The sequence below is a fragment of the Hevea brasiliensis genome, chromosome 7 (genome assembly GCF_030052815.1).
Source record: "Hevea brasiliensis isolate MT/VB/25A 57/8 chromosome 7, ASM3005281v1, whole genome shotgun sequence".
NCBI lineage: Eukaryota > Viridiplantae > Streptophyta > Magnoliopsida > Malpighiales > Euphorbiaceae > Hevea > Hevea brasiliensis.
The window spans coordinates 3,940,839-4,002,160 of record NC_079499.1 but is presented as its reverse complement, the minus strand read 5'-3'; the positions used below and the strand labels follow the sequence as shown (position 1 = coordinate 4,002,160).

The 61,322-nt window shown below is 32.3% G+C and overlaps 4 protein-coding genes, 1 long non-coding RNA gene and 2 pseudogenes across 14 annotated transcripts; 4 read left to right on the top strand and 3 right to left on the bottom strand.

The window, feature by feature from the left end:
* Positions 1 to 12,253: 12,253 nt before the first annotated feature.
* LOC110647275 (protein root UVB sensitive 2, chloroplastic) lies at positions 12,254 to 16,863 on the bottom strand. 7 transcript variants are annotated; one of them, XM_058149776.1, is made up of 11 exons: positions 16,657 to 16,863; positions 15,779 to 15,867; positions 15,585 to 15,669; positions 14,318 to 14,377; positions 14,120 to 14,213; positions 13,880 to 13,977; positions 13,484 to 13,663; positions 13,110 to 13,232; positions 12,750 to 13,027; positions 12,622 to 12,661; positions 12,254 to 12,492 (listed from the first exon to the last, which is right to left on the bottom strand). In XM_058149776.1, the coding sequence occupies exons 1-11, from the start codon at positions 16,765 to 16,767 to the stop codon at positions 12,466 to 12,468; spliced, it is 1,185 nt and encodes a 394-aa protein (XP_058005759.1). In that variant the 5' UTR covers positions 16,768 to 16,863; the 3' UTR covers positions 12,254 to 12,465. The 7 variants fall into 7 exon arrangements, with proteins under 7 accessions (XP_058005759.1, XP_058005755.1, XP_058005758.1 ...); XM_058149772.1 differs by having other exon boundaries at positions 12,622 to 13,027; XM_058149775.1 differs by having other exon boundaries at positions 12,254 to 12,661.
* A 1,132-nt stretch (positions 16,864 to 17,995) lies between these two features.
* LOC110647277 (uncharacterized) lies at positions 17,996 to 21,873 on the bottom strand. 3 transcript variants are annotated; one of them, XM_058149770.1, is made up of 8 exons: positions 21,620 to 21,870; positions 21,437 to 21,531; positions 20,680 to 20,740; positions 19,616 to 19,631; positions 19,463 to 19,532; positions 18,782 to 18,809; positions 18,642 to 18,702; positions 17,996 to 18,497 (listed from the first exon to the last, which is right to left on the bottom strand). In XM_058149770.1, exons 1-8 carry the CDS (start codon positions 21,630 to 21,632, stop codon positions 18,392 to 18,394), a joined length of 450 nt encoding a protein of 149 aa, XP_058005753.1. In that variant the 5' UTR covers positions 21,633 to 21,870; the 3' UTR covers positions 17,996 to 18,391. The 3 variants fall into 3 exon arrangements, with proteins under 3 accessions (XP_058005753.1, XP_058005754.1, XP_058005752.1); XM_058149771.1 differs by lacking the exon at positions 19,616 to 19,631 and having other exon boundaries at positions 18,778 to 18,809; positions 20,640 to 20,740; positions 21,620 to 21,873; XM_058149769.1 differs by lacking the exon at positions 19,616 to 19,631 and having other exon boundaries at positions 20,640 to 20,740; positions 21,620 to 21,868.
* A 4,072-nt stretch (positions 21,874 to 25,945) lies between these two features.
* LOC131181481 (uncharacterized) lies at positions 25,946 to 27,192 on the top strand. Its single transcript, XR_009149993.1, has 2 exons — positions 25,946 to 26,400; positions 26,974 to 27,192. It is a non-coding gene; the product is annotated as an uncharacterized LOC131181481 (long non-coding RNA).
* A 5,948-nt stretch (positions 27,193 to 33,140) lies between these two features.
* Positions 33,141 to 36,875, bottom strand: LOC110647274 (inorganic phosphate transporter 1-4). 2 transcript variants are annotated; one of them, XM_058149768.1, is made up of 2 exons: positions 36,624 to 36,875; positions 33,141 to 34,981 (listed from the first exon to the last, which is right to left on the bottom strand). In XM_058149768.1, the coding sequence occupies exon 2, from the start codon at positions 34,943 to 34,945 to the stop codon at positions 33,335 to 33,337; it is 1,611 nt and encodes a 536-aa protein (XP_058005751.1). In that variant the 5' UTR covers positions 34,946 to 34,981; positions 36,624 to 36,875; the 3' UTR covers positions 33,141 to 33,334. The 2 variants fall into 2 exon arrangements, with proteins under 2 accessions (XP_058005751.1, XP_021656721.2); XM_021801029.2 differs by lacking the exon at positions 36,624 to 36,875 and adding an exon at positions 35,107 to 35,920 and having other exon boundaries at positions 33,141 to 34,983.
* A 5,174-nt stretch (positions 36,876 to 42,049) lies between these two features.
* On the top strand, positions 42,050 to 50,378 carry LOC110647268 (APO protein 3, mitochondrial-like; annotated as a pseudogene).
* Positions 49,072 to 50,378, top strand: LOC110650617 (uncharacterized). The gene is made up of 3 exons (XM_058149766.1): positions 49,072 to 49,215; positions 49,480 to 49,628; positions 50,111 to 50,378. Exons 1-3 carry the CDS (start codon positions 49,090 to 49,092, stop codon positions 50,205 to 50,207), a joined length of 372 nt encoding a protein of 123 aa, XP_058005749.1. The 5' UTR covers positions 49,072 to 49,089; the 3' UTR covers positions 50,208 to 50,378.
* Positions 50,379 to 54,072: 3,694 nt separating this feature from the next.
* On the top strand, positions 54,073 to 54,840 carry LOC110650616 (40S ribosomal protein S13-like; annotated as a pseudogene).
* The last annotated feature ends 6,482 nt before the right edge of the window (positions 54,841 to 61,322 follow it).

Sequence of the window (61,322 nt, the reverse complement as noted above, 5' to 3'; positions counted from 1 at the left end):
GCTTTTAATCAAGGATTTGGACCTTGACTTGCATTAAGGTTGCAATCCTCCGTACTTCTCTTCAAAGCGTACCTTGGCACGATCGGGGCGACCTCCATCCGTTAGACGGACCCTCTAGGTGTTCATTCGACCTCTATTTTATTCAGATCTAGCGAAGGTAACGAGCTAGCGGTGTCTCGGAAGCACCATTTTGCGAGGCCGGACTATGAGTGATTTGGACCAAAGTTTAGCATTCGAACCTTTCTGAAGTGACTCGAGGATGCCATGATAAAAATGATGCCTATCCTTTTCTGGACTCTTGGTTTGGTAATGCCCGTGAGGAAATTCGTTAGTAAGACAAATTAGGTAATTTTGAATCATCTTGTTGTGAGTGACACGTACACATTTATCAAAGTAGGAAAATGTGTAGGTGTTCTAGCAGATTCAAGATTACCCTCAAAAGAAATGAACAAAAGGAAATTAAAGCGAGAATAGGTAAGAGAAAGTATGCCCCTTTTGTCCTATAGTAGGAGACTCCTAACAGGGTGAGCGCTACCTACGGATAGTTCTATCTTATGAGGTAGTTTACTACGGCCTTCAAGTATTGTGATAGTTTAGCTCAGAGCTAATTTTCTAAAGCCACAGTTCCCAAATTGCCCCTCATCAGCAGTAGAGCCCCATTCTACCCCTGTGATGTTATCGGGAAAATTCCACGAGTATCACAGTGAATAGAGCGAGTTTCAATTTGAGCAGAAGCCTTCACGGATACTAACGGGGTAAAACCCACGGGTACCGCTACATGACTCCCTCCTACTTTCCTAAAAGGGTAAGAAAGCCCGGGTTAGGACCATAGTGTGTGAGGACATTGTGTGAGTGTTCGGTGTGTGAAGGGACACCTTTACCTCTTCCCAATCCAGGGGGATTTTATTTTTCCATTTTTTCCTTTTTTTTTTTTTCCTTTTTGGAAATGAAGAGCACTGTAAGAGATAGAACAGGCAAAACAAAATAGTTAGCAGTAATAATAATTAACATATAAGACATCGCCGAGTGAACCCATCTAACTATAATTTGATCAGACAAAATTAAATCTACTTTTGGACCACTGCAGGGTATAGTCCCAGTAGTCGCCAAGTCATGCAATGGGATTTTGCGGTCGCTGACGATCACTCACCGAAGTGGGAAAAAGTGAGGAGTCGCCACCTTAGTTTTGAGGGAAACTAAAGAAAACCATTTGAGAAGTTAAATTAAAAATGAAACCACTTCAAAACAGAGATTCTAAGTTCGGGGTCCGTAAACGGGTGGGGAAGGTGTTAGGCACCCCACCTCGTCCCTTAATAAGGGTAAGTAGATTTAATTCTGCGTCCTTTATAAATTAGTTAGGAGGGCTTAGGCGGCAATGTTAATCCTTTTGGTAGAAGGAATATTTGATTTTTCACTAAATTTGGATCACCCAGATACATAAGTAAATGAGACAACCTTAGTGAACGGGTGTGAGAATCGGATAAGAACTCTCCCCCCGATCTCTTTTAAGTTGTTTATTAAACTTTTGAGGAGACAGGATAAGAACCCTCCTCCGATCTCTTTTAGAGTTATTTATTAATGTTTTGAGTTGAGACCAGGATAAGAACTCTCCTCAGATCCCTAATTAATGTTCAATAAAATTTGCAGGGAGACAGGATAAGAACCCTCCTCCGATCTCTTTTAGAGTTATTTATTAATGTTTTGAGTTGAGACCGGATAAGAACTCTCCTCCGATCCCTACTTATTGTTTATTAAAATTTGAAGGGAGACCGGATAACAACACACCTACGATCTCTATTAGAGTTATTTATTAATGTTTTGAGTTGAGACCAGGATAAGAACTCTCCTCCGATCCCTACTTAATGTTTATCAAAATTTTGAAGGGAGAAGGATAAGAATCCTCCTCCGATCTCCTTTAAGAGTTGATTTAAAACTTTTAGGCAAGGATAGGATAAGGACTCTTGAGCCTCTTCTATTTTGACGGGACCCGGACAAAGACTTTTCAAACATTTAAAAATTGAACCACAGCTACGGGTCCTAAGAACCTAAAACTAAGAATTATGGCATTCAAAAATGCTGGGGATAAGGTTTTTGGATACCACGTGGCTGAGCAGGAACACTAGACTTGATTCATGACCTTTTCATGTAGTCATTTTACCAATGTCTATTAACATCCGATCTATTACATTATGTTTACTTTGGTTCTATTTCGCTTTATGACATCTTGCCGAATTCTTTGTTTACGCCACCTAATAGTTTGGCTATCTTCTGACGTATTATTCGTGTTCTCTCTTTTAAAAAAGACCCTAAGTTGCGATTACCTCGTTTACCCAACCACTTACATACTACTAGGAGTTAGAAAACTTACTTTCAAAAAAAGGATGAAGATTAATAAAAATGAACTAATCACTAAATAGATGATTTGAGAGTGTCATTCTTTGGGGATTGTTTGTGCAAAAATAGTCTTGAAGAAAGTTGCAGATGTAAGAAGAACAAAGAAAATGTGGAAAGTAAATGCAGACACTCGATAAAACAGTGATATAAGCTCTTACAGTAACACTCTTTGGGGATCGTTTGTGCAAAAGTAGAAAGTTACAGATGTGAGAAGAACAAAGAAAATGCAGAAAGTAAATGTAAGCACTTAATAAAGCAGTAGTATGAGCTCTTACCGTGAGGAGCCAAAGCTACTAAAATAACTATGGGGTGCCAAATAGTGATAAGGCAAGGATTGATTGGCACAGGGGTGGTGTTCCTCGTGAACTGGAGGGTGATTAGCTAAAATGCGATCAGATCAAGATGAAAAGAACCGAATGGAATGAAGTTGAGCTTGGACAGAAATGATAAAAGGCAGAAAGTGAGAGTGTGACCAGATAATGAACAAACTGGAAATGTAGAGTTCCAGTATTCAGAATCTTTTCAAGAAAAACACTTCAGAAAACTTGTTTCAAAAGTCTTTTTGATTGACACTTCTAAGTAGCAGAGTAGTGAACTAAATGAAATTTCAGAGTTCCTCTGCTATAATAACAGCCTCTTGTCTATTTTTTCTTGCCCGTCCGTGCCTTGAACAGTTTTTATGCAGGTATTTATAGGAATCGGGTGCTCTTCGTGAAGGGTCAGGATTTATTTTGAGGGAGATGGAGGGTCAAGATTTCGAAGGACATGATCGGAGGTTCAGGAATTAAAGAGAATCAAAATGAATGGTTGAGATCACTCTTCATAATATTTGTCATTTTCTTCTTTCCATCCGCGGTCCAAATTTCCTTGTCCGAACGATCAGGGGCTAAGAGCGAAAGACGCCGTATTGTCGTCTTCTCTCTTGATCTAAGGGTTCCGGGTTTGTCCTTACAAGTGGGATCAACGGTGGAGATTGGGATGTACAGGACTGTCATGACATACCCTGGCACCTATCAGCATTGCGGGCGATTCTTAGGCGTGCGGTGGAGATCTCGTCTGCAACGCCTTAACTACCTCGGCTCTGATTCTGACGACGGTTATTGGAATTTGTCTTATTCCTTTTGCCTACCGATCCCTCCTCTTTCTGATCTCCTTCACATGTTCTTTCCGACCTTTCATGCTGGTCTCCCACCTTCCGATCTATTATTCCGATCTTTTCCCTTCTTCAGGTCCGGTCTGGTCAAAGTATTAATTGTCACTCGATTCGGCGTTAAGCCGTTTTACGCTCAACAATAAATGCTCATTTTCCCTATATATACTCTGTTGTGAGACATTTCTTTCATCCGATTTTCCTCTCTTCCTTTCTTACTTTCCTGTTCTATTGCTCCGGTGGAAGTTCTGGCTATAACTGTGGCTTTGATCTTTTTCCGATGAACTTCTTTACTCACCGACTGAAAATTCACGATCCCGGTGATCGAATGACCTTAACTGACGATGGTGAGAGGACTGGATTTGACCGATCTGTATTGCGGACCTTAGTTGTAGCGATCTCGAGTCGCTCAACTGAGTTCATTCGGTTTCTCATCACATTGAGTGTTCCGACAGCGGTTTTCCTCCACATTGGGTGTTCCGACAGCGGGTCGGTTTGGTAACATCGGTGACGATGTCTCTCATCTTCATGGGAGTCATAGTCACCCCATCTCAGCCGCACATCTATCCGATGCCAACAGCCGGTCTCCTGGTCAAACACATCTTTTGATTCAGCCACAAGACTAGGCTTTGACATAGGCCTTTTAGATAGGATGTTCCACCGGTCTCTAGAGATCGCCCAAATGATGTAATCCTAAAATGTAATCAGATCTCTAGAGATCGCCCAAATGATGTAGTTAGACCTTTATTGTAGTCCGATCCCTAGAGATCGCCCAAATGATGTATTTTATTTTCAATGCAATCCGATCTCTAGAGATCACAGAAATGATGTGATCCAATGTTAGTGTAATCCGATCCCTAGAGATCGCCCAAATGATGTAATCCGATCTTTTGAAAATAAAGACTTTATTTTATCGGTTATCATCTTATTATTTTTGCATTGATTATTTTTCCGATCTCTAATGTGGTTATCCGATCTGGTTCTTTACCTGAATGACACTTAACTGATCCTTTATTCAAAATATTTAACTCATTATGCCGATCTCTAATTAACCGATCTCTGAACATTCAGATATTTGAGAGAAGTGTCAGAACAGCTGTCGAGTTCCACCAATCGATGCGCTGCCTAGAACCTCGCGAGCATTAAATGCTCGGACTAGTATAAATAGGGGTGGGAGGGTTAGCCAGTTGTTCTCTCATTCCATTTTCAATCCCCTGCTCACAACTTCGAAGTTCTCTCTTTTCTCAAGTTCTTCCGACGCCGATCAGACTCCGGTAAGGGCTTTGATCCTCTTTTTAATTTAAATTCTTTGTTTCTTTTGAAAATGAACGGTGCCGAAGGTCAGAGAGCGGCGAGCCCTCCTTCGATTCAGTTCTCGTGGTCATCGTCTGAAGAAGAGGCAGTCGGGCCAAGCGTTCAACAAGAACCTCCCAGGGCCTCCGCTCCAACTCGGGGGCGGGTCATACCATCGAGGCTCGCACCTTCTTCAAGGAGAGAGACCCTTCCTATAGACGAGCTTAAGTCGGTTCTTCGAGAATCCGATCTGCAATCATTTGTTCAAGAATACAATATTTGTCCTGATTCATATGAGCTGATCAAGTGCCATGGCGATCTTCGTGTCGATCACTCTTTTGAAGAGAATGACATGGTCATGGTGTACGAGGAACAGTTAAAGGCCGGTCTGAGGTTCCCTCTAGCCGATTTCTATAAGGAGGTCCTAAAACTTCACCGAGCATCCATTGTTCAAATTCACCCCAACTCGTGGCGGATCTTGGTAGCTTTCCGAGGTCTATGCCGAGCTAAGGGAATCAGACCTACGGCTAAGGTGTTCGCCGAGCTGCACAGACTAACTCGCCGAAAGGATGACGAACACTGGTTCTTTTAGGCGAAGCCTCATTGCGGACTCTTTTCCTATCTGCCCTCATCCCTTAAGAATTGGAAGAACCGGTTCTTCATTCTCGAGGAGTAAAGATCCGAGCCGCTTTGAGGACTTTCCTCGTAGGCTGGTGGTACCAGGGCCTCGCTCAAGCACATTACCACGAGTCAAGAGGAAAGCTTAATAGTGATGGAGCTGAAGAGTCAGGCCGCCACTCTAAAATATTCCTGTCCAAATGCGGTGACTGCCGAACTGCACCATTGGACCATGCAACTGATCACCGGCCAAGATCGCGAACTTCCGCTCTCTGACCTCGGCATTGGTATTTTCTATATCTCAGTTCTCAGGACCTTAGCGATCTCACTAACCTCTTTTCTGTGCAGGTATGGCGGGTGGTGAAGGTTCTAGGAAACGAAAGAAAGAAAGAGAGATCTCCCGGAAGATAAAGGAGATGAAGCGTTCGGAACGACTTCAAACACCCGGTCACGAACCTGGGGAGATACAAAGAGACCCGCCTCAACCTTTGGATCTGCCGACCGCTGAAGCTGTCCGATCACCTCCTAGATCGGAAGAGCAGCCTCCACCTCTCCCAATTGTTCCAAGTACAGACAGGGGTCCTTCTCAATCTTCTGGGGGGACCTCTTCTCGTGGCGCTCAGATACTGATCGACTCCTTGAAGGATAACCGGACTGTTAGGGAGAACCCCGATTTTGCCAAAGTCCTGGGGTCTACCATCTTCTTTCAGGAGGATCGGGATAGGCTATCCCGGAATGGTCTCGATGATATCTTGACTCGATCCATGAGCTTGAATGTGGAGTGTCTGGTGAACCAGACCATGGTTCGGGAAAAGATTCAGCGTCTGGGTAAGGAGGTCGGGAAGAAAAATCGAATTGGCTTCCCTCCGATCCCAACTCTCATCCGCCGGATTATATATCTCAAGTCGAGGGATCAGCGAAGTACCATGAAGACAAGGCCGGAAAAGTCTCGTGACTGGTGAAAGAGAACGGGCTCTCGAGAGAAGTCCAGCACTTGTGCCAACGGCGCTCAGTCGCTCAACTTATAGAGGAGCTTAACGCGAAGGATAAGGAGCTTACAGAGAAAGACAAAGAGCTTAAGGAAAAAGATGAAGAGATGGTGTCAGGAATAGCCGGAGCCTATGTGAATGCTCATAAGGATCTCTTGGCCGAACTCCCAAGCGCTACTGAAGAGGACTTCTCTGGATGGATGACTGGCTCCAGAGGCGACAGCGAAGATAGTGAGGAGGAAGCCGAAGGTGAGGGAGAGAGGGAGAGTGATCCAAATGTAGATCAGTGGGGTGATCCCCACCAATAACTTGTCTGATTATGACATGAAATGGAATGCCTCTTTGTTCAATGAATGATTGTGATCGGAAAATTTTAAACCATTGTTTGTCTGAGTATTTGATTGTATGAGCACAGCAAAACAAAAACTAAACGTGATTATTAATCTAAGTATGAGAGATCGGAAAGCACTTTAAGCATGAGATCGATAGGGAAGAAATGCTGAACGGAACTTGATTGAAAATTTAACTCGAACACTTAAGATCGGAATCCTCATTAAATCGAACCAAAACTTTAGCTCTTAAACTTTCGGAAAGGAGGTCGGCAATAAAACTGGTAGGAAAAGATCTAGTGCCAGTTCATTTTATTTATCAACAGAGATCAGGAATATACTTGACAAGTCCGGAAATTCGACAACGGGTTTGAGAGGTCGGTAAATGATTTGAGAGATCGGCGAGGCTTTAATGAATGTGAGGACTTAGCATTGATTCAATCCTTTGTGAGGAGAGATCGGAAATGTGACCGCCTATCAAAGAGGGATCGGAAACGTGATTAGCTGTTCAAAGAAGAATTTTTATTGATTCTAGGGGTCGGCCAAAATATGGTGTCGACAATAAACAACATATTAAAACTCTTTTAATATGTTTTTGGATCTACATTTGCCATTTAAGATTTTAGAATTAATCAGATTAATTCATTAGAATCCTAGATTAGATCAAGAACAAGTGCACTAACCTTTTGATACACTGCAGTGTGTTTCGCACATTTGGGATGCGCCTTAGGACACTAGGTGTTGTCCCTCTAGCTTGTCCACACTAAGATCACCAACGGCAGCCCTTAAACAGCTTCTAAAGCCTTCCCAATTAATTAGAAAATCAAGTTTTGCCTTTTGAGAGATTACAGATGTAAACAGGACACGAGAAACGATTTCTAGTATTTTTAATTCAAGAGATTGTTGTCTAATCTTTTTGAATTGATGAGAGATGAAGAAGAAGAGAATGAGTGGGGCACAAAGAGAGAACAGCAGCTTATAGTTTTTGTTCTTTCATCCTTACACTTATATAGCTAGGTTACCACTTAAAACCCTTGCCACATGTCACCTTTTGATTAGCTCTAGATTTAATTTACCCAATCACATTGTGTCAAGTGTCAAACCTATATTTAATCTTGACTTTGATCATCTTACATGATTAAAAGACATATGGCAAACTTATGTGTAGTGCCATGTGTCACCATCTCATGGTGCCACATGTCACCCTGTGAAATGACCAAAATACCCCTGTGTCTTAATTTTGAGTTCTCAACCCAAATAATTATTTCTCTTCTTCTAATTAATTTATATCAAATATAAATTAATTAATTAATCTCTATTAATTAATTTCTCATAATTAAATTCATATTTAAACACTTTAAATATAAATTTAACTTATACTATACATCAATAACCTAGATTTTTTTCAAGCCATGCTAGGGACTTTGCAAACCAAACCTATTTAATTAATCAATTAAACTTTTTAATTAATTAATTAAATCATATTTAATTTGGTTATTACTTGTGTATGTGTGTGACTTACTAGGCTCATCACTAATTGGCAATGAAACAAGATATTAACTCTTAATATCATAAGAACTCTTTCTTACCATAAATGATTTCTCTAAATCATTTTATGCAGCTCATAGACTATGGTTAACACCTAGCATAGCATACTATAGCCACCCAATCAGTAATAAGGTTTACCTTAAATGAACCTATAATCATATGTTACCATGCACTAGAATCTCTCTGTTACAAAATCCCAATTCGAGCTGGAGTCATGATTTATGTCAAATCCCATTTGCTATGAATATTATGTTCTCTTTTAATTCTAGTTCTTGATTAAAAAGATTTTCTCATCAGAAACTCTTTTCTGAATAAATCTATCTATCCTAGCCAGGAACTTGAAACATCAAGAACAATTAAATGAACATAGGATTTTATCCCTATTTACTTAGAGGAACAGATTCCATCTTGATCAACACCTACCTCCATATATAACTAGTAGGAGCCAACACATGCCCATATACCCATACACAGTACAAGTATGAAAGCAGTATCAAACTCAAACCACCTATATACAAGATAATTGTGCTATCTCAGGTGTAAATATTATATGCACTAATATGATTTATGACAATGCATTGACAAGAGTAAACTCCATGTGCTTGTCATAAGTGTCACTGGTTCGGCCTACTTATCATGTATAAGTGCCTATCATGTTTGTTATACGGTATGAGACTCACCATTCCATCTTATTTACAACCCATATAAATAACTTGGGAACAAACATGATTATAATCTTTCTGGATAAGTCATGTCCTTATTGTGAAGTATCCTCGATTGTGAACCTATTTATGATACTTTGTGTTAGAAATACTGTCACTCATATTCTTAACAACTTAATAATAGAATTTCTAACAAAATATCAATGGACCTTTTCTATTACACATAAATATATTATGTAAACGGAAAAGTGAAAATGTCTTTTATTAATAAAAACATGTACAAGATACATACTAAATGATATGCTCTAGGGCATACTACTATAATCGCGGTTTGAGCTAGTCTTGCTGAAACCTGATACTTATAGATATAGAAAGTCGGGGTGAGGCACGACTTTGAGTTGAGCTCGCTAGCAGGAATTGAATTAAGAGAGTTATATAGATGATCAGCCCCATATTTATGTATTGATATAATACACTAGGTGCATGTGTAGTTTCAAATTTTCTTCTCGTGCGAATATTAGATAAATTATTTGTTATATGTATTAGATGTGCATTACATAGTAAGAATGTGCTAATTTTATGTAGTTATAAAAATTATACTTATAATCAATACCTAAACTCACTGAGTCGAACGCTCACTCCTGTTTAATATTTTTCTCTAGGTTGCAGAAGGAGAAGTTTTATTTCAGAGTTTAACATGCATTTTTCTCTGTAAATTATTATACTGCTTAGTTACTAATTTTTATTGGGTTATTTATTTATTTAATTTTTAGAACTTTATTGTAATATTGGTGTATAAATATATTATTTTAATTAATAATATTAAATAAATTATTTATGTTGAGAATTAAGATTGAACTGAGATTCTCTAATTTTATATATATATATATATGATGATTTTTAAGATGAAATGACTCAAATTTAATTATAATATTTTATTTTATCTCATATGATAAGTGTTCAGTTGGGTCTTATAAAAATTTGTGAACAATAAAATTTATTATAAATTTCTTAAGTTTTAATGTCAATTCGGCTCCTAGAATTGAGTCATGACCTACAGTGATAATAGAAAATTTTAATATTAAGCTATATATACAGAGAAGATTTTTTTAACATTAGGACAATTTTCAAGGCTCTTAAACTAATAAATTTAGTAGTGCTAATTGACCATTCTGCCTAGTGCATGCCTACTATGCAGCAATCATGATGATCATTAGTAGGACGCAAGATTTTGATTTTGAGTAAACTTAATTATGAGGTGGTAGTCAGGCTAAAGGGCGTTGTTAATGACAAGCAAATTGATGTCAAAGTTATGATTTAGGCTGACTTTTGAAATGTGGGTATAAGACAATGACTAATTAGTGCAATGATGATTTTCAGCACTTTGTAAGATGTTGGGTGTTATGATTAGACTATTTCTAACAATTCCCTACCTATCTTTATATATAAATAATTTCCTCTTTCTGACTCAATCACAATTGCAAAGCTGATGCAAATTTAAACTGTAACCATCAACACAATAAATCTTAATATAAAATTAGTTGGATTGTATATTTACAATTTTTTTAAATTTTATTAGACATTAAATTTATATTAATATTCAAAACTTAGTATTTTGAAATCACTTTCCATGGGATAAAATTTAATAAATAATTATTCTTAAATTTTAAAAGTGTAACAGAATTATTTTTAAATTTTAAAATATAAAAAAAAAACCTTAAACTTTAAACTTTTGCACAATAAACTCTTTTGATTTTCCATAGCCACTTTATATGATGTAGAGCGATGATGATGTGGATAATCCTTTATCTCTATTTAATAATGGTAAAATTGATTATAATTTTCTTTAAAAATCAATCATAAAAAAATCTCAACTATATAAAATAATGAAACGTTAAATATATAGCAACTGATTAAAGGATTTTACCTTTTAAAAATAATTATAATTGTCTATGTTATCACTACTTAGAATTGTTCATATTAATGTATTATTTGTAAACTAATTATTAAGGGTTTAAAGAATTTTGTTGTGAAAAATTTTTAAATTAAAAAAAAATATATATATATATATATATTTAAATATATATATTAAATTTTTAAGTTTAAAGACATTTTTTATAATAATCCCTAAAATTCATATATAACTTTTTAAATTTATCCCATCCCCACGAGATCATAGATTTCCTCCTCTCCCTCCTCACCGATCATTTTGTTATCTATATAGTAAATGTAAAAGAAAAAAAGAAAAAATTTATAATTAAAGGATTATTATATCTACGCCTATTATACAATTAAAATGACAAGTTAATAAAAAATAAATATATAAATAATTATAATTATTAAATTAAAATTATTAATAGTTATAATTTTTTAGATTCATTTATATATATATATATATATATATATATATATATATATATATATATATTATTGACTTTTAATTATATATAAACTATTTTATATGAAATCATTATTTTATAATTTCTATAAAAAAATTGGCTGTTTGGAGGTTAATTGCGTGGAGGATCATTTTCATATGTCACTGAAGATCTTCAAGCCAAATTCAACAGTGTAATTTCAGCAACTCAACTGAATAAACTTCTCTTTTTTATTGTAATGTATACAAAATCAATCATGAACCTTGGCATAGCCACATCTAATTTTTCACTTATGGATTTCATAAACTTATTTAATTTAATTTAATTTAACCCGGCTGCTATATTTATTTCTGTGCAATTTAAGAATGAAGGAGGCATCTTAAAGGCTGCTATGTCCAACCTCACTTTTTTGCTATGACTTCCAAGGAAAGGTAATTAAGGCAATTATTACTTGTTGAAAATTCAATTTCTTGTTAGATATAATAACAAATAATTAGGAAAATGGGGACCTTTTGAACCATTTTATTCAATAATCTTTCCTACCATAGACCACAGGTCAATTAGTTAATTAATTTGTTAGTTAAAGTCCAACGATGAACCTTCTATAATTGACCCGTTTGAATTTGGTTGGAGTTTGATCTAACCATTAGTATTCTCTCCATTCACTTGATATAATTGATATCATGCACTGCAGAAAAAGAGTTAGGAACCCAATTCCTTTCCGTTGACTTCACTCTCCTTTGCCTCCACCATTTCAATTCACGTCTCCCTGAAAAATGAAGACTAGGATATTTTTAATCATGGATTCAAAGTTCTGCAGTTGTGTTGTTTAATATATTTCGAGTACAATCTCTTGACTACTTTGTTTTTGTTAAAAATGAGACCTGAAACATATAATCCATAGTAACTTCACTAATTAATACAGAAATATGAAAGTACATTGTAATTTCTAAGTAAACAATTGAATCATAAACTGGTGTTGTACCAAAAGTAATTTGGTCAGGCTCTTGGACTTACAATTAGAAGAGCCCAACCAGCAGTCAATAACTCGTAAGCAAAAGCTGGTCCGGACAATCTTGAATGACAAGGGTGTGGAAAAATAGTTCAACATAGTTGCACAATGCCACTTCCCTGAATAAAATACATTTCTATTATATAAACAAGTTAACCAGCTGCCCTACTCATTTTAAACCAAGAATCTGAAGGGAGTGGACGGACTATCATTCAAATCTAGAAAATGCTACCATGAAAAACGGCTACCTGTTCCATCCAAAAAGCGATCGGTATGCCACCCTTTGGCCTGCAGTTCAGACAAGAATGAATCAAATATGCTATTCATTTTCAGATAAGCATCTTGCAGTACAATGTTGCTAGATTCATGAGAATACTTCTTCATGCTTGCAGCATATGCAGCAACCAGCCATCCCCTCAATGCATCTTCACCTGAAGCATTTTGTTCTAGTACCATGTCACTCCATTTATTCCCACAATTCAAAAGAAACTTCTCTTCCGGGAACATATCTTTAACTTCATGAAGTTTTGAAGGCGTAAAAACTTCGTGCAAAGCCCGTCCCACTTTTACATTGCCAGCATCTTCTACTAGTCTCCCAGGAAATATGAGATTTTCACAGTATCTTAGATCAGCAGGACTTGATATCTTTCCAGTCTGTATGGAATTATAACTGTAGAAATGAAGCATATGGAAATGAAAACATGTACAAACATACTATTAAGGGTTTAAAACAAACCTTCACAAAATCAGCCACAACCATGGCTGTCCTCTGAGGATTTAGTGTATTGACAGGGGCAGCTCGCATTTCTTCAATGACACTATAAACATGTACAATGGAAAGAAGGGGGCCCACAATCATCTGCAATAAAATTTTTACAACTAGAAGATCAAAATTGCTTGGAATTTTAATCAAAACAGTACATCATACATCTTGTATGCCCTTTCTCCAGAAAGCGAAAAAAGAATCAAGCAAATATGATGGTGTGCAATAGTTAATCAAAATGAGTTTTAACCTTCATTAAATATGTCAGTTGAAGAGAGCACGTAAGATCAGACTAATGCTCTCCTAAACATCAGAAACCATAGAATTTTCATGGTTAAACTTCATACCTTCCCCTGCATTGATGAACAAATAGTAGATGCTAATTGAATCCCTGCTCCCATTCCAACAACATTGAACAGTGTTGAAATGGCCTCTCCTTTTGCAAAAAGGTCACTTAGATTGCCTTCTTTAGCAAACGAAGAATATATTGGTAGCCTTGTTGCCCTTGCTGCAACTACTGCCATCCCCTATAAAATTTAACGAGCAACTAAAATCAACATAGAGGAAAGGGTAAAAAGGAAGGAGTACAGAGAAATTGGAGAAGGGAAAGCACATTCTCAGCAACCATGGAAGAATTAATTGCAGAAAAGAACAAGAAGAACAAGAAACCCAAAAAAATTCAAATAAGCTACCTTAACATTTTAATTTTGTCCAGATAAAGTTGTTAATAATTAGAAACAGACCTTTGCAAAATTACCAAGGCCAGCCACCTGAAGGAAAAGATGAGGACATAAGGGAGAAAGAACTTCTAAGCCAGTGCCCAAGTCATAGAGCACATCAGCTGCAATATGGACAATTCCTTCTAGTTAGAGATCTTGTAAAAGTAATACATGACGTAAAGCCAACTCCAGCTCTCATTCAGTAAAATGTGCAACTAGAGAATAAATATGAGGGGGCAAATGAAGTTTCCAAAGACAAGAAACCTATTATTCTCCAACGTTTTGGTTCTGAATCCATTCTAGCACCCAAATTGCTACATATTAGCTTTCCTACATGCTGCATCCCATCCTTCAGTACCTGATCATCAACAACAAAAAATAAAAATAAAAAATAAAAATCTTCAAAAAAAAAATGCTATTAGGCTAAACATTTGCTGATCATTTGACCAATAGAAAACTTACCCAGCTTACAGCTGTTGCTTGTGCAGGTGTAGGACGCAAGCCTGCAGCAAAAAGCAGCGACTGCAAAGTAGTAAGAACATACCGAAATAATCCCCACATTACAGTTGTCATTCCTTTTGGGGAAAAAAATAATAATAAAAAAAAATAAAGCTACTACACCATAGAGCCTGTGAAAAGGTAATTTATGAACAATTAAAAAAAGGCAAAACACATCTTTTAATCCCTAAACTTTTTTTTTATTTGAGTACCATAGTCACTTTGCATCACTGGACTTTTTTTTTTTTAGATTTGATCTTTTTTTAACAGAAGTTTGGAGAATGTAATACAAGCGCCAGTTAAGGCACATGAGGCAGGAAAATTATAATAAAAAAAAATTAAAAATCTTCTCTCTCTCTCTCTCTCTCTCTCTCTCTCACATATCAGGGCCTTCTCCTCCACTTCTTTCTCTCTAATGTATGTGTGCAGGAAACCAAATCCCTCCCTCTGCGAATCAAAGAAAATTGGGGATCGAAGCCAAGCCTCCCCTCTATGAATCATAGCCAATCTACTCCCCCTTGCTATTTCCAGTGAAGATCGAGAGATGCTATCATGGAGGGGAGAGGAGGAATGGCATTGGTGGAGATCCAAGTTCCTCTCTCTCTCTCAATTTTTTGAGATTGAAGAAGCCTTTGATGCAAATCTTCTTGCTATAATGAATTGAAAATGTTGAATCCTTCGATGCAAAAAATGTAAAATTCTAACCGTAGCTTAGAAAAAATTGTAAGTTGACACAGAGAGAGAATTTCCTTTATTTTTTATTTTTTTAACAGTGTTAAGTCAATTTATTTATTTATTTTTAATTAACTCCATTGGAAAAGGATAAAATGTAAAAAACAATAAAAATCGAGGGACTGAATGCAAAAACAAAAGTCCAAGGATGCAAAGTGACCAAACAAAACTATGGTGACTTGATAAAAAGAAAGAAGTTCAGAAACCTAAAGATGCATTTGTCTTCTTTATTTTTTTTTAAGGGTGTTAAGTCAATTTAATATTTTTTATTAAATCCATTAGAAAATGATACAATGTAAAAAAGGATAAAAGTCTAGACACTCAATGTAAAAAATAAAAGTCTAAGGATGCAAAGTGACCAAATAAAACTATGGGGATTGAAAAATAAGTTCAGGGACATAAAGATGCATTTTGCCTAAAATAAGATGAAGTCTGGCCAAAATGATTTAGAACAGTGTTCTGGTGATCTGCAAATGCTTTATAGATATTGGAAGAATACCTGAGTTGACAGCACAGACAATGCTGCACTGGAGAAGTGCTGCAGCGCCCGAAATTGTGTGTATTTAAGGTATCCCTCATTCACACTGCATTAGTGAAAACCAGAAACTAAATAAGGTAATGCTATCCAGTTTTTTTGTCTAACCAGGCTGCTGACAAGCTTGTGCTTCCAGTGATTAAAATCAAGTAACTCACCTGTAAGGATATCCAGTGGGAAAAAATTTATTCAGAAAGGAATCAACTATCCGATGAAGTATTGATCTTGAATCATCAACTACCTTCATCTATCATCACCATGGTTCCAACATGGAAGGGAACAGAGAGAGATACTGATTAGGCATAGAAACAAGTTAAGAAAGTATATGTAAAACTCAACGACAAAAAATTCAAGAAATATTGTAAAGTACAGTATCAATGGAAAGATATTACAATTGTGAATTTAATTTTTACAAACTACTATACTTTGGGATCCCCATCTCATCAAAATATATAAGATCGCACTGAAACCTATCACATTAAGGATACAAACATAACAAATTTGATAACCAAATATGGAAAACTAGTAAATGGTTATGACATAATTGGTGCTGTCCGCTAGCCTAAAACTCAAAGGAAAGAGAAATTGGGTAAAAAATGAATGTTGTCAAAAGGAAAGCAATAGAGGGGCCACATTTATTTTCTGTTCATTTCTTCACTACAAATGCTATATAGTAAATACATGAGCTAAGCTATAAAGTAAATATTCTGTTATTAAAAAGATGATTCCTTATCACTCCTCTATCATTGGGGTTTTCTAATCTCTTCTCAAAAGCAAATTCTTCCTTTGAGCATTCCTTACCCACCCAATCAATTACTCACCACCAACTAGTCCAAAAGTACATTTGCATTTAGATGCAAACGTGACTTCCAAAACTGCGAGCATTGCATTAATCTTGGCTTGTTCACAAAAAATAAACCAACTCAACTATTGGATTAGTTTTAAGCAAAAAATTGGAGTAATTAACTATTTTATAAGCTATCACGCACGCCAGATGTTCGCAAAATTGTATATCAAAAGAGATAAAAGGACGCACAGAGAGTCGACCATCGGGCTGGAACTGGAAGTGGCGTGAGACAGAATCGGAGGCTTCAATCCAGTATACAGGCACTTGAGGTGTTGCTTTGTTTGGCTCCTTCTTCGGCATCTTAATGTTGTTCTAGTTGAATAGAAAGGAAGGAGGGTAAACAGAGAAAGGGACAAAACAGATTAGAAGAAATTGCTGAAATGGTGCGTAAGATATACAAACCAGTGAGTTCAAGAGTGCAAAACGGAAGCGGCTGGCGACGTCGAGCCCAAGGGGATCTAGGAAGCCAATTCGAGGAAACAGGGTTGGGGTAGGAGAATAAAGAGAGATAAGCGACGTCGTTTGTTTATAATAAATGAATTTTTTTATTTTAAAGCTAGATTTTTTTGGGTGGAACATTTTGTTGTGCTAAAAAAATATACCATATGTGTTTTAGGTATGAAATGTAAAGTTTTAATTATTATGGGTATTTTAAGTAATACGATGATCCAAAAAGTCTGTGAGAGAGCATGAGGCGAAGAGAGAGCATGAGGAGTGAGGAGCGAGGAGAGAGGATAAAATGAATTTCACATGTGGCACTTTAATTTTTTTTTTTAATTTTTTTTTTTTTTTTTTTTATAAATAGGATTGTCATGTTTCAAGTTTATTAGAGATATATTGAGATTCTGATACAGAGACTTCTATGTAATATAATTTTTTTAAGTTGATAAATTTTATACTAATAAAGTAAAGACGAGAAAGAAGAGTAATAAACTCCAAAATTGAAAATTAACTAGTAAAAATTAGCTACTAAAATTAATCAGGCCGTAAAGTTAAGGTACTTACGAAAGTTTATTTTTTCTAAATTTAAATTTCATTAGTATTTTTCATATTTAAATTCATTTTAAATCTTATTAAAATTTTATCTTAAATTACTTACACTTATTCTATACTCGGGTATTATTATTTAAATAGAACAATATTTGAATTCGTTTAATTTTATATATTTTAATTAATAAGTTAGATAACATATAATTTTACTAATAATTTATATTTTAAAATTTAATAACTTTATAAATTATCTAAATTTTATTTATTTAAATATAATATAAAAAATTATAAATATTATTATAAAAATATATATTTTATATTTAATTAATTATTTATATAATAAATATATAACACATAGAACTTAAATTTAATACTTAATTGATACAATTAATATTTTCTAAATCCGAATCAGTTTTAAACTCGATTATATATTATCCTAACTTATGTCAATAGGATTTGATGAAATTGGTATATGAATATACGAGATCAGTAACTCTACTCACAACCCAAAACTTTTCCTAGTCAGGATGATATATGCTGAGAGCAAAATAATTACATTAAACAAGGCTTTTGCACAAAGCAAGCTCAGCCAGCCTGCTACTCTTGGTAGTCTTACTGAGACCCTTCCCCTTAGGAAACTATTTGAGACAACATAAATAAGCTATCTGCAGGAAACATGATCATATTGAGTTCTTTTTCTCAAACAAAGAGAAGTAACTGATCATTCCTCATATTAGCATCGTAAATTAACTTTGTCAGGAGCTCTGTTTGCTTGAACAATGCTCAAAAGAAGACAAATAATAATAGCAGAAAAGGAAAAGAAAAGAAAGGGAAAGAGGGAAGTTGGGGGTGGGGGGATGTAAGAAAAGAAGTTCTGCCTTTAGGCTCTTGATCATACAAAGGCCAACCACCATAGCATCTGGCAAGAGAGATTTCAGAGTGTCAAATCAGGATAGTCATCAAAGTCAAAATCTGGATCAGCTGAAGGCCTGATTCTCTTAGCTTCTCTTGGTCCACCTCTTCCCTTCTTTGGTTTTCCTCTGACAATAAATCAGACAAACATACATATGTTTAATATTCTAGAAGAACATGACTAGCGACATTAATCTCAGTCTTTCCAACCACTCCTATAGGCTGAGAATATTCTAAAAATATATGCAGATTACTTAAATTATGATACTTACTGCCCATTTGCATATATTCCTCCACCCTTAGGACGAACTACACCATAATCTGATGTCCCATCTACGATAAGCACAAAAGCAAATAAACAATACATCCATGATAAGGAAAATTGTCTATGCATCCACATTCACGGACCTACCATCTCGTCCAACTGCTTGCTCTTCAGCCTGACAATGGGAAAAGAAGAGTGCAAGAGAATTTTGAATAACACATTAGACAACTTCCTAGTGGATCAAAATTTGGGAAGAAAAACACATTAGCAAGTTTTTCCACTCCTTTATATATATATATATATATATATATATATAGATGTTACTATGTTCATGGTCTAGCATCAAAAAAGGTTTCAAACCTAATGCCTCTGGTTACAAGAGACCTGAATATAGTATGCACCAGAAAGAGAGTAAAGATGAGACTACTTTGAAAACATGGTTATTTGGCATGAACTGAGACAAATTCAGCAGGTCCTTTTTTTTTTCTTTTCTCTTATCTCAGTTATAAAAAATTTAACTGCTCACAGATAACCATTTGTTCCCTTCAAAATATAGAAGAAGATGACTTTTGGAGGATATTTAATGTCTATCACTATTATAAACCCCATCAATTGAAAGGAGGCTATTTGGTGAAAAACACCAGGTTCATGTGCAATTTTTATAACCTGAAATTATATATCAATATCAAAGTTCACTTTATCTATCATTGGGAATTACCCTGGCCACTTCTCAGAGGAAGAGATGAAAACGGGAAAACAAAATAGAGGAAGGGAGAAAGAAACACTGGAAGTGCTACCACTACAACATTTAAGATACAGAGTACATACTGCTAATGAGGTGACTGAAGATAATGAAAAAAGCCTATCTTCAGGCTGGAATTTCCTAGACCGCTTCAAGCTGCAGCAACAAGTTTTTGAAGAAACTCATGTCAGTTTATACCATTATCCAACTGAATCCAACCCTGAGAAATTTGTACACACCTCCTTATGCTATCACCTACATAAATCAGGCATTGCATAGCTGAAATTAATTATTTCTATTGAATATGTTATCTACCTTATTCAAAAGCTTTCTAGCATTTGCATGTAAAAGCTTTAGCATCTATGGCCCAAACAGTATAGAAGTGGTTTTCATGTAAAAGCTTTAGTATTTGCACATGTAACCAAGATATTTTCCTTCAGAGAAACAGGTGACTAATTAATCTATATACGTTCTTTTGTATCCCCTAGATTCAATGCTGAACAATCATAAGGAAGAATACACATGGATGATTCATAATCCCCTCTCTGAAGCAAAAATACAAAGAATTCAAAAGAAAATGTTCCATCATGACTATTAATTTACTTGAACATAGGAACCCGAACTCCCTGATAGGGATTATCAGCTTTTTTTTTTTTTTTTTTTTTTTTAACTAAAACTAAGACAGATCAAAACTTACATGAGCTTATTTAATTACATGGCAGAAATAATGGTACCAACTCCATTTTTCATGACATATTCCTGTATTGAAATGCAAAGAAACATGCAATGAGTTGATTTAATTATCAAAGGAAGATCTAAACCTCAGATGGATATTCCCTGCAGAGGAAGAAAAATTCTATTCTATTATGCTAAACTTTTATAACGCAAAACATTTTAGCAGAATATCAATGTTTTAAAACATAAAACATGAAAGAATAAATGCTTTATAGAAACTGGATTTTTAGGTCCCTCTCCATTTAAGAAGAATATACAGTGTAAGTAATATCACCACCACAAGGAGAGATTTTAGCGTAAAAAAGATTTTTGCCAGGCATTAATCAGTAAAGTACCCAACAATGTAACTTTCTGCAGCCAACTATTTTCTTTGATGGATAAAATTCTTAGCACAAATTCCTACTTCAGTATACCATTATATTGAATAAAAGGGGAGTCCAATTATAATTTAACATGTAGTAAAAATAAAAACATCAATTCCCATCAAAAAGGGCAAACAAAGGAAATATTTAAATGGCCACTCCATACAGTGCAGTGTTCTTAGATGAAGATAGGAACCCTTCGAAACCTTTCAATACATTGCCACACTGGCTTGGATCCTGCAAATAATTTGTCTCCATATCATATACCTGGAATTAAGAAAAAAAATTAGCCACTTGTGGAGAAAGGGAGAGAATGGAGGTGGGAGTATGCTGTCTAGTTACAAGTATACAAAAAAGAAGTAGAATACTTTAGTTATTAAATTATTGTAACCTCAAATTCGTTCAGTCAATACGAAGAATTGAAAAAAAAAATATTCTTCGTCTACCAAATGGATTAGCGCAAAATACTTAGCCAATGTCCACAAGACATCCTAATAGTACTCTGTTCCATGTGATTAACTAATGGCACTAACCCCTAATGCTAAAGAAAGATACACAACCAATAATTTAGAAATAAACCAATCATGATAAAACAAGCAATAAGGTGCACAACATGTTTCTTCTTGAATGTTGACCATAGACATCCTCATCCTCAGGTACACTTAATCTCCAGCATGGTAACACTTTGATTCTTAGCTGCATTTCTAAGGTCAAATAGTGCTCCAAATTGATAGTTCGAGTTTAAAAAGAAAACCCAGATAAAAATTTCATCATTTTTACTTATTGCTTAAAGAACAAAAATTTCAGCCAGGGCGGCCAATAATTCAAAGTGATTAATCTCGTTTACAGTGACCGATACAAAACCTCCAAAACTCAGAAACGTAATCCAAACCCATAAACACATTAAAACATAAAAATAACTAATAATTAAAAAAATCGTACATAAAGTAAAAAAAAAAAAACCTGTTTTTCTATGTTTCGAAGCTCCTTGTGAAACTTGGCTCTCTTGTTAAGAAGAGAAGCGAGAATCGCAGAGGGGCTTGAAGAGCTTCGTTGCGCTATTATTAATCAAATAAAAAGAGATTTACAGCAAGAAGAAATCGGAAAGTCGAATAAAAAAAAAAAGCGTTCGTTTTCAATGGTTACCTTCATGATCCATTTTTCGCGGGAAAATTTGAAGAAGCAGTGATCGAACAGTTATAGTTATTAGAACCCTAAAAGCCCAAAATAGTATTAGACAGAAACTCCCTGTCGACGTTTTTCTTAATTGAAGAAATTAACGTTAATCCTCCTCCCTCCTCGCCGTCGTCTCAACTCTCAAATTCCATCAAGGGAAAGGAAAATATTTTGCAAAGTCTCGCTTCAGAGAAACCAATCTCCTTGTGCCACGTATCACACGGAAGATAACCGAAGAAGCCGCATATCCAATTCGGGCCATCATGGTTGGAAATTGGTCTGGAAAAAGGAACGGACTGGGCTTTCTGTTCTCGGCCCAACGACTAGTCGTTTCTGTTTGGTTACTGGCTGTTTGATTCCCATAGCTCGAGTATAATTAATTTGAGATTAATGCTTGATTGTTGCACCTTTGATTTTGATTTTGAAATTTCTTTCCTCAACTTTGCAATTTGATTGATTGGTTTCATCACTTTTCTTGATTGTGCCTTTGCATTTATCCTCTGCTTAATCAGTAATCACCTAGAAGGAATGAGAGAACATTTTGAATTTTCCTTTATCAATTAGTGTATGCATTTCTATGATAAAGAAATGTCTATGCTATGGCTGATAAGCACTTGTTTCAACAATAATTTGGTCCTTGTTTCTGTGATTATCTATATGCAGTTATGCACATCTGCACATCATTTCTTCCCTCTAATTTTCTTAGTTGCTAGCATTTCCCACTAGGATCTCACTCTCAGTTATTCATTGCTGACATTTTTAGGTCTCCTTCAACATCTCCAATCCGTGCCAAGATGCTCTATGCTACATCTAAAGACAGGTTCAGAAGGGAGCTGGATGGTATCCATTATGAGATTCAGGCCACTGGCCCTACAGAGATGAACCTTGAAGTGCTCAGAGACCGTGAAAATTGAGCAGTCTCTGCAATTCAAAAGTTTCTTCCTCAGGGTAGATAAATCTGCCGTTGTTTTTCCCACTTCTGAATTACGCCTCTTGCCCCATTAAGCTACTTGCAGAATCCTTTTCCAAGCAACATAAACCACATGTTCCTTAAATAACTAGCACTGGAAGAGGCTGATTAGAAGCTCTCATACTCCTCTGCCGATCAGATAAGAGAAGTTTGTTCTTGGTTAATTGGAAGTTCAATTATTTTGCAATATCAATTTGCAGTAGACACTCTCCATCTTCTTTTTCTTCCTCCGCTTTTCCTTATCTGTGTTCTTTGTATTGCACAGATACAAGAAAATTGGACAGTTGAATGGTGAAAATCAAGTGATCACTTTGGATAGCCAATGTAGTCTAACTGATTTCCCAGTGCATAAGAAAAAGTAATTATAAAATGCTAAAATCAACTTTATTGAAAGCTAAATAAAAGATGAAAACTGGGAGAATACAAATGAAGAATTTGATGGCTATCTGAAGCTTTTTCCACTGGTTTCTGCAGCAGATGAGAAAACATCAAAACCATATTAGAGTTCCATTTATCCAACAGCTCTTACTGCAGTTCTTGTTCATTTTCATGCTCATTCTCACCAGATATCTCCTCCAGAGATTTCCTCTTTGACTATGGCACCAACAAGGTGAAAAGCATGCCCAACACAATAAGCGAATTCCTAACCCCTATCCTGCATCGGCCTTGCTCTTGTCTAGGTTCTGAGCCAAACGTAAGAGAATCCAAATGCACCCACTATTGGCCCAAGCTGTCCGGATGCTGCTGATATGCCATGGCAAGTAGACCTTAACCTTGCAGGGAGAATCTCAGCTGGCACAACAAATGTGATGGCATTAGACGCAAAATATGAAAAGAAGAAAGTTATAACCACAAATACAATTCGATTGTCCTTGTGAGTCCAATGCTTATATGAGAAATGGCCAAGGCTAACATAAACACTGTCATCAACTGGATGGCAATCCCATTTTGGAGGGTGCCTGTGCTGCCAATATGCAATTTGCCTTTGTAAAAGAGCAATCCATCTTTATACGAATATCCAAGGTGAGCTGTCTCATCAATAGACACATGGGCAATTATATCAGTAACTTGATTATCACCTTCATAACTACTTGCTACTTTACTTACCCAAGTAGGCTGCAGAGAAGTTTGGAGTGTTAAAAGTTACCCTTCCTCACTAAAAGATTGTCTAGACAAGGCATCTGCTACCTTATTATCCACACCCCTTCTATACAGAATAGTATACTGCAACCCTAACAATTTAGAGACTCCCTTGACCTGCAAATTAGTATAGAGTTTCTGCTCCAACAGAAATTTGATACTTTCATTATCTGTCTTGATAAAGAAGGGTCTTTGTTCCAAGTAATGTCTCCATTTAGAAACTGCAAAAGTAATTGCCAAAAGCTCCCTTTCATAAGCTGAGAGAGTTCTAGTTCTAGGACCAAATGCCTTTGAAATATAGGCTATAGGATGACCATCCTGTTGCAAGACTGCCCCCATCCCTGTATTGCTGGCATATGTCTCCACCACAAAGGGCTTAGGAAAGTCTAGTAGTGCTAACACTGGTGTTTGAGACATAAATATCCTAAGCTGTGTAAAAGCTTGTTGGGTTGCATTATTCCACTGAAATCCATCCTTCTTCAGTAACTCGGTGAGTGATTTAGTATCACACCATAATTTTTAACAAATTTTCTATAATAGCTTGTCAATCCCAAGAAACTTCTCAGCTCTTTAATTGATTTGGGAACAGGCCAATTAATCATAGCCTGTATCTTACTTGGATAAGTAGAAATACCTTTGGCAGATATGATATGGCCTAGATAATCAATCTCAGATTTCCCAAAAGAGCATTTAATCAATTTAGCATAAAGCTGTTGCTGATGTAATACTTGAAAAACTTGCTCTAAATCCTGCAAGTGCTCCTGCTATGATGAACTATACACTAGTATACCATAAAAAAAAACTAGTACAAACTTCCTCAAGTATTGTTGGAATATATGATTCATAAGAGCCTAAAATGTGGCTGGGGCATTTGTTAAGCCAAAAGGCATCACAGTGAATTCACAATGCCCTTGATGAGTTCTGAATCCAGTCTTATGTACATCCTTAGGGTTCATCCTTATCTGATGATACCCAGCTTTCAAATCTATCTTTGAAAAGATAGTTGCACCATGTAATTCATCCAAAAGGTCATCAATGATGGGAATGGGAAATTTATCTATCACAGTCAAGTCGTTGAGCCTCTTATAGTCTATGCAAAACCTCCAAGAGCCAACTTTTTTCTTAACAAGTAACACTGGAGAAGTATAAGGACTGTTACTGGGCTGAATTACTTTATTCTTCAACATTTCAGTCACCAACTTCTCAATTTCAGCCTTCTAAAAATGGGGATATCTATAAGGGCTGATATTGATAGGCTGAACAGCAGGGATTAATGGAATTGCATGATTATGTGACCTGAAAGGAGGTAAAGACTTGGGATCTTCAAATACTCCTTTATACTTCTGTAATAATGACTGCAAATCTGGAAAAGACGCTGCTGAAGACAGAAAGGAATACCCAGTACTACCTATTCCTTGCTCGAGTTGAATACAAAATAGTGGTGTTTGAAAATCCTCTCCACCCTTGTGCATTAACTGGTTATAGCTAAGACAATGTAACACCTTAGACTTAATGTCCACATACCCAATACCCTTCAATGAAATAGGCTTTCCCCCATATTGGAAACTAATTGTAGAATGTTGGAAGTCAAAAAGAATGGGATTGAAAGTCTTTAACTAGTCCATTCCCAATATAATATTAAAAGTATCCAATTCTAACAACCTGAAGTCAAAATTAAAGCAATATTGCTGAATTTTCTAGCTAAAGGCTTAACAAACATCAGTATTGAACACTTTCCTTCCATCAGCTACTGTTACTGCAGGTCCCTCTACTATAGGCAACTTCAGTTCTCTTGTCACACATTATCCCTCTGTAAGGCATAACATGATCCCGTAGTATACCTAATGAGTCACCGAACTTCACCTACTGATAATCCATTAAGTATATTACAAGGGATTTTAAAACCATTTTCTTACTTTTTGATAGTGGTAAGCATTTTTGGTAGGAACTAAAAATATTTAATTGAAGTTGAAAAGCTATGTAAAATTTTTTATCAATTTTATTTTTTCATAAATTTTGAAAAAATTTCAGCAGAGTGCCGGCAATAATTGAGAAAACCTAAAAATTTACCTGTGGAAAAACACTTCCAATAATAGTACTTCATCAAATCTATAATTTTCACCTGAAGTCAAAATCAAAACCGAACCTTGTTTTTACGTAATTTTCTAGTGCTTAAATAGGATTAAAAATCCATAAAATATTCGTGGTAGCTTAGAAAATTACGATTCTTTTTGCAATAGCTTAGTAATATTGCTAAGGACCGCGGGGCAAAGTTTTACAATTTTTAGAGCTTGTTTGGGCAGTTTTTGCAAAAATGATCAATAATAAGGACTAAATTGAAATTTTGCGTATTGTGATGGGTGATTGATTTGATGGGCCCAGGAGGGGCTGTGTGATATGATTGAACTGTTGATATATGGATTGTGAATATAGAAGTGCGTTTTTAGCCCATTTGCAGGTTGGGTAGGTCCTAGGTATAGGGGAGACTCTGCCGGATTTTCGGCACGACTTAGGACGTACTTGATATTTTTCTTTGTTTGTATTGAGTCAAATTTATTAAATAGATGTAATGTAATTGTCAGGTGAGCCGGGACAGCCTTCTTCCTCCGCCCAGCCGCCACAGTAATTTGTCGTCAAGTTTGTGAGTAAAATATTAATTTTAACTGTAATTTCGATATTATTATATGTTCAGCATGCCCATGCATCACTTATATGCATATATTTATGTAGTTAAACTCTAGGCACGAATTATGTTGCATTGATAACTGTTAATGTGCCATGAGTGTTGTTGTGGTAATTTGGAGCAGTGTGCGTGCGTTGGCGTGCGTGTGATGTGGTGTGGACTATGGATAGGACGGGTAGACACGGCTTGAGTTCTTCGCTGGGACCCGGTCCTTCGGGGTAGACACGGCTTGAGTTCTTCGCTGGGACCCCGATTTGGTATTTAAGTGGAAGTCCGAGCTGAGTTCTTCGCTGGCACCAGATTGGATTTAAGAGAGCTGTATAGGGGATCAGCTCCCATATACTATGAATGATGTTACAGGGTGTGTGAGTGCTCCAAATTACCTTTTTGATGCTATGATGTGAATATGATGTTGATGTTGCATTTCACTCTACAGGTTGCATTAGTTTCAGATAGTTATAGAGATTATAGTTAAGATTGATATTTTACTCTCTGAGTCGAACGCTCACTCCTGTTCAAAAATTTTTACAGGCCGCAGGAGGATATTTTATTCTGGATTAACCTGCTTTTATACTTCGCAGGTTGTTTATCAATATTGTGTAATTTTAATTACTCCTAGAATTTCCGCATGTGTTAGCAGTAATTATTTGAATTTGGTCTGTAATATTATATTCATGTTGGACCTGTAAACTTAAATATGTTATGCATGTTGATGGATTGGATGAGGGAGCTGAGCTCCCATTTATTTTATGTTGATGAGTATGTGGAGGGTGAGCTGAGCTCCCCAATTGAGTATTTATTGTGTTTACAGGTCGGGTGAGTCAAAAACTCCCCGTTGGAAAGTCCATTTTATGGCCGGACTCTGTCCGTTTGTTTTCTTGAAATTGGGCCCAAATGGGCCTTAGAGTTGGGTTAATGAATAGTTAAGGCTTACTACGGGCCTCGGGGGCTTTAGGCTGGCCCAGGTCCTAGTGCCGGTCCGGCCCATAGGTTGGGTCGTGACAAATAAAAATACTCAGTGGTGCACAATAATATGTAAAATGCGTAATATGAAACATTTATGAACAATTCATAATTCAAAAATCTCGCAATCACATTTCACAATTTTTCAAAGCTCATTATAGCACAGTTTTGGTCAAACAATTTAATAAATACAGTATTGCCAATTTATACATAACTTAAGCCATGACACAAAATTTTCGATCAATGTCATATTGTACACCACGATAAAGTGATCTACAACCTCACTAATCGAAATCAATAAGGGAGGTGGCTAGCTAGCTAATGAGTACTCATCCAATCTCGACCTCAACTGGTAAGCTAGAGAGGGAGGAAAATAAATGATCTCAACCCCATAAATGAAAAAGAAATAATGTGATACTGTCATGTTAAGTGTGAATCCAAAATCAATTTAAAACAATTATTTTCAATAATTTATGAGAGATCCCAAATAATTTTCAAAGTCATTTTTACAGTCACAAAGTGACAACACAATTCATAAATAACAAAGCGATTTCATAAAGCATAGCAATTTAAATTTTTAATTGGAAAACAATTACATAAATTTATTATGCATAAACCTGACGTGAGTCGCCTCTAAGCCTTGACTTAGTCCTTTGTCCCTTTCGGGTCTTTTTTCAGCTGAAACACACAATTGACAGTGTTTCAGTATCTTATCTCACAATAAATTCAATAATTAATTTATATATGCTCAATTCTAGCCTCAATATGCTTAAACTAACGCTCTTGAAAATTTTCATTTCGGGGTTACTATTCATGATACTATTCAAGTCAAAATGTTGACTTTCTTATGCTTAATATGTATGAAAAATCCAATTACACCCACATACCACATTTTGGATGCCTAATTTGTTGGTTTTGATTGTTTCTTCAAATTTTAGTTCACTTAGGTACAATTTCAAAATTTTCAGATTTAATATCCTGTATTATACTGTTCCATAAATCATGTTGCTGTAGGAATTTGACAAAGTATTCCCCATAAAACTTGTTCCTCATTGTCTTAATTTTACTTCCTTTTTGAATCACTCAATTTGGAGTTTTGTAGCCCAAGATATGGCCATTTGAACATGGATGGCCGGATTGGTCTAACCCAGATTTCTGCTCACCTATTTTGGTTTTGACAGTTTTGGACCACTAACTTTGGGTGGTAAAATGACTTTGTTATAGGCAGAATTTAGGTTAATGTTCCTCATAAAAGTTTTAGTGCTATGTCATACATTTCCAATGCCACAAAAATCAGGTTTAACCTAATTGTTCACTATGTTATGATCATTTTCTGGGTATGATTCCTACATGAAAAATGTGTCATTATGTGTTTATTTTCATTCTCAATTGGCCTCACACCAATTGAGCTGGTAAATTTTCAGTTTTGGTCCCTGAAAGGGACCTAGGTCAAGCTACTAGAATCTGTACACTAACCAATCCAAATTATAATTTGGTTATACCAATTCACACACACCACAAATGGTCCCAATTGACCATTTCTTAATTCAACTAAGGTCAATTACATCAATTGACTAATTCTCCAATTTTTCTCCAAATTTTCATATGCTCAAGAACCCTAATTACATAAATTTAATAACTAATGAAATCAAACTATATATCCATGGTCTACATACATAATTCAAGCTAAACAACCATTCAAATGCATCAAATTCATTCAATTCCAACTCCACCTTTGGCTGGCCAAAATCCCAATCAATCCGTGTTTTCTTTTGATTTTTAAGTTGAGTTATAAGTTAATTGAGCTAAACACACAAATAATAAACTAAAATTTTCAACTTAAATTACTAACCTCAACTTGAATGTCCAATTCTTCACTTTCCTCCTTTTCTTCTTTTCTTTCCTTCTTCTAATGCCTCCTCAAGTGAAGATAACAAGTTTTTATGGATTAATCTTGGGGAATATAGGACTTGTTGAGTGAAATCAAGCTTGTATTCAAGCTTTAATGGAGGTGGAAATGGAAAGAGGGAGAGAGGTGAGGAAGAAGGCTACGGCACTTGAAGAAGACCAAGTAAAAAAAAATTGATTTTCATTTTATTTTAATTGTCTTTTAAGTTATAATATCTCCTAATATCAAAATTTAAAATTTAGAAATTATTGCATCATGCATGAGGTAAGATGATGATGTGATAATCCACTTTTTTTCTTTTCTTTTTTTATTTCCTCCATTTTTCTATTCTTCTTTAATTTAATTATCTATCCAAATTTTTTATTTCTCTGATTTTATTGGACAGTTAGGTCAGGAGTCAGCTCTAAGGATAAATTGACCAAATTGCCTCTCGCTGGTTCGATCCGGTTTGCAAGTTATTCGATATTTCTTCTGGATTCCTGACATAATTATTTGACCTGCTTAACAATTCTTTTCTGTAATTTTCTCTTTTCCACTGTGTTTGCAATAGTCCTAAGGACCACAGCGTCACATTTTCCGATTTAAAATTCAAGTTACGATGGCCCTCGCAGTCACTTCCTGGGAATGTCACCCATCGCTGTGACTCCCGACTCATTTAACTTTTTATGTTCTGTTTTTCTTATTTATACTTACCTATCTAGTAATCACTAATTATTTGCATTCAGGGCTTATCTAGATATCTTATACATGGTTCTACTTCCCTTAATTGTCCGGACCAACACCGATCACCGTACAAGTAAAAATGTACCAGGCTATTCATATAGGGGTGTTACATCCCTTGCCACTTTTGCATCCAAGAAACTGTGAGTACTGCCACTGTCCACTAATATCAACAATTCCCTATTTTTATGTTTTCCAATTACTCTTATAGTGTCAATCCCATTGCTACCCTCTATAGCATGCACTGATAAAGTAACTTCTTCAGAAATAGCAGGTACTTCTCCTTCCGTGACATCATGCCAAACTTCCTCTCCCTCATCAATTTCTTGATTCTGTATCTAAAATACTGAGGCATTATTCTCTTGTGCTTGAAGGGCCATAAGAGTTTTCTGCTTACATTGATGGCCAGGGAAGAATTTCTCTCCACACTTAAAACAGGTTTTGGGTGGTCTAATAGCATTATGGGTAACTGGCATATTGGAAGAGACTTTGTTAATATGCTGATTAACAGAAGGTTGACCCATAGAATTGGGAGGTTTTTAAACAAAATTAATTGGTTTGGCAATGGAAGATTGCTCTAAGTTTGAGGTTTTGGGTGCTAAAAAATAAGGTGACTGAGAAGAAGTGGTTTTGGGGACAAAAGTAGAAGAATAAGAAGATCTAAAATTATTCTGGTGAGGTCTGGTAATAGAATTAACTTTCTTGCTGCAATTCAAGAGTTGTTCTTAGTATTTTGCAATTTCAAAAGCATGGAAAAGAGTAGTTGGTTTCATCATCCTGACTATAGGTAGGTCTTATATCATTTCTTAACCCACCAACAAAGGCTGACAAAAAATAAACTTCCCCCAAATTAGGTATTACCCTCTCAAACCTAATTTTTAGATCCTCAAATTTATCTTGATATTCTTCCAAAGTTCCTTCTTGCCTCATCTTTATGATTTCTTCCACTACATCTTCTAATCCTTCCTCTCCAAACCTCCTACAAAGGTCTTTTACAAAATCCTCCCAAGAATGAGAACCTTCCCCCAATATCCAATTATGATACCAAGCATCAACCCTATCCATTAGAAACAAACTAGCAATGCCAACCCCTTGCTCTTTAGGAACCCCATACACCTCAAAGTACTTAACACATTTCCTTACCCAAGCCCTAGGTTCTTTGCCTTCAAAAGTAATCAATTCAATTTTTGGCAACATTTGGGACATACCTTCAACATTAATTACAGATCCATTACTGTTGCTGCCTCCTTCTTGGTGTTGATTGACTCTTTCCCTCGGATTAGGAAGAATTCCTTTGCCCTCAAGAGTTACTGCAGAAGTTTCAACCTCATCATTCCCTCCTGGACTGACCTTAGTCATGGAATCACCAAAAATGGATCGCAATTCTTCTCTGATCGTATTGCGAGTCTCAATTGCTTGCTATAAAGCATTCTACCTCATTTCCTCCCTTAATTCATCTTTATCTTTCTTCGACTCATTCTGTATAGCTCTAATTACTTCTTCCAATTTAGATAATCTGGAATCTTGAGCAGTTACTCCATATCTAGTCATTTTCAATGCCACAGATCCAAAATTGAAGCTGTTCCCACACGCAACCTGGCTCTGATACCAAATTGTTATGGATCAGATCTGATAACAGAGATTGGAACTCAGAATAGAGAAGAAAGATGAGATGAGAAGAGAAAAGAATTAGATGAGAAGAGAAAAGAACGAGATGGGAAGAGGGTAGAGATTTAGAGAAAGAGAAAATATTATTGATTGAATTCTTCAATGGCTCTGTACAGGTATTAGTCCATACTATATATTCTCAGCAATAATCGCTCCCTAACAATTTTAAGACAACTAAAACCACTTCCAGCAGATCTGAGCTGTTTCTAGAATTTCCCTCCAAAAAGCAATCACACTAATTTCTCTCCAAAAACTTCTCAACTACCTAAAACAATAACAACTCAACTGCAATTACTTCTTCACAATCTTCCTTCTTTTTCTATAGTACGTGACGCAGTACTGCAAAGAGCAATAAATGTTGTGTTTGTGCCCTTGCAATTTTATAAACCTCCCCAATGGCATTCATAGTCTTAGCTAAGGAAATCCATCTGATGGCGCTGAAGATACCCATCTGGAAGAGATTTTGGCTGTAAAATGCAATGTCGAGTAGGAACCCTGAGGTTGTTCCAAGGAAGTGAAGTCCATGGAGGCGAACAAACTCTTTCCAAAACAGACCATAGTTGGACTTTAAGTACAAAATTTCTCCATTGTTAATACAAAATTGGACCATAAGTACCAAAAGAGAATGGACTATAGTTGAGTTGTACTGGGGCAAATTGAAATTAACAAATATGCCGGAATTAAGTTGTAGGGGGCAATTTAGTCCACATTTTTAGTCCAAAATTAAATCCAATTCTCAAGAATCAGGATAGTGAAAAATCTTGATCTTGCTTTCCAATTTCCACACATCTAATACCCACCATTTATACACTGGTCCTCCATGTACATGATTGTCTGGTTGGGTTCAGATTTAGGCTGCCTACAGATTGGATTTAATCACCAGTGAAATTTAAGGGAAGGTTCTGATAATGCTTCATGAAGCAAATAGGTATAGCTTCCAAGGAAATATTTGCAGGCAGATTCCAAAGGAATAATATACCCAGTCTAGTGTGAACTTGCAAAGGTTTAATATTCTCATACAAACAGATTTGTTAAGCAAAAAGAATATAGTTTTGGAAAACAGGTAAAAAGTCATCACACAAAGTCCATGTCTGACGAACGTAGATGTGGGATATGAGAGCTTTCTCTACCTACTGCAATATAACCAAGACCAAATACATACTTATATCCCTATATTATTCGGGATTAACCCATTCAACATCTAAATAAATGAAAATTTAGAGCATAATTAGCAATAAATGGAACCATTTCTGACTTTTTTTTAACAAGTTATTCATGGTATGGCTAATTTATGTTTAATTATTTCAAGTGTTTAGGATTTTAATTCAGGTACTTAATAGGTAAATCCCAAATAATAAAGGGGGTAAGCATGTATTTGGCCATATAACCAAAGAAAAGAAAAATAACAAGCAAAGAAATTGCACATCACACCAGAAAATGAACAAGCCATTGTTAATAACTCTTAATGACATTCCAGCGGAAAATTACTACAGTAGGTGCAACTTGAGAAAAGAGTGGGGAAGAAGAAATACTACTAGATAAGGTGATAAGGGAGAAAAAAAAGTCAAGCTTTCTTGCAAATTCAAGAAGACATGCAGGCATTATTCCGCGAGAATTGGTTTCTGAACGAATCTAAACTGGAACCGTCCGGCTATCATGTGAACCTTGCTCTCCAGGTTGATTATCGTCCTCGTTCTCACCTGACAAGTCCTCCAAAGATTTTCCTTTTGATTCAGGGACCAAGAAGGTGAATACCATTCCCAAGAAGTTGATTACACCCAACACAATAAGTGAATTCCTCACACCAATGCCTGCAGGGTATCCTGCATCTGCCTTGGCCTTGTCCTTGTTCTGAGCCAAATATAAGAACCCAAATGCACCAACTATAGCCCCAAGCTTTCCAGATGCGGCTGATATACCATGGCAAGTAGACCTTAACCTTGCTGGGAAAATCTCAGCTGGCACAACGAATGTGGTGGCATTAGGTCCAAAGTTTGCAAAGAAGAAGGTTAATGAGTACATCACCACAAATCCGATTCGGTTGTCCTTGTGTGTCCAGTGATTGTAAGGAATAGCCAATGCAAACATGAACACTGTCATGAAGAAGAATCCCATCAATTGGATGGCAAATCTTCCCATTTTGTCAATGAAAGCCACTGTGAACCAATACCCTGGAACAGTACTGCATAGTGCAATAAGCGTTTGTGCCCTTGCAATTCTATAAACCTCCTCAATAGCATTCATAGTCTTAGCAGAAGGAATCCACCCAATTGCGCTAAAGATATCCTTCTGGAACAGATTTTGGCTGTAGAATGCAATGTCAAGCAAGAACCAAGTAGTGGTTGTCCCAAGCAAGTGAATTCCATGGCGACGAAGAAATTCTTTAGAAAACAAACCAAATGAATTTGATTGATCCTGAGCTAGCTGCTGAACCTTCTGCTCCTCTGCCTCAAGATCAACCTGCAGAACTTTGGACATATCAGAAGCAGCCTGTTTCGCATTCTTAGCGACGAGGGCTGTGTAACGAGCAGTTTCAGGCATCTTCATCCTCCAATAGTAGGTAAGAGCAGCAGGAAGTGCTCCAACCATTAGAATTATGCGCCAAACATAGTCTGCCTGTGGGACGGTTGAGGCAACCGCATCAACCTCATAAGCTGGAGCATCAAACCTGGCCCTAAAGGCAGATGATAAAATGATGGCAAATATACCACCTGCTAAAATTCCAAAGCCCTGCATGGCAAATACAGCAGCAATGAAGGCTCCTCGAGTCTTCTTGTTAGCATATTCAGACATGATTGTGGCAGAAAGCGGGTAGTCACCACCAATGCCAAATCCAAGCCAGAACCGGAAGAAGCAAAGGGTTGACATCACAGCTTTAGCATTGTGACCAAAAGAGAGACCTGAGGCCACCGAGCATATCACCATGAGCATAAGAGTCATACCATAGACTCTCTTCCGCCCCATCTTGTCGCCAAGCCAACCAAAAAAGAGCTGCCCTGCGAGAGTGCCACAAAATGCTACACCATTAACAGCAGCTGATACATTAGGAGGCAAAGTTCCAGGCTTCGCTGCACCATCAACATGGTAGTATATGCGGCCTAGCAGTTTGGTGACGAGAGATATGCAGAAGAGGTCATATGCGTCTGTGAAAAAGCCCATTCCAGCAATAATAATTGCAGTGAAGTGGTACCATTGTGTTTTCGCTACATCAAGAGCATTAAGAACTTGCAAATCCTTGGCCATCGCTAGTTCAATTAGAAGCTCTTTTTTTTTTCTTTTCTCTGCAAAGATTAAACAAAAGTAATTAAGGACATGTAATACCACCAAATCAATTATGATAATATCTTCAAAAGTCAATACCAAAACTCAATTTTCCATTAGAAAAGATCAAATGCCACTCTTACTTTAGCAGGGACCAGGGATAAATTCTTACTACAAACAATAGAGTGATCCTAATTTTGTTTCTTGGTATACAAAAGATAAGAACTACTAACAAAAAACGAGACGAGAATAAAACCATGAGACTTCTTGCTAAATGATACTCTTGGCCAAGTATTGAATTCTTTGACACATTTATAGAGTGAACACAACATGTATTCTTTACAGGACTTTGCAGAAAAAGCTGAACATGGTAGGTCCAACCGTTCCGCTATATCTTAAACACTTTTGAAAATCTGAAAGGCCACTTAGCGTTCTAATCTGCTATTAGAAGACTTGTGGGCAAAATGGTTGAAACCAAGAAAAGAAGGGTGTAGCTACTATAAACTCGTATTTATTAAGGGTAAGAAATATTTAATTTTAATATTATTAGACTAATTCTTGTGTGAAAAGAACTTTTAGTAGCTGCACCAAAAAGGAAAATTAGATAGAAACAGCAACCTTATGGAATTCATCTATCAGAGACAAATTTCTCAGTAAAAAGTTCATTAATCTTCCAGAAAAGCAAAGCCTCAATGACTACAGGAAAAGTGGAGTTAAAGACAAAGGAAATGTCCTAGAAATTGACCCACATAAACAGACAACATTGTTACCTACTTTCATTGACCTAGAAAGTTGTACTAGGAAAAGGACATAAATATTATTAATTTAGAACAGTTCATGCACAGAAACCATACTCTTCATAACTCAGTGATACTACTAATTCAAAATCCCAACCATGAAACAATTGCCAAAATAGATGGACAAAAGGGTTTCTTTCTTTATGAGAGCCTCTTCTTCCATAACTTGACACAATCCAAAATAACTTTACCAGTAAACTGGTATGACTTGAAAGGATGGCCATGGTAAGAAATAAAACTTCAGGAATCGAGAGAAGGCAAAGAAGGTACAGAAATACCTATTTGTGAGAGCTGAAACACTGGACATGAATTAACTTGCTATAGAAACGGATTCAGAGCTTTGATGGGCAACCAAATATTGAATTTATTAGAAAAGAAAATTTATTTCGTAGTGATTTAAATGAACAGAGGTGAGATCCTAGAATCAGGGGAGAGTTTTATATTTTCTTAAATGACACCCGTCAAGAAATTCAAGAAAGACCGCTAATGATGGCATTCTTTACGAGTAAGGATCTAGATGTGAAAATATTATAATAATCATTGATTAAAAACTTATGACCTCTATTATAAACAAACAGCCAAATTAAAACATTAAAGAAAAGAAAATAAGAACTTTTGCAATTAAAAGAAAGAAAATTTCCTATTTCTTTAATAGTTAATACAAAGCTTGTCGACTTTGCAGTCTGTATAGACTTAAAATGCGAATAGATATATGAAAGAAGGAAAACCATTAAAAAAAAAAAACTGCATATTGCCTTGTTTTGCATGCAAGAAGGAACTCCAGATATAAGAAGAGAACATATTAACAACGAAGAACAGAACAGAGGATGCAATATACATATATAGAAGATTCTGACACTAACCTCTTGTATTTTCTTGTCCTTGTGGAGAATCTGAGAGGGAGAGGGAGGATATAATAAAAAGGGGAAGAGAAGAGAGTGGATCAGGGGAATTGCAGAAGGAAATACAACGCAGTGCTCGGGTGATTTAAAACATGGTGGGGGTTTGGGTGTTTATATGCAGCAGCTTCACACCAAGCTGTGGACCCACCCCAAAAAAACACACAAAGCCAAGGGTAAATATTCTACCGGTATATTCCCCTACTCTTTCGCGTTACCTTCATAACTTTCCTGCTCTTCAACTTCCCACCAGCGCCCCTTTCTTTTTTTGTCTCTCACAGCTTATCTTACAGCTAAGCATGAAATAGTCAGAATTTAAATTAAATTAAATTAACTAATTGAATTAAACTAAATTAATTCAGATTAATTTTTATCTTTCACCAAAATTTTCACAATTATATTAATTTTATTGTTAAGTTCTCAAACATTTTCAATAATTCATGATAAAATACATAAAAGATTAAATTTTCAAAAGAGATATAATATTGAATAAAAGTCAAACTTAAAGTTTTTATTTTAAAAAAAAAACTATTATTAAAGGTATCTAATTAATATATATACATATATAGAATATCCATTTAAGGCTGCCATGTGATACTTATCCTTAATATTACAATATGATATTTATTATATAAAATATTTTTAATATTATTATTATTATTTTAATTTTTATAATTTAAATAATTATTTTATTTATTAATTGGCTATCAAAACTAAATGCTTCAATAATATTCTCTATATCTATTTTTATACGTTGTTTTTGAGTTTTTACTTTATTAAAAATTATTTGTGATATTTAGAAAACTAAAATGTATCGAATATTATTTTTTAATTTTATCTTTTATTTCTGCAAAATATAATAAATATTTATATGATAAATAATTAGATAAGATAAAAATAATTTAATAAATTACTAGTATAATTTTATAAAAACGAGGCTATCAAATTATTTTATTAATTACCATGTAAAATTCAAATACAATAGTTAAAATGAACAAATAATACTTGATATAATTAATATTGCTCTTTCTTTAATGCTCATATATATAGTATCCACATATTTTTATCATGGGTACTTTTTAATTTTCATATTTCATCGAATTTTATAATTAATTTTATAAGATTGATGAATAAATCTTTACTCTATATATATATGTAGAGAGTTTAATTTTCTTTGGAGCTGCCACATGACACTTATTTTCGGTGCTATCACATGGCACATATCAGATAAAGATTAATTTATTTATAATTAATAGTTATTATCTTTTATGTTAAATATTTATTTTTCTTATTATTATTATTATTATTATTACTCAATTTTCATAATTATATAATTATTTTATTTAATAATTGATAATTAAAATTCAATGTCTCAATAATTAAGTTTATTATATTATTTTTTTAGTTTATCAAATATATAATTAATATTTCCCTTTCTTTAATACTTATATAACTCATAATATTCATATATTTATATTATGAATTTTTTATTTTTACAATTGCTTAACATATTTTATCGAATATTATAAAAAAATTTTATAAGATTGATGAATAAATCTTTAAAAATGTCATTTGACTTGAATCATATTTTATAGAACTAAACAAATGTGATGCTTAAATAAAATTGAAATGAAAATTTTAGGATTTATTGCTTAATTAGTAAAAATATTTCATTTAAAACATGATTAATGAATAATTAGTAAGAGTGTATGTGCATGTGTCTGTATATATATTTATATAAAATATTATTAATTTTTACAATAAAAAATTATTAATATTAATATTACAATAATTTTAGTGCAATGATAATATTAGATATATTTAATTAATATTTTTTAATATTTTATTACATTATAAAAATTTAAAAATTACATATCTTAAGATTAATAAAAAGTTAAATTATATTATTAAATATAAATATAAATATATATATATATATATATATATATATATATATATATATATATATAAAGTTAAACCGTACCAAGTGTTTACACGTGACATTTTAAGAATATGTAAAGTTTCCCGTTTTTTTCATGTATTTAATAAATTTCAATTTACTCTAATTTTATTTATTTTTATTTATCTTAATTAATAAATAATATATAAATATAATTTATTTAATTTATTTATATTTTTATTAATTAATTATTTAATTACTTTAAATTATAATTAAATTATTAATCCTCCCATTATATATATAATTTTTAAATTATTTAATAATTACCTTCTAATATTATTATATTTGTATATTTTGCCAAGACTTAAAATAATTTAAAATTAAATAATATATATTTTATCATTTTTTAATGAAATATAAAATTATATTAATTACTATTATAAATATAAAATATTATTTTATACATTCTTATTAAAAGATATTTAAGGAAAATTAATTAGTAAATTTTTTTAAAAAATAATTAATAATTTAAAAAATTAATTTAATTTAAATAGTTATATAATTGTTTAAAATTTTAATATAATTTATATTAAATTTAATATAATTAATTAAAATTTTTAATATTAATAAAATTTTAGCATAATTTTGAAAATATAAAATAAAGAAGAGTTAAAATTTAGTGAGAATTGGAAGAACAGTACAACTGTCATAATTGTGGACAGTCGGCGTCAGGACTATATGTACAGTAATGTAGTCAAAGTATGAAACGATGGCCCCAATTTTATCATATTCTAATTTTAATTATTCATAAAATTCGTCTGCTGGGGTTTCCCTTCCCACTATCGTCCGTCAACGCCACTCACACGCGTCCGTCAACGCCACGCACCAGCGTGAATTGCATGATTAAAATTAATTTTTTTAAATTAATTTTTTTAATATATAATAATATAACTCAACCAACATATGATTGCAGGCATCAGTGACATAGCTAATCTCAAGCAAACTTTTTCTATAATTTCAGGTATTTAAATTTTATTTTCAATTTATATGTGAATTTAAAATAAAAATTATCATGTATAACTCATACATTAAAAATGGGTTTGCTTGTTTGACTGAGATGTTGGGACTCGCATAAACGTCAGCAATTAATAGCTTTATTGAATCAACGAACCATTTCGTGCCAGAGTTGGCCTCAAAAGGATGAAAGGGGTAAGAAAGAGGGCTAGATGGTAGACCATTTTGTCAAATTAAGTGAGCTTCCTTTGACGATGGGAAAGGTTATAAAAAGTATTATGGTTCCTTGCTCGTTGTTGTCAGTGGCACGATGCTCTGCCCATGCTTGTGAGTTTCCAAGTCGTTCCTTGACTGCCCATTTTTCTACTCGCTTTGCCCATTTAGGGTCCCCGTTCACTCCAACTGGGCCTCTTGTATTGGATATCTTTCAGTTGATTTGAACTCCTAAACTTTAAATGGACTGCTTTGCTTCTCCCTTGTCTATTTCTCATTTCTCTTCTTTACCCAGTCCCCAGTTCTCATTTCTCTTCTTTACCCAGTCCCCAGTTTTCAATTTTCTGTTTATTCATTTTACAACAAAAAAAAAAACAAAAGGGGTTCTTTGTGTAAATTACATATGATGAAATGAAACTTGAAATTGTGCAAAAATTAGATGTTGGCCCAATAATACAAACCTGAAACAACCATCATTAATTTTGCTCTTTAAAGATGCTGCTCTTTTTTTTTTTTTTAGGTGTCTAGCAACATCAACAGATGAAGAGAGTGGCCTACCATTGCATTAAGGTCTTGTTTTGTTTTGTAATAATTTAGTTCAGGAACTTGAAGTTTTCAGAAAATGTTAAAATTTAATTGATTTGATTGATCATAATCTTTAATTTCCTTAAAAGTTAAAGCTTTCATTTTATCTTATCAAGAAATAACTAATGCAGAAAGTAGGCAATTTGAATCAAAAAGGCCTAATGAGAGTCACATTTGCATCAATTGGGAAAGGGAGAGGATAGGATGTTTTAGAAATTAAAATTTTATTTTTATTCAACTTTACTCAATAATTATGGTTGACTATAAGCATTATTGTTAGTCTTCTTATCTTGTAGGTAATTATATATATGTGTTAAAATGGTGATTATTGTTATTAATTATGTTCTTATATGTAAGGGTAAAGCCAGAAAATTGAGATCAATAAAATTTTATTGCTTCATTATTAATATTATTAAAAATATATTTCAATATACATAATTAAATAATCATTTCACTCAATCATATAATTTGAGTTTTCATAATTTTCATTATAAGAAATACTCTATAATGCTTGCAATTCCAACAAATAATTAATGCTAATTTTATTAGTCAACAAACTATTCAGTACACTAAAATTTTCATATATTATATGCTAATTATTAAAATAATAAATAAAATAATTATTAATTTAAATATTAATTATTATTATTATTATATAATAATTATAATAATTATTAAAATAATAAGTGAATTTATTAAATATAATAATATTTTAAATATTTTAATGGGATAAAAATTATTCTAACGGCGAGTGGTCTCTCACCTATACATCTAAAGAAGCAAAAGACCAAAGTTCAGTGCGTTCAGCCAACAATTTATGCCTTGGTTTATGTGATTGCAACTTGGCATCGGCAGCCGCTCGCCGGAAGAGTACATGGAGGGCACCATTTTGACTTTTTTTGCATTAATTTAGCTGCTAAATAGTATGCCTTTCACATGCTCTCTTCAAAACCTTGAAGAAATTAAATCAATGACTTTTAAAATATTCTTTGTTTCCTTAATAATTTAATTTCATACATTAATATTAAAAAGATATTGAAATGAAAGTTGATCCTTATCCTCGCCGACGACATAATTATTACACACCGACGGTTCACACTTCTTCAGAATGTGCCAGTCTCCATCTGAGGTCGGGACATACACACGTGGGAACGTATTATCATGTTTAATATTTTTTTTTATTATTATTATAGCAGGCTGAATTACAATTTCATCCATTGACTATTATCATTATTAACAAAAACAAAATGATTTTTATATTTTTAAAAATTCATTAAAATATCTTTAAGATTTAATTTCGTCAAATATTTTCATTTCTTCATATATTTTAGCTGTTAATATTTAAGAAAATTTTAAAAATATCCTTATAGAAACCATTATTTATAGAAATAGTAATTAAATTTAAAGACTAAATAACTATTTATATGAGATTTGATTGACTAAATATACTGAAATATTCTCAGAAAATGAATATAAATACTAAAATATTTGATGAAATCAAAATTTAAAGACATTTGAATAAATTTCTATAAATGTAGGGATTATATAATTTATTAATAATTATAAAATTTAAAAATGAAGTTAATATTTAAGTATTAAGCCAAAGTCAAACTAAATACTCAATAAAAAAATCTCCTCTCAGGAGAGCAAGTCGCTGAAATAATTGAATGGCGGCGCAATGGCAACAAAAGAACGGCCGTCTTTCTATCTCAGCCGGCAATCATCATCTTCATTCTTTTCATTAAAAACTAGGAAAGGTAAAGGAAAAACTACAGGGTCAGTACTTGGTGCATGAAATGTTAGTGGTGGCCTGTGAAGGTGGCAAAATTTAGTTCAGAAGAAAATGATCATCATAAAGATCAGAGGAAGTTCCTCACCACCTTCCCCCACCTCCACTAACACCATGTCGTTTACAAAAAATATTATCTTGGGATTCAAAATTAATGTGGAAGTCCATTCTCTGAGGCCATAATTTAAAGTGGAGCTTCCTCGTTCTTTCTCACCCTTCATTCTTCCATTTATTTAGTTTCTTCAAAATTATCAACCTCTGCAGCAAAAGTTTTCCCACTTTCACGCAATAAAAATCTGTGATTTCATCATGGTTTTAAGATGTGGTGGGGAACATTATGAAAACCCATCCATCATAACTATATTTATTATTTAATTTCTGTTTAATTACCCTGAAAATCTTTTCTAATCATAAAAGTTAATAACGCTAAGCAAAAACAAGCGTTTAATCCTCAAAATCTTCTGTAAATTCATATATAATTAAAGTGAAGTGGATGTAGATTTTCAACCTAGCCATATATTTTGAGCAAGATCAATTGATATTGTTAGGTAAATGCTGTAAAGGATATACTTGCTATTGCAAATGTCAGATAAATCATGTCGACCATAAACACTGACAAGCATTTTAAAAAGTGGGTTCTTGGATATGGTTCTGTACAGGCAATGTGAGAAGAAAATATCATTAATGGTCTAATGTTATTGATTTGATAGTCTATATAGGTTGGCTAAAACACTGTGCAAAAGCACTGAATTTAACTTCAAAATTAGGAAAAAAAGTCTCTAATGTTATTGCCTGCTTAGACATCACTATGATAAGAGGTAAAGCCCAGGAAAGAGAGGGAGTCACTGTACAGCATAAAAGCATCACAAGAGAACATGTTCATGGTGGCCCATGATCACCAGATACTTTTGTCTGGAGAAATTGGCTGATTGCTGTTCATCATAAAACAGCATTTTGGATTAGCAGAAACTCACCAGAAATAGTGACACCAAAATATCACATGGCTCAACCATCTTTCTCTGATATTTCTTTGTCTTTCCTTGTTTACTTTATGGGAAATTCTTGTCAGATCCAATTCATCACATGGTGTGAATTATGTGAATTTAACAGTTGAATTCCACTTATGAACCCATAAAATGCTCTATTAGTTGAAGTTTAAAATTAATTTTTTCAATAAATAAAAGAAAATTCAATTTAATGACACGAATGAACACTTTATTAGATTAGAAACTATTTCATTATGTTTTAGTAATATTGAATTTAATTTTATAACTGATATGAAAATGTTATGGTTTGGATAAATAAGAAGTTCTCCTGCATACAAAATACGATTAATTATTAGATATATCGGGAGCACTAAAAAATAATATTTAATTTATCACAAAAAAGTAAGCATTTTTTATAATTTGAAAAGTGAATCTCACATAATTATAAGAAATAATATATATACATTAAGTGCACTTAATAATTTCTCATAAGAAAAGGAAAATTAATAGTATTTTAAAAGGAATTTTGTGTTGAATGCAAAATTCAATATAAATAAGGATAAATTTTGACAACTATTCCTGAATTTATCTAATTGTAACATTAAAATCCTCAACTTAAAAATATAACATAAAACTCCATCAACTTTCAAATTTTATACAGTAAAATTCTTCTAACCTTCAATTACTAATTTTTCAGTTAGACGCTGACCTCTACAGTTCCAGCATTGAGTTTAGTCAGTATTTTTCTTTTTTATCTCAAGCCATTTGTAAATTGAATCATTTTTTTTTCTGTAGACAAAATAATTTTTCATGTGTAAAAAAAATAATTTTACACTTTACATAAGAGAGAAGAGAGAAATATTGACTAAATATCATACTGGAGCTATTTATATCAATTTCTAACTGAAAAATTAATAATTGAAAGTCAGAGAGATTTTATTATGTAAAATTTAAAAATTTATAAAATTTTATATTATATTTTAAAGTTAAAAAATTATACTATTATAATTATATAAATTCAGGACAGTTATTGAAATTTATCCTATAAATAAAGATAAAAGTCCATTTCAATGTTTTATCTGTTATGATTTTGTACTTCTCCAACTCTAGCATTGGGCCATGGGCTGAGCTTGATTGGCTTCAGATTCGTAAATGTCAATTTTATTAATTTAAAAAAAAATATATATATATATATTAAAAATAATTTTAAATTTTCTAATTTATTCAATGAAAATTACTATCTACTTTTTTAAAAAAATTTAAATAAATTATATCATTTTCAAATTTATTTAAAAAAATGTTGTACATTTTTGGGATTATTGAATCTGATATCTATGTTATTGTTGTTAAATACACTCACAAGTTATAATTGTATATTACATATATATAATGATTTATATATATATAATATAATATAATAAAAAAATTATAAGAATTTAAATCGTTAACAAGTGAAAGGCATTCATTTTAATTGCCTAATTTAGATCTAAATATTTACCTGCTAATAATATATAGAAGCTCAGAGACTAAATTTCTATTTTTATTTAAACATATTAATATTGCCAAAAATTATAATTGTAAAGGAAAATATTTATTAATATTCCAACTATATCCATCATCATGACAAATGCTTGCATATAGGGAGGGGGTGATTTGGGTAAAAGATAATCTAATTTTGGTAATAGATGATTCTTATACGACTTTTTGGGGATTACCACAACCTTTGCTAATTTTCTGCTCTTCATGGACCATTCAAAAAAATTTAATTTTCGTTTTTATAAATTAATTTTCTTAAAAAGAAACTCAGAACAAAAACAAATATAAAAAAAAAAAATCGAAAATCCTACTTTTAAATGCTATCTAATAATAAACCTTCCGTCTGGCAAGAGTATTAAAAAAGTAAACTATAATTTAGTGTATAAAATTTGATAAAATTTATAATTTAATTTTTATATTTTATAAATAAATAATTTAATTTTAATAATGATAAAATTTATAATTTAATTTTTATTATTAAAATTTTATTAAGTTATAATTAATTTAATAAAAATATTAAAATATTATTATTATTATTATTTTTAATTTAAAAATAATTTAACCTCTAAAATTTTATTTTATTAATAATTTAGAATCTAATATTTTATTTTATTAATAATTAAGTTATTTTATTTTTAAAATATAAATTTCATTAAATTAAAATAAATAATTTTTTATAATTTTATAAAATTTTATTTATGTTATTATTATTATTTTAATAATATAAAAATAATTATATATATATATTTATTATTAATTAACTATAATTTTAATAGTAAAAATTAATTTATAAGTTTATTATAATGTCAAAAATTATATTACTTAGTTTTAAAATTATAAGAATTAATTTATAAATTTAATTAAATTTTAATAGCTAAATTAAAATAAAATTTTAGAGAATTAAATTATTTTTAAATTAAAAATAAAATTAAAAATATTTTAATTATTTTCATCATAATTTGACTAAAATTCTAATTACTTGACTAAATTCTCATAATTAGATTGTTTAGTTTTTAAAATACTGAAAATTTATAAGTTTAATTAAAATTAGAGATTAAATTGTAATTTACGGCTTAAAAAAAAAAAAAAAAAACAAAAAAAGCAAGTTTAGAGAGACCGAGAGAGAATCCATAAGAGCTAATAGCGAAGGAGGGAGAGCTATCCAGAAAGCTGGAAGGGAAAAAGCAAAACAGGCGGTGATTCATCCAGGGGGAAGTTAGACAATCCTCACTTGAAAATTTCTTAGGCGTCATCAATAATGTCGTTGTCAGGTTCCTTCGCTCGTCCTCACATCTGTTTAGCTACACCTCTTTATTATTTTCATTACTGATTTTGATTGTTTTAGTTGTTGAATGCGATTACCGTTGTTACTTTTCAGTTTTCGTTTCTTTTTTGGTGGGATATTCATTTTGTTTACTCGGTTATTCTTGTTCTCTTGTTGTTTTGATTTTTGTGGGCGCTTATCGATTTTGAGAGATCTGCAGGTATCATTTTGGGTTTTGGTTGTTCGTTCATATATTGCTGAATCCCCCCCTCTTAATTTTGGTTTTGATATATGGTGTATGGATATTTACAAATTTCAATCATGGTGAAGGAGAAATGGATGAGGAAACAGAGCAGTGGAGAGAGAGAACAGAGGGAGAGAGAAGATAAGGAGAAATGAATTATATAAATTTATTTTTAATTAATTAAATTTTTTTAACAAATATTAAATTAGAAAGAGTGCGGTAATAAAAAATTGGAGTACGAGGATCAATTAAAGGTTTAACAACCAGTAGATTAAAGATTGTGCGTTTATTGTACCCATTTTAATTAATTTTGTATAAATTTTTATATAATATTAAGTTCGTTTTTTATATGACGACTTGTATTAGATGCACTAATTCGTTTGTTGCTATAAAATTATGAAGATTTATTATATTAAAATTTAAAAATTTGCTCTCTGATATTGTTCTTTCAACTTATGCTAAGTTCTTCTTTCCAGTTCCAATCCACTGCTGACTTGCTTAACAGGCACTGCACTGAGGCATATTCCCTTCCTAGGAAATGAATAGTAGGCTCTTCAAGGGACTGCATTCCTGTTTGAACCAAACCATTTTTTTCTCAAATGAAAGAAGCTTAACCCTAGGTTCTCATACCTGTAAGTTTATTTGTGAATGAAGGAGTATTTTTGAGATTTAATAATAATTATGCTAAAATCCTATTGGTCACAATTAATGGGGGGCATTTTGGTATTATGACACTTGATGGGGTGTGTTTAAAATTTAACCAGATAGAAACGGACCGTCATTAATTATGACCAATAGGATTTTAGCATAATTATTATTAAATCTCAAAAATACTCCTTCACTAATGAATATCACGTGACCCATCCTTCACTAATGATTTAATAATAAATATAATGCGCAAGAATATAAGCTAAACTCCTATCTTTAGATTGATCAAAATATACGTAATCATTAAGCAAGAATTAATAAGAATCATAGCGGTTCTATGTTATTAATTCAACATAGTTCTTTCCATGTATTACATATCAATCCCTTACCCAGCATGATCTATAATGGGATATGACATAATGGTCCAACAATAATTTCTTCATTGAAGACAAATCTTGTCAACATTCTCATAAAGTAATCAATCAAGTGCATGTACTAACATAATAAGACAGAATTCACATATATATCAGAAACAACACATTAAGAGCTCAAAGTTTCAAATACATTACGAATACAAAACATTAGAATTAAACGTCAACAGGGTTTACAATTTATCTATTTAGCATTAATTAACTTATCAGATCTAATTATAAGTAGCACATTAATAAATAAACTTGTTTCATTGACAACCTATCTAAGAAACAGGTGGAACACTATCAGTGTAAAGTATTAGAAAAGGTGTACTTATTGTTAGTTGTATATACCCTAGAGCATACACTAATCTTGTACCTTGTAAATGACATTGTAAATATTTTAATGGCAATTAACATTTCATTTAAATGTTGTATGTTTCATATCATATTTATTTGAAATTTTCCATTAGCAATATATTATATATTCTATTCTTATGAGATAAGAATATGAGTGACAGAATATATGGGACATTTGCTATAAGTTAGAGGTCATGTGGGTCATGAAACTAGAACCTGCGTTGGTCCAGGCAGTGTTTCCCGGAGTGCTACTCATGTTTGGAGAAAGGGAGGAGTGCGGGATGTAGTTTTTTTTCCCTAAATGCTTCCATCTCTATGACTGTGTGGGTAAGGCAAGAGTTGGACATGACGAAAGGCACACGGTGCCAAGGATCCCTGCCATTGTAGAACTTTGTATACAAGCTGGGGTAAACTTGGAAAAGCTCCCTGCAAGGAGGAGGACAAAACCTGTCTATTCTATAGAAGGATGAATAGTAGATTTTGAACTAGTGGCAGAAATGAATGAAATGAGGAAAAACTCTCACTTTGAGAATATTGATCCTCTTGTGAGTTCTAATTTTGGTGCTGAATTTGATGGAGTAACAACTAATTTTAAGTTGGAGAAAAATGCTGATCATTTGGATGAATCAAATGATCGAACAACTGAAAGGGATTTAAGCATATGGACAATGGAGTCATGGTTTGAAATGATTTCAGAGGCAAAGAAGATCATGGATAAGTACAGTGTTTTAACCTGTGGATTTTGTCCTGAGGTTCAGGTAGGTCCCAAGGGACATAAGGTGAGGATGTGCAAGGCAACCAAGCATTAGTTTCGCGATGGTCAACATGCATGGCAAGAAGCAATGATAGAGGATCTTGTGGGTCCAAATTATGTGTGGCATGTTCGAGATTTGAATGGTCCTCCTCTGGATAACAAACTGAAGAGGTATTATGGCAAGGCTCCTGCTGTAGTTGAGTTATGTGTGCAGACTGGTGCACCTATTCCAGATCAATATCAGAGTATGATGATATTAGATGTTATTCCTCCTAACCGTGATGAAGTTGATCTTGTTGCCTGAACTGGTGTTTCATAATGCTAATAGGTGTGCACATATATTATCTTAGACAATCTGTGGATGATGAAGAAATTCTGTGTTTATAGTGTCAGACATGTAGTAATGCAACTTGTTTGTCTGGGATGATATAATAGTAATGCAACTTGTGGAGCATGTGTTATGTTTGTGCATTACATTCACTAATTTCATTTTTATATCTTCTGTTATGTGCAGAGCCACAGTAAGAAGGTTCAGTTTCAGTATGAACATACATTTACTTGTTGGATTTTTATTCTTTGCTTCAGAATTTTTACATTTTAATCCTCAATGACCGCATGAACCAGAGAAGAGGACATCACTGATTCTCTTTATCATTTCTGGGTTCATGATGTATTTTCTTATGCTTGAGTTATCCCTTAGAATTCCCAGGAGACTGCCACAACATGAATGGAGGCGGGCACATCTAATTGGTTGGCTTCAGGAAGGCCCAATGATTATTGTACTTGTCTCCATTGTGTATTGGATGCTACAGGAACCGGTGGCAATGTTGATGCCTACTCCTCCATAATTAGGGTAAATTTTTCTGCGAGTTTCATTTCCTTTATGTAATAAAGACTTTGTGTCATAGATTGTTCAAGCTTGCATTATGATATAGTTTGCATTATTGTGCATGCCTTCATGTTTCTGCCCCTAAATGATCACACTTTTGTCTTCATGTTAGATATCAAATATGAAGTTTTTAATTTTAATTCCTCCTACAGGACCCAGTTGTGCAGAATTTATTTAGCTGAATTAGGAGTTGCCAGGACTCATAATTTTTTATTCTGCTTATAACAGGAATCTATAGTTTGTCCAGTTGCCAATCTCTTCTATCGATCTCATCTGGTGCACTTATTTGATCTTAACATTTTTTTTACAAGTTCATCCTTGCATGTAAATAGTTGTCCTTCGTTGTTTGTTCGGTGTGATGCTCAGCAATCTCTGAGGTACAGTTTGATTGAGATCGCAAATTAGATTTTGTGCTTTGGTTTGAGATAATCCAAGTTTTGAGTTGGGGTCTTGGTTTCACTAGCAATGAAAATGAGTTAGTCATTAAATGTATAAGAGGTGGTATATTTTATCATTATTGATTTGTAGTGGAAAAAACCTATGTTACTCAGACTTGGGTATGGGTGTTGAAAATGGGTACATATCTGTGTGTCAACTTTCTAAATAGAAAATATAGGGATATGTTCTAAATTTAAACATAGGTGCTCGGATATGTTATGTAGGCCGAAAGGATTGAAATTATCTGTCCAAAGGGGGGCCAACTAATTGTGATATGCAACCATTAGATTCTCGAAATATTCAATATTTTTTAACTTGTTTTGTACCTATCCTTTAATTCAAAGTTGCATTCTGTTATTAACTTTTTTTTACCTATCCTTTAATTCAATGTGCTTTTTATCTTGAGAGATCTTGCATTTAGTGTCCATTGTTATGTTGCGACACGAGTAAGGAAGGGCAAAATGAAGAATTGGAGCATCAGAGAGGAAAACCTAGCTAATCTTACTATTGGTCAGTAGCAGGACAACTGTAAATCTCCTAGCAAATGCAGTTCACATTGTTTGTAGAAAGTTAAGGAACTGCTCAATGGTGGTAAACCTTTTATGAAATTGTGTTGTTGGAAGGCCTGTTAGGCTGTAATATACAATATTTGCTGTTATTATGCCTAGTCAAGTCCTTTCTGTGGTTTTTCTCCATAGGGATTCTTTTGTTCTTGGATGCATTAAAATCAAGTAATTATGTTTTCGAACTGAATCAATAACTAACTATTAATGGTATGTTCTCAAACATATTTCCTATCAGAAAGGGAAAATTCCTTTTCTTAAGAGCAGTTTCTATTAACAAATTCCTTGTTTTGAGATTATGTTTGCAAGTCCATGTTTCAATGTATTATTTATGAAACTATAATGAATTGATTGCCTGATGCCACTGAGTTCTCAGCCTTTTGATTTTCATGCTGGCATCAGTTTAGCTCAATCCAAACTCCACTGGGATTAATTTTTTTTTTCAAAAAAAAAAAAAAACTCCACTGGGATTCCTTGTTTTAGATAATAGCCTGTAGAACAATGATATATATTTGCTAGTGTGGCAGTGAATTACTCATGATCTTTTAATTCCACAAAAATTTAAGTTTTTGATCATTGTTGAAATCAGATAGGCTGCTATCTTTCATTATGGTTTCCAATTTTATTGGTTTTTTATGTTTTTAGCATTGTAAGTACATATATCTATTGGGTTTTTCCTATTTTTGCAGCCCTCCCCTCATCTGCTTCACCTCTCGTTTTTGCTGGATGTTTATTATGTAGGTGTTTAAGACTAAGAAATCTCAATAAATCAATGAGTTTTAACTTAGGGTAGTTGAATCGCCATCAGGATTGTGAGTTCTCCAATTTGAGTCCTAGTTGGAGCTAAATGAACATAGGAAAAAGAAAAAAAAAAAAAAAAAAAAGGAAATCTCTGAAAATTCCAAATTAGATATCTTACTGTTCTTCATTGGTTTCTAGCTGGGGTGAGCTCAATTGGAATATTATGATCAGTAGGTTGTATATTTTATCATGTGAACCTGCAATCATCATTTGTAAATCTGTAAATGAGTTCAATATTTGGATCTGGGTGTAATCTCACATCCCTTGTATATAGTTTTTTTGAAATAACAAGGACTTAATATGCTTATCTTCTTCTCATCTTTTTATTTTTTTCATATAAACGATTTCAATTAAAATCTAAATTTGAGATCTAACAATCTTAAAGACGATTTTTTAAATATAATTGAGTAGTATTTTCTTAATTCACGCATCCTTTGCTCATTGTCAGTAGGCATTAAGACGGTAAGAGATAAATGCATAATTAAACCAACAAGGATTAACCACTAATGCAGAGTCTGAACGTATGCTACCATTTCTAACTGAGGACTAACTCAGATTAGGAAATAATGATAAAAGAGCTGCTGGTTTAATGGTTATGGAGATGGATGCAGATTATTATAATAATTAATTGCTCAGTTAATTATATGCAGCAGATCTTGGTGCGAGTGCACCATTCTTTTCACCTTGGTTTGCCTAACTTTGCTGTCTCCACTACTTAAGCACAACAATGAGCATGGAAAAGATTCAAAGTTGGATCTCCAATATGCAACAATAACACGAGCTACATGACAAATTTATGACGGCTATAAAGTTTAAATTTACATAATTAAAAATTTTAAATTTAAATATTCATATATATGAATATGTGTTACAGTTGACTTTTAAAATAAATATAATTTATTAATATTTATAGCAATTAAATGAACGCGTACACTAAATAATTTTTATTTATTTCTTTATCTCTATGAAATAAAGATCTAATCATTTATAAATTATTTATGACATCATAATAAATCAAATAATTATATATAGCTTAATGTTATAACTTTATTACTTAACTTATCATCTTCCTTCTCAATTTGGATTTGGTAAATCCTATACTATTTTATTTTTTGTTGGTATTGTTTATTTATGTATAGGTTAGAATTGTAATATTTCAAACTACAAGATAAATATCAAATCTTTAATTATATATTCAAAGTATATTACATATGCGAACATGTGTATTACAGTTAATCAGCCATAAAAAAAAATTTATTAATATTTATAGTCAAACATTGAATGCATATATAAATTATAATTATATCAAATAAGAACAACTTAAACATTTGTCTTTTTCTCCCTCCACTGCTCTAAAGGCAAATGAATTAAATATATTGCATTCTTAATCTGTAAAATGATTACCATAATGTGACTGATAGTAAAGAAATTTGGAGGGGTGGAAGGAATCAAATTTCACAATTATTTGCAGTAATAATTTCATTCTCAAACTAAGACAAGTTCAACTATGTAACATTTATGTTTGAGTTTGAATTGGAATTTGCGAATTCTTTGATAAATTATTGTCTGATTCTCTGCAAAATTTTTGTGTAGCTACATCTTGATTAACAATTCTTTTAACCATAAATACAGTACTTTATCCATTGCAATGTATATATAGTTTCAATTTAGTAATATTAAAATTATTCGTCTCCAAAATTATGATATCTTGAATTTAAATTTTAATTAAACTAATTAAATAAATACAATGCTTTTTATAGCTTTATATATATATATATATTAGTATAATCTCTTCAATTAATTAAGATATATAAAATTAATTAATTAATTAATTTCTAGTTTAATCCGTGATAAAAGATGAATTTATTTAGAAGTGAGTGTTAAAATTCAACTTTTATATGGATATTAATAATATAATTAATGAGTGCACATTTACATTATGAAAGTATATATGTTAAATTGCTAAAATGTCCATTCATACGATGACGACTTACTTATGCTTTAGAATTAGCTTGCTTAGTTTAATTTATCTTATTCCAATAGCTGAAGACATATTACTCACCTGATAGATCTATATTTGAGTCCCCGTTTCCGAATCCCCCACTCAAAAAAAAAAAAAAAAAAAAAGAGCTAAGCTTATGTGTGCCGTTTACCAACACCAAACTGTTAAATCAACAATCAACTATAAAATTATATACATTTTGGAACATATATATATACAAGATGTACAATTAATATTGCATTATAGGATCGATATGTTTTTATTTTTTCTAATTCTAATTAGCTCTTAATTGAATAACAGAAAAAAACTTAATATCATGTAAAAAAGATATACACCATATAATTACTATTTTACTTAAAAAATCATTATTATTAATCCTTAATTTGAACATTGTAATTAGTAGACAATATTTAAAAACCTAGAAGTGGGAAAAAAGTGCTGAATTTTTCAAGCAGAACCTAATTTTTGAAATATAATTAGGCTGAATTTTTCATCTGTTCCTCTTTTTGATATAAAATATATTTATATTTTTGTATAATCTCTTCAATTAATTAAGATATTCAAAATTAAATGACTCTAATTTTGTTCAAAAAGATTACTCTAATTTAACTCGTGATAAAAGATGAATTTATTTAAGAATACATTCAACACTCATGGATATTGATTTTTTTTTCTCCAATTGCTAAAAAGAAAACAATTTTTTTTTTTTAAAAAAGGTATAATAACATTACAAAATTCAAATTAATACAAATGTTTAGTTTAACTTGATTCATTGATTAATTACTAAATAAGAATTTTATTGATTCATTTAGTTTTGACTAATATTTTAACTTGAGAATTGTAGCTCTGAATGATTTTAATATCACTTATTTAAAGTTTATTCCTATCTTGTTGATTAAATTTCAAGATAATCAAGAAATGACATTTTGTTATTTATCCATAAATTATAATTCCTATAAAAAGAATGACATTTTATTATTATTATTATTATTATTATTATTATATAGGAATATTCATTTCCCTTTAGGGTTTGCGGTTCGCTGTAGAGGAAGCTCAGCCAAAGACTGCTCAACCTTCATCGCCGTCACCATGGTTCTCATGCACAGTCGCGGTAAGGGTATTTCCGCTTCAGCTCTGCCATACAAGAGAACTCCACCAAGTTAATCGGCTCAAGATCTCTCCTCAGGATGTTGAGGAGAACATTTGCAAACTTACAGAGAAGGGGCTTACTCCTCAGATTGGTGTCATTCTCCGTGATTCTTATGGTATTTCTAAAGTTAAGAGTGTCACCGGAAGCAAGATTTTGCGCATCATAAACGCTCATGGTTTTGCCCCTGAAATTCCTCAGGATTTGTATCATCTCATCAAGAAAGTTGTTGTAATTAGGAAGCATTCGGAGAGGAACAGGGAGGGTAAGGATTCCAAGTTTCGGTTGATCCTTGTTGAGAGCAGGATTCATATAGGCTTGCTTGATACTACAAGAAAACAAAGAACCTACCTCCTGTCTGGAAATGCGAATCAAACACGTCGATCTGGATATGTTGCGCAGCAAAGTTTAGGGAATCCAGAGTAGATGTGTACTCTTGTGAAATCTTATCATGATTCATAAGTTCAAGAAAATCTTGTTATGTTAATTTGGGAAGGTGATGGAGTGGATCTAAGAACATTTGTGCACAAAATGTTTGCTTGGTTCTGAGCGTTTATGTATTTTCTTTCAACTTTTTGAGCACATTGTTCTACCTTTTCAGATATAACTTTTCATTACCTATGAGATTGGTTTGATTTCTTCTTTCTCTATTTCAATTTCTGCAGATTATATATCGACATTACTTCACACATACAGGATCAAACCAACAAGGACTAACCACTAACAAGGAAGTAAAATTGCAGAGTTTGAACATATATATAGACCTAAGCTACCATTTCTAACTGAAGATAACTCAAATTAGCTAGCTAGGGAAATAAAGATAAAAGAGCTGGTTTAATGCTTATGGAGATGCAGGCTATTATAATAATTAATTGATCACTTAATTATATGCAGCAGATCTAGGCACGAATGCACCCCTCTTTTCACCTTAGTAATTTGCCATCAACTTGCACAAGATTTTCTTTTCTTTCTTTCCTTTTCTTTTCAAATATCTAATGGGCATGGAAAAGATTGAAAGTTAGATCTCCAATATGTAACAATAACACTAGCTACATGACAAATCCATGACAGCTATAAAGTCTATATTTACATCATTAATAATTTTAAATTTAAGGTATTCATATATGCGAATATGCGTATCACAGTTGACTATAAAGATAGATATAATTTGTTAACGTTTATAATTATTCAATGAATATGCATATCAAATCATTTTTATTTATTTCTTTATCTCAATAAAATAAGAATCTATAATTTATAAATTATTTACGACACCATAATAAATTTAATAATTATATATAGACTGATGCAAGTTCTATTTTTTTAATAAATAAAATGAATAACATTATTTCTTTAGGGCATGTATATTAATTAATATTTGCTATTATTAAATATTACTTTCATGAATTTAATAAAAGAATAGATGAACTGCATGCGTATAGGCTATACCGTGGATAGCCAGAACCCAAATCAATGCAATTGTAAATTAATTAATTAATAATTTAATTCAGCATATAATTGATTTCATATATATTCAGATATACCCATAAAAAAAGCAACAATATTCAAATAATAAGCTAAATTGAAAGAAATTGGATATTATATAGGAGACGTGTTGTCATTTGTTAGGTGCTGTTTGAATCTGACGCAGACGCCATTGTGGAAATTTTCTTCAATTGTTGTTGTTATCATTTTGACCTTGAATAAAATTCAACAATTAGGCAACACAACACCATTTTAATTAATTATACTTTGAAAGGAGTTATTATTTTTAAATAATGGAGAGAATTTTCTAGTCTCATGTAGAAAACAATTTGAATTTTAGCTATGAAATCCATTATGTTATTGGCTAAAAAAATAAACTAAAGATAAATTATTTCAGTAAATACAATATAAAAATTATAATACAATACAATTAAAAAAAATTATTAAGTGTACTCGATACATGTAAATCTTAATTCATTTACAAAGATACGTGGGTCTCATTTTTTATAATTAGGTAATGCATATTAAGTTTTTCCTGAATATTGATAATAATAAAATTGACTTGCTTATGAAAAAAAAAGTATTTTTTACATTAAGTATTAAAAAAAAAATTAAGTTATAATCGTAATATTTCAAGCTACAGAGCAAGTATAAAATCTTTAATTATATATTTAAAATAGGGAAAAACAAAAGTCGGCTATTTAATTATCTATAATTTTATACTTAATATAAAAATTCAACTAAATCACATATGCGAACATGTACATCACAGCCAATTAGCCATGAAAAAGATAAAATTAATTGATGTTGGTGATCAAACAATTGATGTATATACAAAATAGTTATATCTAATAAGAACGAAATTAAACATCAATTTGTCTTTTCTCTCAACATTGCTTTATAGAGAAATGAATTTAATATAATGCATTCTATTCTGTAAAATGATAACCATAATGTGACTAATAATTAAGAAATTTGGAGGGCTGAGGGAATCAAATTTCACAATTATTTGCAGTAATAATTTCATTCTCAAACTAACGTGTATATATTTGAGTTTGAATTGGAATACATGAATTCTTTGATAATAATTGTCTGATTCTCTGCTAAATTTTTGACTTTTTGTGTAGCTACATCTTATTTAAGAATTCTTTTAACCACAAATACAGTACTTTTTATAGCTTTTCTTATATTTTAGTATAATTTCTTCCATTAATTAGGATATACAAAATATAGCTATAATTTAACAGTGATAAAAGATGAATTAAAAAGTTAAAAAATTAATAGTTAAATATTATTCTTATAAATTTTAATATTTAAAGAAGGTAATTATTAATTTACACCTCCAAAAGTTAATATTTAACCCTTGAAAAATGTATAAATATTTATAACGTGAAAAATTAACCTAATCTCTTTAAATTTAAGAGGTTAAAAATTACAAAGGCAATAATTATCCCTCATTAATCTTGTACTAAACTTTAATTCAACTCTCATATATGGATATTAATAATATAATTAATGAATGCACATTTACATTTTATATATATATATGCTAAATTACTAAAATGTCCAGTCATCCTATGACCTGTTGATGCCATAGATATGTGTTAAATATGATTAATTATTTACTTTTCAATCAATAAATGAGTGTCAACTGATAAGGATTACCAATCCTATACCTTGTATATCTCTTGTAGTTTATATGTATATCTCTTCTTCTACCACTTGAAACCCTATTTAAAGGAATCAGCTTATGTATGCCATTTACCAACACTGAAATGTTACATCAACAATCAAATATAAAATATGTATTTTGCTGCTTCACTAGGGTTTATATTGATGAATATATATTTTTTTTCAACCCATTTATTGATTGAGGATTTAATTAGGTGCTATAAATTAAATATTTGAATAAAAAAATATATCACAAGATTAAATTTTAAATTGCATCGACTCTTTATAAATAAATAGAGTTGTTTTCTTAATGATATAACTGAAATTTAGAAAAAATGAAGAATAAAGGACAAGAAAGATCATACAGGAGGCATAATTAGTATTGCATTAGAGGATCAATATATTTTTAATTCTTGTAATTTTTTTTAAATTCTAATGCAGAAAATTTGCTCTTAATTGAATAAGAGAGAAATAAACTTAATATAGTGTAAAAAATACATACACCATAAAATTATATTTTACTTTAATCCTTAATTTGAACATTGTAATTAGTAGATCAATATTTAAAAACCAAGAAGTGGGGAAAAAGTGGTTGATAAATCTTTGTTTCATTGGCTAGATCATCACATGGTAGCAACTGTGTAAGGATGATAAAGAAACTTGTGAACATTTTAGTCAAGAGTTTTGATTCAAGCAGAACCCATTTTTTGAAATATAATTAGGCTGAATTATTTTGATTCAAGAAGAGATAAATACAGAATCAAACCAACAAGGACTAACTATTAATAAGGAAGTGAAAAATCAGAGTTTGAACATGTGCAGACATATGCTACTGTTTCTAACTGAAGATAACTCAGATTAGCTAGCTAGGAAAATAAAGATTAAAGAGCTGCTGGTTTAATGGTTATGGAGATAGATGCAGATTATTATAATAATTAATTGCTCAGTTAATTATATGCAGCAGATCTAGGTACGAGTGCACCTTTCTTTTCAACTTAATTTGCCTTCCAACTACTTAAGCACAAGATTTTGTTTTTTTCAAATATCTAATAGGCATGGAAAATATTGAAGGTTCAATGTCCAATATGTAACAACAACACTAGCTACATGACAAATCTATGACGGCTATAAAGACTAAATTTATATGATTGAAAATTTTAAATTTAGAGTATTTATATATGCGAATATGCGTGTCACAGTTGACTTTAAAGATAGATATATTTTTCGTTAATACGCTAAATCATCTTATAAAATAAAAATTAATAAATCATTTATGTCATAATATAAATCTAATAATTATTTATAGACTTATTAAGTTCAATTTTTCTTAATAAATAAAATCCTTAATTAATTATGATTTAATTATTGACAAATTAAGCAGGTGGGAGTAAACAAAATCTCTATGTCTCCAAGGTTCGGTTCAGATGAACAATTAATGCTTATATTGCAACTTTATGAATTAATGTTTCGTTTTTTTTTTTTTTTTTTTTTGTCGATTTGGATTTGGTAATTAAATCCTCAGCCAGCTTTTCAAAATTTTAAGAGCTTTTTAGGCTTATATGGAGAAGGATATCTGCTTCGTCTCTCAGTTTTATGATTTAACATCAAGCCAACCAACAAAATCAGACTTTTTTCAAACAATCTCTAGACCCAATTGAACTAAGTAGTAATTGTTGCATATCAATATGCATGCTTATTAAATGCACATCTCATTCGCAGGAAATGAAATGTTCGTCAGATATTTTTTTTATATGTGAAAAAAATTTTCATATTTAATAAAAATAAATAATTAAAAGAGGAGATGAACTGTATGGGTATAGCCAGATACCCTACCAATGCAATTGTAAATTAATTAATAATTGTCAGCATATAATTAATTTCATATATATTCTGGTATGAATATTGTTGCTTCATTTTTTGTGTACGAGAATATCAGAATATATATGAAATTAATTATTTGCGTAAATAATAAGGTAAATTGAAAGAAATGAAAAAGAAATTGCACATTATGTACAAGACATGTTGTTATTTGTTAAGTACTGTTTGAATCTGACGCAGAAGCCATTGTGGAAATTTTCTTCACTGTTGTTGTTGTTATTATTTTGACCTTGAATAAAATTCAACAATTAGGCAACACAGTACGATTTTAATTAATTATACTTCGAAAGGAGTTATTATTTTTTAATAATGGAGAGAATTTCATAGTCTTATGCAGGAAATTTAATTTTAAATTCTCCTCTACGAATTTGAATTTAAGCTATCAAATCCATTGTTATTAGAAATTTTTTTACTAAAAAAATATACTGAAGATAAATTATTCCAAAAAATCTAATATAAAAATTATAATATAATACAACTAAAGAAAATTATTGGGTGCATCCGATTTTCACTCTCAAAAATATGAATTCCATTTTGATAGTTGAACAATACATATTAATTTTTTTATAGATATTATTAATAACAAAAGTGATTTGTTTATAAAAAAATATACTTTTTATATGAGTATCTGGTGCACTATTTTAATGTACAGAACGTATTCTATAATCTACCTACAATTGAAATTGTTATTATATATATAAAAGGGTTAAGTTAGAATGATAATATTTCAAACTATAAAGGCAAGTATAAAATCTTCAATTATATATTCAAAACAGGGAAGAGCAAAATATTGACCATCTATCTATGATTTTATACCTAATATTAAAATTCAATTAAATTAAATATGCGAACATGTGCATCACAGTTAATCAGTATATTAATATTTGTGGTCAAACAATGAATTCATATATAAAATATAGTTATATCTAATAAGAACAAATTAAAAATTTGTCTTTTCTATCAACACTTCTCTATAGGGAAATGAATTTAATATAATGCATTCTTAATCTGTAAAATTAAATGATTACCATGATGTGACTAATAATTAAGAAATTTTAGGGTTAAGGGAATCAAATTTCACAATTATTTGCAGTAATAATTTCATTATCAAACTAAGACAAGTTCAATTATATAACATGTATGCTAATTTGAGTATGAATTGGAATATACGAATTCTTTGATAAATTATTGTCTGATTCTCTGCAAAATTTTTGTGTAGCTACATCTTAATTAACAATTCTTTTAACCATAAATACAGTATTTATATAGCTTTTCTTATATTTTAGTATAATCCCTTTAATTAATTAATTAAGATATATAGAATTAACTAGCCCTAGTTTAACACTTGATAATCCAAATCCTAGAAAAGAAACTTCTTATTTTTATTCATTTAGATTTAATTGAACTAAATGATTTTAATATTATTGAGCTAAAACTTATTAATATTTTATTAATTAAATTTCAAGATTTTGTATTATTTTTGCATAAATTACAGTTCTTATAAAAAGAGGTTGATTTCTTCTCTTCCTATTTCGCTTTTTAATGTACATTACTTCACACATCCTCCTGCCCAGTGTCAGTAGGATTAAGAAGAGATAAATACAGAACCAAACTAACAAGGATTAACTAATAATAAGGAAATAATTTAAACACAGATTAATGGTTACTGCAGAAAACTCATATTAGCTAGCTAGGGAAAGGAAGAAAAAAGAGTTTTAATGGCTATGGAGATGCTGGTTGTTATAATAATAATAATAATAATATTAATTAATTAATTGCTAAGTTTATATGCAACAGATCTAGGTACAAGTGCACCCTTTTTTCCACCTTAATTTGCCTTCAACTTTTTCCATCTCCACCACTGACAGCACAAGATATTTTTCAAATATATCCAGTGGGCATTGAAAAGATTGGAAGTTAGATCTCCAATCTATAACAATAACAGTAGCTACATGACAAATCTGTGACTGCTATAAAGTCTAAATTTGCATAATTAAATATTTAAATTTAAAATATTTATATATATATGTAAATATGTATATGATAGTTGATTCTAAAGTAGATATAATTTATTAATATTAATAAT

Excerpts from the sequence above, each read along its gene's own strand:
- LOC110647275 (XM_058149772.1), bottom strand. The coding sequence starts at position 16,767 with ATGCCGAAGAAGGAGCCAAACAAAGCAACACCTCAAGTGCCTGTATAC. Across the intron at positions 15,868-16,656 it reads AGCCCGATGGTCGACTCTCT|ATGAAGGTAGTTGATGATTC; the intron begins GTGCGTCCTTTT and ends TGGTGATGATAG. Across the intron at positions 14,378-15,584 it reads TGTCTGTGCTGTCAACTCAG|TCGCTGCTTTTTGCTGCAGG; the intron begins GTATTCTTCCAA and ends ACTACTTTGCAG.
- LOC110647277 (XM_058149769.1), bottom strand. Across the intron at positions 18,810-19,462 it reads CTTCAGTCACCTCATTAGCA|GCTGAAGAGCAAGCAGTTGG; the intron begins GTATGTACTCTG and ends TCCCATTGTCAG. Across the intron at positions 18,703-18,781 it reads GCAAGCAGTTGGACGAGATG|ATGGGACATCAGATTATGGT; the intron begins GTAGGTCCGTGA and ends TGCTTATCGTAG.
- LOC110647274 (XM_058149768.1), bottom strand. The coding sequence starts at position 34,945 with ATGGCCAAGGATTTGCAAGTTCTTAATGCTCTTGATGTAGCGAAAACA.
- LOC110650617 (XM_058149766.1), top strand. The coding sequence starts at position 49,090 with ATGGAGGCGGGCACATCTAATTGGTTGGCTTCAGGAAGGCCCAATGAT. Across the intron at positions 49,216-49,479 it reads CCTACTCCTCCATAATTAGG|GAATCTATAGTTTGTCCAGT; the intron begins GTAAATTTTTCT and ends TGCTTATAACAG. Across the intron at positions 49,629-50,110 it reads GATGCTCAGCAATCTCTGAG|TGTCCATTGTTATGTTGCGA; the intron begins GTACAGTTTGAT and ends TCTTGCATTTAG.